Below are 72,089 nucleotides of genomic sequence, written 5' to 3'. Positions count from 1 at the left end.
GCGTAACACCTTGTTTTACACCAGGGGTCTGTGTGTGAAAGCCAGAGGCTCACAGCAGGTGGGCCTGTCAGGAAAAGCAGCAACTACTCCCACACAAACAGTGTTTCACAGTTTCACCCAGACTCATTCACTCCATCTCTGTCCGTCAGTGTCAGCCTGACTAATAGGGGGCCGACAGGGCGTCAGGAGAGAGAGAGGAAGGAAGAAACAGGGGAGAAGGAGAGGAAAGGGTAGGTGTGCTGCTGTGTTTACTTGATGGATTTCTACCAACAGACTTTCACATGTCCGAGCACATGTGCACACACCAGAGGTGTGAGCAGAATGGCATGTGTGGGTGGGCAGTTAGCTCATCTGGGGGGGCAGAAAACAATTCCTGAAAAAACTGGTGGAAAACCACTACTACAACTTCAAGCATAATAATAATAATAATAATAATAATAATAGTAATAATAATAATAATAATAATAATAGAAATAATTCAATTCGGTAATGAAAATATGGTCACACAATTTTGTTAACAGTGTGGAATTTTTTTATAAATTTTATTTTTATTTTATTTATTTATTTTTTTTATTATTATTACCTACATTAAGTCTACATTTCAGATAATTGTATACAACAAAAATATCCGAAAATGTGAAAATCGCCTTTTTTTCCAGCAGCAAGGGGGTTAAGGTAATGGGGGGGGGGGGGGACACGATAACCAAAAAATAAATAAAGCTATAAACTTTGCAGATATATGCTTTTTTTAAATCACCACCTGCATTTATTCTATCAATACAAGACACAAACAGAGATAATGAATCGTTGTCTTTTTTCTGGCCGGTTTTCTTTGGATGGACGGGGCATTTCTCAGGGGGGCAACTTTACTTTTTTGTCTCAAACAGGCAGGAAATCATAAAATGAGACAATTAACACTTAAAATAAGATGTATTACGTTTCTCCTCCAAAGTCTCATCAAAATAAATCTTTGTTTTAAGATTCAATAAGAAACTCAACATGCTCGATTCAAGAGTCAGACAGAAAATATCTGAAAACACACTTTATTCCTTGGATTTTAAGCAAATGACAAATGTTTGTTCACAAAACTGCCTTTGTTACATCTAGAAACAAGACTCCTACAATCTTAATTTAAGAAATCTTGCCAAGTCAAATTATCTTGCTGCATGGACAGATTTTTCACTTGTTTTGAGTACCTTTTCCCTTAGTTTCAGTGTTTTTTATCTTGTTTGAAGAGCCCTATTTTTTGCAGTGTGCTGGAGGGTTTGATCTTTAGGTTTAAAGGGACAGTTCGCCTCTTTAAAGGGACAGTTCGCCTCTTCTGACATGAAGCTGTGTAACATCCCATATCAGCAGCATCATTTCTGAACATCTTCTTACCCCCTGCTGCGTCCTGTGAGCAGAGTTCCAGCCTCGTTTTGGTGTTGATGAAGGTAGTCCGGCTAGTTGGCTGGGGTTTAAAAAATAAAGCCTTTTGCTTCTCAGAACAATATGCGTTCAACAGAGTAATACATTTGCATCACAAAATGGTTCTCCAGGAAAAAGTCAGAGCTCACAATCTCTTGGCCCTATTTTCTATGAAAGTTGTATTCATTCATATCATCACTTCTAGCTTTTCTCATTTAATCTTTTCAAGCAAGCGTTTGAACCTTTTTTATTTTTAATCCTCCAGCAATCTGCAGGTTTTTGGGAAGCTTTGATTTCTTCTGCTCACAAAGAAACAAAATTTTTTAGCCTCAATGATGTTCAGACAGACTCATCAGGTGTTGCTGCCTTTTAGTGGCTATGAGCCGCATTCAGCCACAGGATGAAGAGCAGAAAATGAAGGTCGGACATCTAATTGATTTTTTAATTAACTTCTTGACCAAACAGCTCTTTGTCGTTCTGAGAGGACGGCTTTGACTGTAAAGTACCTGCAGCATCAGCATCCCAGTTATTCTGCACAGCCTGTCATCATGAAAACATTTTTTTTTGTGCTGATCTGGGTATGTTGTGGAAAATTAACTGAACAAACAACCCAGAGCCTTTTTATTCCATGCTTTAAAGGTCCACTTTTATTCTGCTGCCTGCTGATGTCGGAGGGATCAACACTTTCTCCCAGAATGCATTACTGTTCACAGGAAAACAAAGAGGGTCTCATTACTACATCCTCACAATGACAGAGTTCACTTTCGTTGTTTTCCAACCGTGTGAATTCACTCTGAACAAGCCGTCCTTGGACATTTGACTAAGAGCAACAAGTTTTGTGCAAGCAGTTGGAGACGGTGGGGAGGACAAACTCCATTTTAACAGGAGGAAACTTTTCATAGATTACTCGTGAGTTTGGAAGAGATATTCAAAAAAAAGAAAGAATGAGACACCCTGAGATATCCAACACTGTAGTTTTACAGAGAATTAACAAGATTTCTTTATCCTTTTCGTTGAGTTTTGCATTATTCTCTGGTATGTTTTCCCTTCAGTGTTCCTCACATGCAGGTTTTAGATTTGATTATATCATATTACTCTGTTGCATTCTTTTTAATATACCGAATATCAAAAATATTTCTGAAAAGATTATTAACATTATTGTCAAATTCAGTTTTCTAAAGAAATCCAGAAAGTGAACAAAGCTGCTGAAATGAGAATGAAGCTCGGTATCCGGGTTCCTTTACCCCCATTTTAACAGAATCTCAGGTGTTCATGTTTCCTCCCAGGGGAGATTAGACTTCTCTAATCGTCTTTCTTTTGGGTTCTGATGCATTAATGTCTCAGTATGTTATGAATGTACCCCCCCCCCCCCCCCATTCATGTTACAGTTTATGTTGTCTTCCTGGTATTTTACCCAACTACGTCTCATTTTTACACAGTTTCATTGTATTTTTAGATGTGGTCCTGGAAATAAAAGCAGGAAATGTAACAGCTTAGAGGACGACACCTTAAACTCCCTTTAAGCCCCTCCCCCTCCTCCGCCTGGATGTTTCTCAGGGTCAGACTGTCTATTTCATATGAAAGTCCTGCACATGGCCTGCTGACTCTGGAGGTTCTGCTGCCTCAGAGATACCAGCCCTGAAATTAACAACCTGCCCTCCCTCCTCCACCTTTTCACCGTGCTTCTCTTTTATCGCTGTGTCTTCTAACAGCTTCTGTTCCTATTGGCAGTCATTTCCTCCACCTCTCCTTCACTTATTCTCCTTTTTGTCTCATTTCTTTATTCTTCTGACTGTTTTCCAGTGTTTTTGTAACATTTTGACAGATCTCCTGGCTCCCATCTCTCATTCCTCCCCTGCTTTTATTCTTCCTCAGCCACAAACAGAGAGGCTCTCGTCTTGCGTTTGATTCTCTGGTGTCAAATGTTTAATATCTGCATCAAAGACAACCAAAATGATCTGATTCACGTGCCTGCAAGTTATCTCCCTTTCAACCAGCTGAGAGCAATTTTTGGAAGCCTATGGAAAACCATTTATTCCATATCCTTGATACCAGGCATTAGTTCCCTTCACTAGTTGAACCTTTGGTCTCACTAGTTGGATATTCTGTCCGACTCGTTGAACAAAACTAGTACTTGTGACCCTTCTTCAGCAACTAGTGGCACTTTTGTTGAACTATTTCCAACACGGATCCCAGAAGTTGCACAAGTAGCAGCAAAATCCAAACTAGTCTGCTTTTTGACCGACTAGTGGACCCCTGGACTAAACTAGTAACACTTCAGTCTTACTAGTTAACAAGTTAGCTGCAAAAGCTCATGTTAAAAAAACAAGTTACCTAGTTTGTCAGCTATTCACCTCACTAGTTTAATTGTAACCTGTATTTCTTTTTGTACTAGTTAACCATTGAGAGCCAAGATCTTCACCAGTGTAACTAGTGAGGATTTTACACATTATTAGTCACTAGTTAAAAAATCTTTAGACCTTACTAGTTGACTGGTTAAATAAAAAAATGTATACTCGTATAACTAGTGGATTGTTGGGGGGCTTCACTAGTTAACTAGTCAACTAGTTAACTAGTGAAGTCTAAAATGTTTACCAGTTGAATGAGTGGAAGCTCAAATCTCTATTAGTCACAATGGTTAAAGCCTTTTTCTGACCTCACTTCTTAACTAGTGATACTATTTAAAATGCACAAATCCACACATGCTCAAATCTTTGCAACATGCAACGCTAGTATTGATCATTTTAGCTCTTTATCGAAGTATTGGGGCCATTAAAATCAATAGTTTGCTTAGATTGGGTGGTGTCTTCGAGATGCAGTCTGATATGTATGAAGCCTGTATGTTAAATTCCCTCCATATCGCTCAGTAAAAGCTACGTGCAGCCACTGTGGTTGATGTTGTCAAGAACAAAATTTAAATCAGGAAAGTTCATCAATATTTTCTTTTCAGTTATTGACACAGTTAGGGATGCACCGATACCGATACTGGTATCGGGCCGATACTATTCTAATTACTCGTACTCGTTAAAGTTAACCGATACCATGAACCGATACCAATTTATTGCATGAAGACCGCGATCAGTGGGTGGCTTGTCATTTTTGTTGTATTTTTTTTAGATTGGTGGCTCGGGGAGATGTCAAGCTAATCAGGAACAGTGTGGTTAGGCTAGTGAGACCGAAACCTGGCTTCCAATTTTTTTTGTGGTAGAAGTATCGGTATCGGTATTCAGATCCAAGTATAGTTTGAAAAAAAGTGGTGTCGCTGCATCCCTAGACACAGTATATATATGAGATCTAAATCCATTCCCAAGCTGTGGTCAGAACCTCTACGAGCAGAAACAAGACTTGGGCTGTGTTCGAAACCGCCTACTACTCCCACTACTCCAACTAACTTTAACTTTTTTTAAGTTCCCGGATGCGTACTAGATTCTCCTAAATGTTGGGTATGCATCATGAGGTTACTACTCATACTCAAACTTCCCAAGATGCAACGTAACGTGACGTCGCCGATCTTCATTTCCTGTCAAAACGGCAGTTTCAAGCTAGCTACAACGAGGGTAGGTTCACTTCCTGTTTTCAAAACAAAAGCAACAATTGTATGGTAATGGCTTTCCCTGTGATAAAAGGCAACGGGTATTTTATTTTGTGAAAATAACCGGAAGTGCGTTGCTCACTGCGGCTAGCTTTAGCAGCGCCGAATTCGTGGGAACAAAATGGTAAACAGCCGGTATTTTGTCAGGTTTTCAACACGTTGGGGATCTAAACGACTACTTTCTCACCTGAAAATGTTTCAAATGTTGCTAAAGTTTACAGAGTTTAGAGCTTAAGGGATATCAGCTTCAGGCCGGCTGATTTCGGCTCGGGCAGGAGCGAAATGCATTGTGGGTAAACGCTCTGCATTCTGTCTGATCGATGAGTATGTAGTATGTAGTATGTAGTATGTAGTATGTAGTAGGCGGTTTCGAACACAGCCTTGAACTTTCAGACTTGGATAGGGAGCAGGCTGGGCACGCAGAAGCTCAATAACCAGTGGGTAAGATTTCTGTTTCTCCAAATCCGTTGAGGGGCAAAGCAGAAAGGCAGCGAGGCGCTTATATACAGCCCAGCACAGATGCTCAGAGTCTGGGTAATTAGACAGCGCAGGTGCGCAGCAGAGCATGGGCTGCAGTGGGTGTTTACATGACTAATCAGGCCTGACAGTGATGAACATTACTCTGATTTGCAGATTGCGGAACCTCTGCCAATCTTTACTTCTGAGAGACTCTGCCTCTCTAAGGTGCTCTTTTTATACGCAGTCATGTTACTGACCTGTTGCCAAGCAACCTAATTAGTGCATGACAACAGCTGATACTTTTTAGCTTCACCTGCTAAACTTTCAGACACGTTGCCGACAACAAATCCAGGATCAGGTAATATTTCTTAAAGAAATACAAAAATGTCTCACTTTCAACATTTTATACGGTTTCCATGTCTTACTGTGAATTAAATATTGGTTTATGAGATTTATAAATCATTACATTCTGCTTTTACTTACATTTTACTCTGCATCTCAACCTTTTTGAAATTGGGGTGGTATTTCTTGACATTTCAAAAGTTTTCTTTCTAAGTATGAGAAATGAATATTGATTTTTAATGACATTTTAGGCTTACATAACTCTAGAGTTGACTTATATTCAGGGAGACATGGTATTAACATCGTGCTTGGGTTTTCTTCTCAGGCTCTTCTTCCCATTAAGAAATGCACATTAGGCTGACAGGTGAAACTTCATTTTAAGTGAGAGGGGTCATGATGGTTTCTCTGTATTAGACCTGCGATAATCAGGTGATGCATTATGTCCGATGCCCAGTGTCAGCTGGGAGAGGCTTCAGACTCCCAGCAAGGCACGTTAAAGCAGGTTTAAAGGATGGATGGATGGATGGATGGATGGATGGATGGATGGATGGATAGATAGATAGATAGATAGATAGATAGATAGATAGATAGATAGATGGTTGGATGGATAGATAGATAGATAGATAGATAGATGAATGGTTGGATGGATGGTTAGATAGATAGATAGATAGATAGATAGATAGATAGATAGATAGATAGATAGATAGATGGTTGGATGGATAGATAGATAGATAGATAGATAGATAGATAGATAGATAGATAGATAGATAGATAGATAGATAGATAGATAGATGGTTGGATGATTGGATGAATAGATGGATGGATGGATGGATGGATGGATGGATGGATGGATGGATGGATGGATGGATGGATGAATAGATAGATGGATGGATGGATGGATGGGTGGGTGGAAAACTGCCCCCAGCAGCAGGCAAGCATCACTTCTGAGAGCTCCTCCCTTTCCTCCATATCTTTCTTGTGTCTCTTCATCACTCTCTGGGACGGTTTTGGGCCATCCTTAAACATCTATCAGCAACAATATACTTCTCGTATATAAAAACATCGTCATGTGTGCCGAAGAGCTGCAGGTCAGATTCAGACTCTCTCTACATACAGACTTTTCCCCTCAGATCTGATGATGCAGAGCCTTCTCAGAGGGTTATGCTGAGGTGTGGGTGAGTTCTTTATTAGCTCAAAACATTACCAATGTAAATAAAGTTACATTTCTTTTCCTCTAACCTGAATTTAAACACCACCGCTGCTGAACTTCTCTCTCACACAAATTAGAGAGGAAAGACCAAGTTTGAATGTTGAATTTGTAAACTGTAGCTCGAAGTTATGGCTTTATTATGGCCTTGTGACCATGTTTTAACATCCTAAACCCAACCTTACTCTGACCTTTAATTACTGTCAAACCTATCTTCATTTTAAAATGTAATTATTCATATTCCTGGGCATGGTTAAGTCCCATCAGTGTGAGTGTGCAAATAACCCCTCGACTCTGCGTTGTGTTTATTTAAGGAAGACAAGGAGTTTCTGGACGATTGGACATTTTATTTCCTGTGTGGGACCATAACAGGTTTGCATCAGTGCAATCGGTTCAGCTTCGCACAGCACACTCTGATGCAGCTTTCACAGACTGGAAATTGCACTACCTAAAAAAAATGTCAGGAGCCGCCACTGCCGAGTACCAATGCCGATACTTCTACCACAAAAAAAAATTAAATAAGTCATAAGTCTCCCTAAATATAAGAAGACGGGTTTTGGTCTCACCAGCCTAACCACACTGTTCCTGATTAGCTCGGCATCTCCCCGAGCCGCCAATCTAAAAAAATACAGCAAAAATGACAAGCCACCCTCTGATCGCGGTCTTCATGCAATAAATTGGTATCGGTTAACTTTAACGAGTACGAGTATATTAGAATAGTATCGGTATCGGTATCGGTGCATCCCTACTCTTAGAGCCAAACCATCACGTCTGTTTTAGATGAGCGCCGCGCCCACATGGATGGACCCACGCAAACGTCCTTATGCATCCATGTAAGATTCCTGCTGTGCATGTAAACACAGCCAATGACACCTCAGTTAACGCCTATTGTCGCATTTATGCTACAAACCGTTTGACTCAATCAACCAGCTGAGATAGCATCTTTATTCCCCCAATGCCGGTTAGTCCATATTCTCTACGGACCTAAGATATAAATAAATATGTTAAAAAAAAAAGGGTGAATAAAAAAACATTGTTTTTTCACTGTTATATTACTGTGTTGTTGTTATCTTATTATTGACCATTATACCTTATATTTTTTGTGCAAAAGTGAAATTAATAATCTCAGCATTATTCACCATCTACTTAAAGGCTAAAACACACACAAAACATTTTTTTATATACAGCTATATAAATTCAGGCGTTAAGGGGTTAAATGGCCACACTTTGTTATTCAATTGTACTGACATTAAATTTGATCAGTTAACTTGTAAACAGATTAATTTCCTCTATGCCAAGCAGTGAAAATATGTTCTGCAGAACTTCACAGGCGTATCTAACACCTGCGTGTCTCTAACATCACTGTTTACGATGTTTTCAACCTCTCCACAGGCTGCCTCTCCTGCTCTCCGTCTCCGACCTGATCAAGCTTTCCTCTCAGTGAGCAGACTAATTGATCCAGCAGCCCTCACATCGGCCGCTTGATTAATTGCGTTCTCGGCCTGTGTTTCAGGTTTGAGATGAGATAGTGAGCGTGGAGAGCGAGCGGGTGCATTTAGATGAAGAACGGACTGAAAACACAAAGTGTAGCAAGTGAATGGAGAAAGTTAGGGCAGTAAATGGAGTTCAGGAACTCTATTATGACTGTGATTACAGCTCTATACGGCAAAATGTTTCTGAATGGAACCACCAGAGACGGGCAGCTGTAGATGCCATGAGACACGCAGGACAGGAAGCAGAGAGACTCATGAATAATACATGATGAATTGATGGCACAATAATTGTCACGACAAATTTGCTCTTAAATCTGAGTGATTTAATAACAGGAAGTGCAAATCAGATAAACTTGAAATTAGATCCTTACATTCACATTTCAAGTATTTCTCAGTCCTTGTACTTAATCTGGGCTTTTATCCATCCATATATAGGTCTATAGATCTATATATATGTTTATGTGTCCACAAAAATAAATAAATCAATCTAAAACATCCCCAATTTTAAAAAAGATGACAACATAAAGCCTAGATTATTATTATGGATGGCTGGATGGATGGATGGATGGATGGATGGATGAATGGATAGACGGATGGATGGTTGGTTGGATGGATGGATGGATGGATGGATAGACGGATGGATGGTTGGTTGGATGGATGGATGGATGGATGGTTGGTTGGATGGATGGTTGGATGGATGGATAGACGGATGGATAGACGGATGGATAGACGGATGGATGGATGGATGGATGGATGGATAGACGGATGGATGTTGGTTGGTTGGATGGATGGATGGATGGATGGATGGATGGATGGACGGACGGATGGATGGTTGGTTGGATGGATGGATGGATAGACGGATGGATGGATGGATGGATGGATGGTTGGTTGGTTGGATAGTTGGATGGATGGTTGGATAGTTGGATGGATGGTTGGTTGGATGGATGGATGGTTGGATGGATAGATGGATGGATGGATGGATGGATGGATGGATGGACGGATGGATGTTGGTTGGTTGGATAGTTGGATGGATGGTTGGATAGTTGGATGGATGGTTGGTTGGATGGATGGATGGTTGGATGGATAGATGGATGGATGGATGGATGGGTGGATGGATGGATGGATGGGTGGATGGATGGATGGATGGATGGATAGACGGATGGATGGATGGATGGATGGATGGATGGATGGAGGGATGGATGGATGGACGGATGGATGGATGGATGGATGGATAGACGGATGGATGGTTGGTTGGATGGATGGATGGATGGATGGTTGGTTGGATGGATGGATGGATGGACGGATGGATGGATGGATGGATGGATGGATGGATGGATGGATGGACGGATGGATGTTGGTTGGTTGGATGGACGGATGGATGGATGGATGGATGGATGGATGGATGGATGGATGGATAGACGGATGGATGGTTGGTTGGATGGATGGATGGATGGTTGGTTGGATGGATGGATGGATGGATGGATGGATCGATGTTTTTGTGTCCACAAAAATAAATCAATCAATCAAAAACACCCCCAATTTAAAAAAAGATGACAACAACTCAGAAGATCTTTTAATAGTTTAGACACTTAAATATCCGTAGAATAAGAAAAATACCTGTAGAAAATGCATCTTTCAAGGTCAATCCTCCCATATCCAGCAGAAGCAGCTCCAAGAAACGATCGTATTGACATGAGCCACACACCCTCCAACTTCCAACAAAATCAATACGATTTTACGTGAGTTCAGCTCTCAGAAGGTCTTTTATCTTCGTCTGATGTGGGTCCGAGAAGAAATGTTCAGTTCCATTAAGAGGATCTTTGAGGTCGAGGCTGCATTTTATTAGATTCAAAGTCGCCAAACGAGTTTTATCACTCTGACATTGATGTGGTTTCAGATCAAAAGAAAACTCAAACACTATTCTAGACATACACTGGAAAAAATCAAAGTCTTACCAAGTATGTTTGTCTCATTTCTAGTCACAATATCTCATTACACTTAATATGAGACACAACTGTACAACAAGCACTATTTCAGCTAGATATAGGGACTTGTTTGAAGACAATATATATTTAATATCTTGAAAAAAAGTCTTTAAAACAAATTGTTTTGAGTTACATATCATATGAAACAAGCTTTTTTTGACATTTGAAGAGGTTTTTAAGCTAATTTCAAGATCACTTTTAACTCAAAAGTCGCAAATATCACATTTTATTTCAAGAAATTTTGACAAGCCGATTTTCACTAGTTCCATTGGCAGATTTTTTTTGCTTAATTCAAGCAAAAACGTCTTTTATTTGTTGTTTTTTTTACTTATTTTTGGAGGGGCATTTTTTTTCCAGTGTTGATATAAGACACAACTGCCTAAAAAGCTCTATTTCAGCCAGACATAGGGACTTGTTTGAAGACAATACATCTTCAATATCTTGTTAAATGAAAAAGTCTTTAAAACAAATTGTTTTGAGTCACATATCATATGAAACAAGCTTTTGTTTTACATTTGAAGAGGTTTTTAAGCTAATTTCAAGATCACTTTTATCTCAAAAGTCCTAAATATCACATTTTATTTCAAGAAATCTGGACAAGCCGATTTTCACTAGTTCCATTGGCAAATTTTTGTGCTTATTTCAAGCAAAAACGTCTTGTATTTGTTTTTTTTTTAACTTATTTTTGATGGGGCATTTTTTCCAGTGTAAAAAAGCAGGTTGCCGCCACCTTTCTTCCTGTGTTGGAACATGGCGACCCTTCTTTATATGAATGCCCCTGCAAGATGTCTGCAGTCTCTGGACTCCGTGCACCACGGGGCCCTGAGGTTTGTTACGAGTCACAAAGCGCTCACTCACAGCTCTGGCAGAGCTGAGTGGCCTTCGCTGGCTTCACCTTGGCACACTTTTATATATAAAGCCATTTAAGGTCTACTCCCCCGATATTTATGTGGCTAAATCCCAAGAACCCAGAGTGCTTACTCCGAACGCTCCAACAGGTTTCTCCTGGAACATTTAAAAACCTTGTGAGTAACCTGGAATCAGCCTCAAACGGTTTACATGAAAGCCCCATTATTTAACTTTATTGCTCTGATCGGACTGTGTTTGTTTTGTTGTTGTTGTTGTTTGGCCTCTTGCCTTGTTTGTTTTAACCCTCGAAACTTATTGTCTTGGCCAGGCTTCACTTGGAAAAGAGATCATTGTGTCTCAATTGGACTGACCTGGTTAGATAGTGGCCAAATATAATTTAAATATATATAAATATGTATAAATATCAGAGGCCAGTTTGAGCAAACATTATAAAAATAATCTTTTTTTCTCGGTTTCATTGTGTTATAAAGGTTCTTTGGCAGCTTTGTGTTAACCTGAGTTTGATAAAGCCTAAAAAAGTGTACATACGTAAAATTTTAATCAGATTTAAGGCATTTTTACTCTCAATGATCACTTTTTACAGTGTTTTACAGACAAAATGATTTGTAGGAAAATAAATCTGCACATTAGAAACTGTTTTTAGCAATAATCTATGATTACTATCGAACTGTAGGACACTCACAATTAGAAATAAACACATAGTATAGCCATTTGTTCTTTATGCTTTTAGGTCATTCATTTGGATGTTTCCGCTTCTGTTTGATCAAAGAGCAACAACACAGACTTTGCTCGTCCTCAAAAATTCTGCGATTGCTAAACTGCAAAGTGAAGATAAAATCAAACCAGCTGGATCATCACCAGGGATGATAGTTTTAGTCGAGGTTAAAGAGTGAGAATGTTTCAGGTGACTCTAGGCTTTGTGTATAAGTGAGTTTTAAATGGAAAAGACAGGCAGATTGAGCCAAAAGGGGGTTTTCCATCTCCAAGTCAGTCTGTGTACAACCTTCCCCTACTTCATTATCTTTTGGTTGGCTTGGGACCCAATAAATGAGAATTCGATCAACAAACATTTATCTGTAGAGTATCCAAGTTCACCTTCGGAGACAGGGGAAGCACCCAACAGGAACCTGGTGTCTCTAAAATGTATTCTGCTTCAGGTTTGCTGTTTAACATTAGATTTTATATCACTGGGATTTCTTGGACAGGGATAGGCAGAGAAACCTGCAATGAGGACTTGACTACTGTAACTGCTGTATGCTGCCGTCAGCCAGGCTTCGCTCTGTTTTGGTTTTTAAAATAACTTTTAAAGTGTGTGTATAGACATTTTAATGGCCTTGCTCCTCCCTAACTTCCTGACTTGCTTCAGCCAAACGTTCCTTCACGTCTCTAAGATCTACTTATCAGCTGTTCTTGGCTATTCCGAACGACTTGCTAATGTTTATTAGGCAGGCTTCTTCCCTCCCTGTTTTTAAATCTCATTTCAAGGCACATCTGTGTTCTCTGGCATTTGACATAGCATGAGTGGTTGTTTTGAACTTTGTACGTGAGATGTTGTGTTTGCTCGAGGGATGCACGATCCGCTTTTTCCCACCTCCAATACGATTTCTAGTATCGTCCGATACCGATCCGATATCTGAGGTTTAGTATCGTCCGATACCGATCCGATATCTGAGGTTTAGTATCGTCCGATACCGATACGATATCTGAGGTTTAGTATCGTCCGATACCGATACGATATCTGAGGTTTAGTATCGGCCGATACCGATACGATATCTGAGGTTTAGTATCGTCCGATACCGATACGATATCTGAGGTTTAGTATTGTCCGATGCCGATCCGATATCTGAGGTTTAGTATCGTCCGATACCGATACGATATCTGAGGTTTAGTATCGGCCGATACCGATACGATATCTGAGGTTTAGTATCGGCCGATACCGATACGATATCTGAGGTTTAGTATCGTCCGATACCGATACGATATCTGAGGTTTAGTATCGGCCGATACCGATACGATATCTGAGGTTTAGTATCGTCCGATACCGATACGATATCTGAGGTTTAGTATCGTCCGATACCGATACGATATCTGAGGTTTAGTATCGTCCGATACCGATCCGATATCTGAGGTTTAGTATCGTCCGATACCGATACGATATCTGAGGTTTAGTATCGTCCGATACCGATACGATATCTGAGGTTTAGTATCGGCCGATACCGATACGATATCTGAGGTTTAGTATCGTCCGATACCGATACGATATCTGAGGTTTAGTATCGTCCGATACCGATCCGATATCTGAGGTTTAGTATCGTCCGATACCGATACGATATCTGAGGTTTAGTATCGTCCGATACCGATACGATATCTGAGGTTTAGTATCGTCCGATACCGATCCGATATCTGAGGTTTAGTATCGTCCGATACCGATACGATATCTGAGGTTTAGTATCGTCCGATACCGATACGATATCTGAGGTTTAGTATCGTCCGATACCGATACGATATCTGAGGTTTAGTATCGTCCGATGCCGATCCGATATCTGAGGTTTAGTATCGTCCGATACCGATCCGATATCTGAGGTTTAGTATCGTCCGATACCGATACGATATCTGAGGTTTAGTATCGGCCGATACCGATACGATATCTGAGGTTTAGTATCGTCCGATACCGATACGATATCTGAGGTTTAGTATCGGCCGATACCGATACGATATCTGAGGTTTAGTATTGTCCGATACCGATACGATATCTGAGGTTTAGTATCGTCCGATACCGATACGATATCTGAGGTTTAGTATCGTCCGATACCGATACGATATCTGAGGTTTAGTATCGGCCGATACCGATACGATATCTGAGGTTTAGTATCGTCCGATACCGATACGATATCTGAGGTTTAGTATTGTCCGATGCCGATCCGATATCTGAGGTTTAGTATCGTCCGATACCGATACGATATCTGAGGTTTAGTATCGGCCGATACCGATACGATATCTGAGGTTTAGTATCGGCCGATACCGATACGATATCTGAGGTTTAGTATCGGCCGATACCGATACGATATCTGAGGTTTAGTATTGTCCGATACCGATCCGATATCTGAGGTTTAGTATCGTCCGATACCGATACGATATCTGAGGTTTAGTATTGTCCGATACCGATCCGATATCTGAGGTTTAGTATCGTCCGATACCGATACGATATCTGAGGTTTAGTATCGTCCGATACCGATACGATATCTGAGGTTTAGTATCGTCCGATCCCGATCCGATATCTGAGGTTTAGTATCGGCCGATACCGATACGATATCTGAGGTTTAGTATTGTCCGATACCGATCCGATATCTGAGGTTTAGTATCGTCCGATACCGATACGATATCTGAGGTTTAGTATTGGCCGATACCGATACGATATCAGAGGTTTAGTATCGTCCGATACAGATACCGTTATCTGAGATTTAGTATCGGCCGATACGATACAGAAAAACAGTGCAGAATTAATTCTTTTGTGAAAGACAACATCAGACTTGACTTAAACATTTCTTTCCTATTTTTTTAAAAACAAATAAACGGATATAAATGTACTGAATTACTTATTTATTTGATAATTGTGCACCAGTAAAACAACAAATATAACAAGTGTAACTGGTTCAGTCCATGCAGTTAGGGATTCAAAATCTATTGTAAATCAAAAAAACTAACATGTAAACTAACAATGCTAACAGGGTGTGCGCACACAAAAATACAATAGAAACAGACGTTGACCAATGCTCCAGTTATGCACAACATCCAGCTGTTGGCTTGGTGTATAAGACTCCCAGATGCACTGAGAAACTGGTAAAATATCTAAAGTTTTTCCACTCTTTACCCAAGAGTTGCATTCTACACACGGATTTGAACTGTTACTGTTTTTATTCATTTACTCTCACTGAAAGTAAAAAGACTTGCCAAGAAAAGCTCAGAGGGTACCTTTACTTTAAATGTCAGTTCTGAATCTTAAACGTAATTGTGAGTGTTTACTCCTCCGCCGGCTCTTCTTTCTTTCTTTTAGTTGCTCTCAACCTGCATCAGTTTGTGCAAGAGCACCAGCCGAGCTTGACCTAAATAGGTTGCATAATCACACTGAACTGATGAACTCTGTCAAAGTTCAAAAACAGGATTCAAACCGAGTTTCAAAAGAAAGTTAAATCTCCGTGTTTCTGTGTGCTTAGATGTTGAAACTGGATATCATCCAAAAGGATTAGGTAATAAATCAACATTACCAGCTGAGCATGTTGAGTATAAATGTAAGCTAGAGCAGCAGCGGTGAAAAGATTCGGTCCGGCAGAGAAGACAGGATGAAGAGTCTGGTGTTCTTGCTGTTGGTGGCTGCGGCCAGTGCTAAGGTCTTCGATCGCTGTGAGTGGGCTCGAGTGCTGAAGAGTAATGGGATGGATGGCTTCCGTGGTTACAGCCTGGCCAACTGTGAGTACCAACCTGTCACGAACATATTCCAGCTGGAGCAGAGCCGTCAGCCATTTATGTTTCTAAACCAATTTTAGTCACACATTCAACATAGCATTGCTTTTAAGAACCGTATCGTCGTGTACATGTCCGATATCCCGGCGGTCCCCAACCGTTTTTTCGCCACGGACCAGTTTAAGGTCAGACAATATTTTCACGGACCGGCCTTTAAGGTGAGAGCCGGTTGCCGCATATTATGCAGAGCGGGCTTGGTGCGTGGGAATCACCTGTCGCCATAAATCCATATTTTAAGTAGGTCTCCTGTTGTTGTCTGTTAAATGCAGCTTTCTTTTTCTTCGTGGTTATAGGCTCTTCTTCAAATCAAATCAAATCAAATCAAATCAAATCAAATCAAATTTATTTGTAGCACATTTCATGTACAAACAATTCAAAGTGCTTCACATAAAATAAAAGCATTGCAGCAGGGAGTGGAAGAAGCATTAAAAATACATAAAAGAATATAAAGAGAAACAAATAAAACAATTTAAATGAATTCAAACAAGCGTGCAGATTTCATGCATAGACACATGAGAAAAGAAATGTAATTGTAATGTGATTGTAAGGTCCCGAGTGTCAAGATATTTACCAACGCTGACCCTCTTCTCTTTGCTCCCAAACAGAATGATCTCAGTTTTGTCTTCATTTAATTGTAGAAAACTCTCTCTCATCCAGGTGTTTACTTCCTCCAGACACTGACACAGTACGTCTGCTGGGCTGCAGTCGCCATGGTGACAGAGACACATAAAGTTGTGTATCGTCTGCATAACTGTGATAATTGATGTTAAAGTTCTGCAATATCTGACCCAAAGGGAGCATATACAAGTTAAACAGAAGAGGTCCAAGAATTGACCCCTGGGGGACTCCACAAGTCATGGCCACTCGCTCAGATTCATAGCTGCCAATTGTAACAAAATAACTTCTTCTGTCTCCTCACTGGGCCCCTTCCTCCTTTGCAAATAAACTTTCCAAAGACGTCTGTTTTTTACTCATTTTGCTAGCTTGTGGGTTTAATATTAGCGGTAATGTATCACGTGACCGAGACAAGTATCTTGACACGTGTCAATGAGTCATAGACGGATGTAACGGAGAGAATTCGGTTATTTTTAAAAATAAAACATTGTTCAGACTCGGATAATAAATAAAACGGAAATAATGGAAGTTATTTATTCTTTCCGCTGCTCTACACCACTTGTTCATAAAGCACCATGACATGCATCTATGTCTTTGCTCACTTTCATCAATCACAAAGCAAAAACGAATGTTGAGCCACTTTTCAAAGATGTATTTACACAAGTAAACCTGTTGAGCTCAGGAAGTGGTCCTGAAAAGCCCGTCTGCCCTGTTTTTCTGTAGGGGTCTGTCTAACGTCTCACGAGTCTCGTTTTAACACCAACGCCATCAACCGCAACAACCCAGACGGATCCACTGACTACGGCATCTTCCAGATCAACAACCGCTGGTGGTGCAACGACGGCACATACCGAACAGCCAATGGATGCAACATCAGGTGCAGCGGTCAGTAAGCCTTTATCTGCAGTTTCCTCTTTGTTTTCTACATTTTTTAGGTTTTCATGCATGTTTTTGCCTCTGCACCTTCTCTGATCTAATATAACTGGGTGCTATGAGAGCTTGCATGCTTCGACCTCCACAAGTCTGGCATTTCTTCACAAGGAGATTTTACATCCTCTATCATAAAATAAGAGAATATATGAGTTGATATAAATGTTTGATCTGTACACATGTTCGCTGGTTTGTGTTTTTCTGTCATATATATATGTCCTTACAGCTTCCTGTCCTTTATAGAACTGATTTTAAACTTTTAATACCCAGTAGCATGATGACACTTTTATCTTATTTTATCTTATTTATTTTGTTGTATTTTATTGCTTTCACTGTTCTTTTATTGTTTTTATTTGTTTTTACTTCTTCTTCTCTTAATTTATTACCTGCTGTAAAGCACTTTGGTACACCGTAAGGATTGTCTGTGAAGGGCTGTATAAATAAAATACATTTACATATATCAGAAATTAAATCCAAACATGCACAATTAAAAAAAATGGCCGTTCATTTTTACCCTTTTTTGTACAGAGCTTCAGTCTGATGATGTAAGGGCAGCGATCAACTGTGCCAAACGCGTTGTTAGGGATCCAAATGGCATGGCAGCCTGGTAAGACAAAGTCATGTGACATCCAGATGAAGACAGGGTTGTTCTGCATAAACCTTTAGACGTGGAGGTCAGCGATGTCATTTTGTCTGGTTTCAGGGTGGCCTGGCGTGTTCACTGCAGAGGTCGGGACTTGAGCTCCTATGTTGCTGGATGTGGCGTTTAATCACCACCAATCAGGACTGATGAAATAAAATCTAACTGAGTCAGATTCATTTTTTCTGTCAGTGTGGTTTATGTTTACTGTGCAAGATTGGGGAGAACCAGACCGTTAAGTAATGTGGAAATTTAATTTTAAAAAAGCAGGTTCGGTTTTCACTCCTGACTGTGTTCAACAGAAGTGATGGAATATTCAAAATATTTACAAAATAAAAGTTTGTAAAAAGTCTTACTAAGTCAGTAAATATTTCCCAGAGATCTTTATTGTGTCACTAGTGTGCTGTTGGATATTTTTAAGATAATCAAGGGAACGTTAGGCCTTAAAGTCCGTCGAGCTGCGTCTTATTTCTGACCCGGGCCTCTTCAAATCCAGGCTAAAAACCTACTTATTTAGGATTGCTTTTAATACCCAGTATGATGACACTTTTATCTTATTTTTAGGGCTGGGCAAGTTAACTCGTAATTATCGCATTAACTTGTTAATTCTTTAACGCCGATAAATATTTTATCGCGCATTAACGCAGGTTTATTTATTTATTTATGTATTTTTTTAATGTAAAAATAAAAAGATAAAAAACAATTTAATTTAAAAAAAATAATAATTTTAAATTTAAATTTTCTCGTCCAAAAACTTCTTGCTCCAAAAGACAACGAATGTGGCAAAAAGTTTTCAAATGAAAGTCCAAAACCCAAATGTGGCTTCACAGTGGCCCCACATTTTTATCCACATAAAAATCCGTCTAAACAGTGAATTAAGCCAATAAATAATCATATGAAGAGGTTTTTAAGCTAATTTCAAGATCACTTTTATTTCAAAAGTCCTAAATATCACATCTTATTTCAAGAAATCTGGACAAGCCGATTTTCACTAGTTCCATTGGCAGATTTTTTTTGCTTATTTCAAGCAAAAACGTCTTTTATATTGTTGTTTTTTTATTTTCGGAGGGGTATTTTTTCCAGTGTAGGTAACCATTTGCAGCAAACAGCCGTGTTGTCTCTGATTTAAATGTTGTTGTAGCCAAAATGGCAGCAAACGTCTGCAACCACGATCCGGAGGGAGGTGGAGCAGCACTTTAACGACGCTCATTGTTTAAGCGTTAAATGTCCAAGGTGATCACAGTGTAAAAGCTTTAAAATGGCCAAGTGAAACGTCCCTCCTTGCAGCAGCATCATGGCCCCACAGTTGTGTTGTGATGCAGAGCACGAACGGAGCTGCTATAACAGGATGGGAGCAGAAATCCCTGGACGAGGCGGGGAGAGAGGAAAAGAAAGAAAGGAAGAGAGGTGAACCTGGCACCAAAGCAGGATTTTAAATGTGCGGTTGCAGTGATCAGAAACTGGCATCATAGAGCCATTAGCGGATGCAAATGAGGGCAGAAACTGGCAGGCTCGGTTTGTCTCACGCTTTCTTTAACACAAACAATCACACACACAGAGTCCAACATCTGGACAAGAAACATTCGATTGTCTGACGGCAACAAACCGAGAGCTAATCTGTTTCTTTAGCTGAAAACAGAACATTTCCCTGTTGTCGGTGCTTCAGGAAAGCTCACAGAAAGCATCACGGACAACTAGTTTTGTCCTTTTGGGAGCAGGCAGGGAGGATCAGGAAATGTCATGCTGATAACATGCATGGCCAAAAGTATGAGGGCGCTCAATTATTCCAGCTCAGCGTGTCCACCATGGATGTTAGAGGACAGTATTAGGTACTTAATACTAGAGATGGGGACTCGAGTCCCTGTGACTTGGACTTGAGTCGACTCAAGTCGCTGTTTTGATGACTTGTGACTTGACTTGACTAAAAATAAAAGACTCGAGACTCGACTGGGACTTGGAAGTTAAAGACTCGGCACTTGACTTGACTTGAGACACGATGACTTGAATGACTTGAGTGTTATTCAGTTCATGTTTTCAGTTTGAATATAAAATTAATTAATTAATTAAAAAAATAACATTGATTACCCGGTACACTGGAAAAAAAGCCCCTCCAAAAATAAGTAAAAAAACAACAAATAAAAGACGTTTTTGCTTGAAATAAGCAAAAAAATCTGCCAATGGAACTAGTGAAAATCGGCTTGTCCAGATTTTTTTAAATAAGATGTGATATTTGGGACTTTTGAGATAAAAGTGATCTTGAAATTAGCTTAAAAACCTCTTCAAATGAAAAAAAAAAGCTTGTTTCATATGATATGTGACTCAAAACAATTTGTTTTCAAGACTTTTTCATTTAACAAGATATTCCAGATGTATTGTCTTCAAACAAGTCCCTATATCTGGCTGAAATGGTGCTTGTTAGGCAGTTGTGTCTGATATTAAGTGTAATGAGATATTTTGACTAGAAATGAGACAAATATACTTGGTAAGCCTTTGATTTTTTCCAGTGTAGGAGCGCAGGCTGAGAATGGCGTCCTGATTGGATCCCTACCCTGTCAGTCAGCCATGCCCTCTCTACATACCTTAGTGTTTATTGGAGAGAATAAACTCACATCAGATATGCATCAACATGTCAGCGGGACGAGAGTCGTTGTCTTCGGCTTTCATAATCACCATTTTGACGATACAAGACGAACAGCTCAGTGCAAGACATGCGGCATCAAGACAGCCAGACGACAACTTCCAACTTTGTTCGTCATTTGAAGATCCATTCTGACCAGTAAGTGCTGTTAAATTAGCTAATATTATCCTGTTAGCCTAGTCGGTAGTTAGCTAACGTTAGCTTGATATGATACGGGGTGGACAGGTTGGACACATTGGCCAATGATGTTTACTGACAGTTACATATATATTTGTGTTTTCACTTTATTAAGATCAGATTCTGCAGGTAAAAATGCAATAATAAGGTGACTTGACCAAGAAAAAATGACTTGAGAAAGCTGTATACAGCCTGCAGAGGGGAGAGAAACATGTATCTGGAGCCCATTTCCCACCCAAAAAAAGAGGTCTGAGGAGCGACTGATGAGGGTTCAGTGCAAATGAAAAAAAAGTTTCTCCTCTGAAGCTTTGTTTAAAGAGATTCTCCTCCCGCCAAACACGACTCAAAGGGTTGTAAGCTCGTGCAGACAGATCCATCCATCCACTTTCTGTACCCGCTTAATGCAACTCAGGGTCGCGTGGGGGCGGAGCCTATCCCAGCTGCCATCGGGTGAGGGGCGGGGTGCACCTGGACGGGTCACCGGTCCATCACAGGGCCACACGGAGACGAACCAGACACACAATCATGCAGGCGGATAAAATCTATAATTAAGTTAAAAGCAAATGTGGCCTCTAATGGTTGTGTGAAGTGTGTGAAGTGTAAAAATGGCATTCATGTTGATGGTTATGTTGCAAAAAGAGTGTATTTTATTCATATTGATCATTTTCTAACCTAAAACAAGTAGTTTTATAATCTAACTTTAACTTTAACCAAGTGATATTATTGTCGAACCCAGTCAGGATTGTTTGGTGACATCAAGGCAACCAAAACGGTTAAGTTCTAACAGTTTTTATGTGTTGGCATGGCAACCAATGAACGTTTGAAAGCACTGCAGCCCATCTAACCCGCCTCCCACCGGTTTACCTTTTTAAAGATTTTATGACTTAGCAAAATAAAGACTTTCAGTTCCATTCGATTTTATTCACATGGAGCCAAATTACAACAAATGTCATCTCAAAGCACTTCAGAGTTACAATCCAATTCACGATAATTAGATCCAATTCACTGGGATGCAATCATAATCTTTAGACTTGAGAGTGATGTGTGCTCCAATTCAGACCCTCGTGTGAGTCATAATTCCCTCCTTCTATGCTCAGTAGTTCATTTGAAGCCATGATGGGTTTTATTTAAAGCAGCACCGGAGAATGTTTTGCTCTTTGGAGAATATAAAGCTGCTTCACTGGTTTTGTTAAAGGAATCCTCAGCTTCCGTCTCCTCTGATGGACGGCGGGAAACCGGGGCTCCGGAGCCCCACGGGGCTCTTTCGTCCCTCTGCTGGGGCCCCCGGTGGCTTTGGACAATAGATAATGAGTATTTGGTTTTGTTTTGTTTTCTAAATGTGAAGATTATGTATGACGTATGTTAGAGAAATGCTGTGATGTGTATTGGAAAAGTGACAGCCAATGAGATGCACTGATGATGATGATGATGATGATGATGATGATGATGATGATGATGATGTGTCTGTACAGACTGACACGAATCAATAAAGATGAGGTGTAGAAAAGTTCCAGTTCACAAACTTCCGTAAGTCTTTTTCGTCTAGCGCTGGCTATTTATGTGATTTTTCTGATTTATCTAATTTATCTGATTTATCTGATTTATCTGATTTATCTGATTTATGTAATTTATCTGATATATCTGATTTATGTAATTTATATGATTTATGTAATTTATATGATTTATGTAATTTATATGATTTATGTAATTTATCTGATATATCTGATTTATGTAATTTATATGATTTATGTAATTTATATGATTTATGTAATTTATATGATTTATATGATTTATATGATTTATGTAATTTATGTGATTTGTGTAATTTCTGTGATTTATATGATTTATGTAATTTATGTGATTTATGTAATTTATGTGATTTATATGATTTATGTAATTTAGGTGATTTATGTAATTTATATGATTTATGTCATTTATATGATTTATGTCATTTATATGATTTATGTGATTTATGTAATTTATATGATTTATGTGATTTATGTAATTTATATGATTTATGTGATTTATAGGATTTATAGGATTTATATGATTTATGTAATTTATGTGATTTATATGATTTATAGGATTTATATGATTTATGTAATTTATGTAATTTATATGATTTATGTGATTTATATGATTTATGTAATTTATGTAATTTATATGATTTATATGATTTATGTTATTTATGTGATTTATATAATTTATATGATTTATGTAATTTATGTAATTTATATGATTTATGTGATTTATATGATTTATGTAATTTATGTAATTTATATGATTTATGTTATTTATGTGATTTATATAATTTATGTAATTTATATGATTTATATTATTTATGTGATTTATGTAATTTATGTAATTTATGTGATTTATATGATTTATGTAATTTATGTGATTTATATGATTTATAGGATTTATATGATTTATGTAATTTATGTAATTTAGGTTATTTATGTAATTTATATGATTTATGTCATTTATATGATTTATGTCATTTATATGATTTATGTTATTTATGTAATTTATATGATTTATGTGATTTATGTAATTTATATGATTTATGTGATTTATGTAATTTATGTAATTTATGTGATTTATATAATTTATGTAATTTATATGATTTATGTTATTTATGTAATTTATATGATTTATGTGATTTATGTAATTTATGTAATTTATATGATTTATGTCATTTATGTCATTTATGTCATTTATATAATTTATGTAATTTATATGATTTATGTGATTTATGTGATTTATGTAATTTATGTGATTTATGTCATTTATATAATTTATGTAATTTATGTAATTGAGTATTTCAGTAACATTAAAACGTGTTTGTCGCTCAAAATATACGTCACAGCCGCCGGCACGCAGCTCATTGAGCTGTCCGACCCCAGTTCACATCAAAATTTTACACACTATATATCCAACTAATTTATATTTATCTACATTTTTAAATATTGAAAACAAATGCAGTTGTTGCAATATGGAACCAGACACCTTAACTCATTTATACATCGAACAGCAGACATGTGCTCCAATATGTATGTATCGACAAAAATAAATAAATGATAAATAAGTCATGGTAAATTAAAGTCATTATTAGTAATGCCAGTAAACTTGAAAAAGTAGGGAGAATAATAAATAAATACGCCCTATATATATTGTTATATATGGAACCAGAAACCTTAACTCATTTGTTCTACCACTGTGCCCAATCTATTCATTTCTGGACTCAACTTGAACAATATATATAGGGCGTATTTATTTATTATTCTCCCTACTGTTTCAAGTTAACTGGCATTACTAATAATGACTTTAATTTACCATGACTTATTTATCATTTATTTATTTTTGTCAATACATAAATATTGGAGCACATGTCTGCTGTTCGATGTATAATTGTTTGTATGTACCACCTTTTTCAATAATAATAATAAAAAAAAAGCTGTCCAACCACGGATAAATCCAAGGAAAGAAAAGTTTCTGAAGCAAACAGAAGGTTTGATGCAACGTGGGCAGATTAATGAAGCTGCTCTGAGCAGTCTGCTTAATGTGGAGAAACAGGAAAACATCTAAAAGTCAAATGCTGCAACACATTTGCAGAAAAACTTTGCTGAAAAATATCCGGATGGATTTGCTGCATTTTTATTTCATAATTACCAAGAAGAACTCAAGTAGACATTCAGTGTTTTATTTGAAAGTGTTGAAAATGTTTGTGTTGCATGTAAAAAAGAAAGATTCGTTTATCTCTGGAGCAGTTCTTTGATTTCATAAAAGCAACACGAATAAATGTTCTTTATACACAGAAGCCTATAAAGGTAAAAAAAAAACACGTATGCAGTGTTCTTATCTTTTTCTTTTCTGTGGGAAACGGGTCCAAATGGCTCTGAGTGTTGATGTTCTGCTCATACACTTTATCTTTGTCACTTGTTTGTTGTTTGTTTGTTGTTGTTTTTACTTTATTCATCATGGAAAAAGTGTGTTTTTATCGAGTTGTTGGGGGGCGGCTGCTTCTCTGAAGCAGAATGGTGTTATGCTGGGCAGGAAACCACAGTTCTGTAGTGTTAACTCAGCCTCTAAGCAGGGCTGCATAACAAAGGTTGGTTTTCTGAACAAGAAGTCAGAATCTCATAGTTTTAAGGTTCGAAAAAAGGTTTGTTTCAGTGATGCAAGTTTGAAGGTTGCCATGGCAACACCTTGATTCTTCTCTTCTTCACACGTTCTGCTGTAGATCTGCTGCTGTGTTTGGGATCTTTGTCCTGTTGGTGAGCCACTCAGTGGGGTCACATGACTCTGAAAGGATCAGATTATTGGCTAAATTACAATCAGACTGAGTTATTAAGGGTAATTCTCCTTGGATATCTGGCGGTGAATGAATGGGATCAGAGGCACAAAGCGTGTCATACCCCGGTATGATAGGTGGCGCTGTACCCATTCCAGCTGTTGCTAATAGAGCCACTTCAACAACCTTGAAACTTCTAGTTTTCAAATATATATATATTAAAATAAATTATATAGCTGGCCCTTTTTAAAGAGAGTGAACAGAAATCTTTGGATTTTCTGTAGTCTCAGGTTCTGTTTACATTAATTCATTTCACCATTTCTTCGTGTCGGCGTCTTGCAAACTATTTACATTTACACACAAAGTTGCTGTCCTCTCAATAAAAGCTGAACTGTTTACTCTGAAACGGGGATCGGCTGATTCGCTAGTCACATGACTAATCAGTCATCACATCACATGATCGCCCTTGCTTTATTATTTATTATGCTTTATTATTTATTCTTTATTATTTATTCTTTGGCGACAACAACTTGGTCCACGAAATTGTCCCACCATGCGCTGCTTCTTCCCGGTCTAACCCAAAAGCGGCGCTCCATGTACGGCTTGCGTTGCTGCAGTGGCTGGGTTCTCATCATAAAAGCTTGTTGAATCTGGCGCCTCCTGCCACGTATTGTTGTGCACAGCGTACTACCAGCAGCAGGACATGGAGCAGGCTCCCATGCTGATCGTGGTTGTCCATGATTTCCATATTCTTCTCGATGACACGAATAGAAAGGAAGTGAGTAACTGAAGTGAAGCACGCCTGTTTGTTTTTAGTTTCCCAGCACTCAAGTCACATGACCAACGATACCAGCCCAGCGAATCAGGGAGGAGTACGTCCGCAGTAGCTAGAGCTCAGCACTGCGGATCCTCGTTTCTCACCGTTTACAACTGCTAAAATCAGCATCGTATGCGAATGCTTACGTGGGCTCCGGCGTATTTGAATCCTTCCACCTATGAAGTCGTATTCCAGTATTTTAATGTAAATGAACAGTGCATCCACGATAGAAACGATATAGAAACAGATTAGTATAAATGGCACCTCAGACTGCAGCAGCTTCCTTGGCCACACCTATCGCTATTCCCATGTAAAGTACCAGGTGATTGAGTGGCAACAGGTGAGAACACGCCCCATTCAGCCAGCATAAACAAAGCTTCCACTCACTTGTCAACACACCAACTGAGAAACTTGGAGGAGAGACTATGACCAACGCAAGGAAGATGTGGCCTGCTGAAGCTGCACAGCTGATCCAGGAACAACTTGCTCTGGAGAGTGAGTCTGATGACGCCTTGTCAGATCTATCCAGTGACGATGAAGACGATGAAGACGTGCATTTTGAGCTTCGTATTGATCCTGCTGAAGAGTAAGTAGGCTTGTGTGTTTTACTAGCTGTTGTCATGATTTATCAGTTAGCTGTGGAGAATCTAATCAGCTACGGAGGTGCTGTCTAGTGATGGTTTATCTCCTCTGCTGATTTTGTATATGTGGAACGTGTAAAATGTAGGTATCAGAAAACTTGCATCATAATTGCATGAGAACTTTTGACCATTCCCTTACGCAAAAAATAATGCAACCCTCTGCCGCAACACCAACAAGCAAGCTGCCAGGAAGGCAGAGGTGCCAGAGGTGCAAAGTACAGATGGGTTGATGTTGGAGTTGCAGAATTCTACCCATTCCTTGGGCTGATGTTCTACACGAGCATGCTCAAGGTGAAACATGTCACTGACTACTGGAGGAGAAACACCATCTTCTCTATCCCTTTTCCAGCACAGACTATGGCAAGGGGCAGATACAGAACAATCTTCTGGAATCTGCACATAAGTGCCCCAGATGAAGACAGAGAAAATGATGCCAAGAAGGGAACCTCAGCACTAGCCTGATTAACATAGACTTTCAAATCTCTTCGAGATTCTGGTCTGACCAAGACCATAACGAATACGATTCGAAATGGCCTGGTCAACCCGCCTCCCTCGGGTTGCTACTGGTTGAGGCCAGAAAAGGCTGTGCCTAAGCTTAAGCCAATCACACCACTCTTTCCTCTGACGTATGATTTAGCTACCAGCGGGGCTAACTGGTAGATTAAACTCTTACCAAAGCCAGTAGGGAGCAAGGCGAAAACGTCTTTCCTGTCAAGAAATGATTCAAGGGCTGTTCTTTGCTCGATTTTTAACGAGAATCTCCCGTCGAACACTTTCATTACAGCATCTACAGCAGTGTCAAAAGCTTGACGCTGCTTCATGTTGATATTGAATGAAGCGCTTCCGTGTACAATCCATGGGTTGAGTGGCAGTTCAACCACGTCACTACCTTGAACACGCCTCTACCCTGGGCCGTTGCCGCTGCTCAAAGTTGATTGCTTCCCGACAAAGTGGGTGGAGTTCCCATTTTTTCGGGAACTCGAATCCACCTGAATGAGCAGTTTGCCTGAGTAAGTGTAGCAGAGCCGAAGGTGTTGCGTCACTGCGAGGGCGGAGCCTGGGTACCTCAGCACATGACAAGCTGTTCCGTGTCAAACCACTTATGGACACCATCAGAAATGTCTGCAAAGCATTCTACCACCCCCGCAGGAACATTTCTGTGGATGAACGCATGGTGGCTTCCAGATGTCATGCTATGAGACAGTATATGACGGACAAACCAACTAAGTGGGGGCTTCAAGTTGTTTGTGCTTGCAGACTCCAGCAATGGATTCACTGTCAACTTTTCTGTATACACAGGAAAGAACAATTTTCCCATGGGCCATGGCCTCTCTTATGACTCTGTCATGACACTGACTGACAAAGGATATTTGGGATCTGGATACAATGTCTTCATGGACAATTTTTACACGAGCCCAAAGCTTTTTGGTGCTTGCGGAACCTACAGAGAATCCCGGAGGGATTGCCCACGCAGTAGCATCAATGCACTGGCAAAGCATTCACCTAGAGGAGAAATGCGCTGGATAAGAGATGGTCCTGTTGTCTATGTGAAGTGGATGGATACACGAGAGGTGTCTGTCTGCTCCACCATCCACGCAGCCTACACTGGAGATGCAGTGCAGCGAAGAGCAAATAGGGTCTCTGGTCAAGAAAATCTGTTCATGCCCCAAACCTGTGATGGAGTACAACAAGCACATGGCTGGTGTGGATTTATCTGACCAGATGCTCCAGTATTACACAACACAGAATAAAACTGTAAAGTGGTACAAGAAGCTCTTTCTTCACTTCTTGGACATCGCTTCAACAAATGCCTACATTCTCCACAAAGAGCTCATGCAAAGCATGCACAAGAAAAGCATGGCCCACAAGCAGTTCATTGAGAAGCTTACTGCAGAGCTGTGTGGTGTATCATTGCATTGCGAGGAACCAAAGGCTCCACCAAAGGAAGATGGCAGGCTACACTTGCCAGTTTGCGGGGCTGGATCGCCCACAGATGGGAAGAGAGCCAGTGATGGTCGCAGACGCTGGCCCTCATTTATCAAACTTGCGTAAGACGAAAAACGTGCGTAGGTCGTGTGTACGTTCTTTTCTGCGCAAAGGTTGGCATTTATCAAATCCATCGTGAGCGCAGGAAAGATGAAATCGCCACGACAGGTCTGAGGCCGTGTACGCACTTTTCCATTTTGACTTGCGGTGACTGCAATAGCATACATAAACAGCAGCGTCACTAGTGCGTGCCTTATGAGTCGCAACAAATCCCTAGGTTAAAATTACAGACTTATCACTTCAAAGAAGGCCCATGTTTTATTTGACTTCAACATAAATATAAACATAAACGCAAATTAAATAAATTAAACAAGTACAACTCCGTAATTGGAAGGGTGATGGCTCATTATTCAACCGCGCACCCTCACACCGAACAGGAGAGGCGCTTTAACACTGCGCACTGTGGAGAGGTTAGGGCACCTAAAGGGCAGGTGGATCTGTCTCTCGGCTGCGGGGGAACCCTTCTATATACGCCCGAAAAGGTATGCAATATTATTATTGCATGCGGGGTTCTCCATACATTGCCCAAAAAAATGGAGTGCCATTTCCAGATGTACATCCAGAGGACCCCGTACCCAGAGATCCCACCAGCCTGCACATTCTGTTATTCAAGGAAAAAAGACGTAGCTCCGATCAGGCCAGCCACCCTCTCCTCCTAGGCACTCAAATCCAAACCTGGATTGGATCCCCCCCCCCTGTTTGTGACATGCTGCGTCCGAGAGCTGCGACCTTTTTTGTGGCCAATTTCATATCGGACCACTTCTTCCTGATCTTATTGGAGAAAAAGTAAACATCGTTCAATTTTAGATTTCATTTCATCTGGAGTTTATCACATTTTATTGACCATCACAGTAGGGGAAAATACATAACTCGTCCGGTCTGCGATTTACATCGCCAACGCTGTTGACAGCCGTCCCAGCTGTCAACAGCGTTGAAAGCGTTTCTTTGCCGTCTTTTGTCTATCCATGTCGCAAATCTAGAGGTGCGGCCCTTTTGTAGAAGGCGTGGTTTGGATAATTACGATGGATTTCACCCGCCAGATTTATCAACAGCCGCTCTGTTTTACGATGGGATTGGTGTGGTACGCATGTTTTGTAAATCTCACTTGAGCTTCTGCGTACGACGAGTTCTCCGCTCATATCAACGATGCTTTCTACGACGGCTTGATAAATGAGGGCCGCTGTGTGTACTGCATACAGCAGGGCAAAGTAGTGAAAACTCTCTGGAAGTGCACAGTGTGTGCTGTCTACCTCTGCCTTCAACCAGACAGAAACTGTTATGTTGCTTGGCACAGCTGATTGGAACTGAATCTTACTGTAGATCTACTACACAAATGCTTGAGCTGCCGTAGTCCCAGGGCAGACTCTGTGTCATGATGTGCATGTGTGTGTACTCTACTTTACTTGAAAAAAAACCCTACTTTGCATCTGTAATGTGTAACTATTTATCTGATTTATACTTTATATTTTCATACTGTGTATTTACAATTTTTGTACTTTGAAGACACTTTGTATACTGCACTGACACAATACAGTGTGGGGGAAGGCAGCAATGTCCTGCCAGTGACAGACAATTATCACATGGAGAGTGACAGGGGGGTGGGGGCAATCAGGGGTGTTACACACCCATCTAATTAGTATTCAACTCTCAGAGACACTGCCTGGAGTTATAATTACTTTTTTACAGTTTGTGTGGAAACAAAAAAACCTTTCTGACTGCACTTTTTACTTTTACGCAGCCAACACTTTTGTTTACAAGGTTCAACCTTCAAAAGTCTTGGCTAGATATATTTATAGTGTGTTTTGTACAGTTGTGTTTCCCCTCAATTTAAATAAAACTTGTTTGTATTACATTCACTTCACTCTCATATTGTTTTTTGTTAGGCTTTTCAGAATACAACCATATATGTCACTTTTGCATAGATGTTTACAGTTAGTTGAAATACTTGAAAATGTCAAGGTGGTGATAACTGCCTCAAAGTCTCTGAAAAGGCCTTAGACCCCAGAGGGTTAATAACTCAGTCTGATTGTAATTTAGCCAATAATCCGATCCTTTCAGTAGCCTGCAGAGTCTGAGATGTAGCTCTTGGGTTTCTGACCTTGGGGTGACCTTTAACCTTTAACATGCTAACTGAGGCCTGCAGAGTCTGAGATGTAGCTCTTGGGTTTCTGACCTTGGGGTGACCTTTAACCTTTAACATGCTAACTGAGGCCTGCAGAGTCTGAGATGTAGCTCTTGGGTTTCTGACCTTGGGGTGACCTTTAACCTTTAACATGCTAACTGAGGCCTGGATGTGGTGTTAAGGAAACAGCTGCCAAAACTTCTACAAGTCAAATTCAGCTCTGAAAACAAAGTGATTTCTCAACATAAACACAAGAAGAAACCACAACCGATTGTGAATATAATCTTTTATTTACTCCAGTCCAAGAAATGTACATGAACGTTCTCTGAAGGTATAAAATTTGTTTTAAATAAGCAATTGTTCCATTTCATATTCATGTAAAATTCTAATTATTCAATTAAAAACCCCTGAAGACTTAAAACTGATGACATCCGACTCCACAAATAAACCAAAAAAAAAATCATCAAAGAGCAAAAAGAAAGTTAAGAAGTTAGCAAGAGCCGTCCAGCAGTTTGCAACCTGACTTAGAATATAACGAGTGTGCTGCCCTCCAGTTCATTCTTCAGCCTGAAATCAGAAAGAGATAAATGCTTGTTGCACGGTTTAAACCGCAGAGAGTTAAAGGCTTTGATGCTCTGAGCTGGCAGATACTCATCGTATCTCTGCTGCCTCCACAGTTCCTGTTGCTGGTGTTTTGGTCGGTGCTGAGGCCCTTATTGCTGCTGCCGTCGCTCTGGGAAAGTCCCTAATTACCGGAGCGACTGTCCGGCGTGGCGTCACTGTGAAAACGGCGTCCTGAGCAGGAAGGTGAGGCCGACCTACAGAGGCGGCGGCCCGGTGCGGGTGATGTTTAGGTCTGGGGGCGGTCTGTTTTTGGTTTGTTGTCTGGATTAAGATGAAGGTGGTGATAACCCTGAGGCTGGTGCACAGAGGAACTCTGCAGAGAGAAACACAGCTCCAGGTTTTAATATGAAACTCTGGATTATTTCATCAAATCAGATCAAATCAAACTTTATTTATTTACAAAATAAAATCAATAATCAAATCAATTCATGCATAAACTCACATCCCACCCCCCCAACATGAGCAACATCAACAACAATCAACATTAAAATCTGGCTTGATGCTGAAGTGAGGAAACGGAGCCGGCCCACCAATGACCACAGAGGCCCTAATAATTAAAAAATAAATATTTAAAATAATGGATGAATAGATAAAAGTAAACTAAACCAAAACAAAACAAAAAAACTATCATCAAACTCTTCTTTCCAAGGGATAAAACTGAAAATCCTTATTTTGATTTGTGTTACGCTGAATTAAAACTAAACAAAAACTGAAATGTAAAGAAGCATCTGGGCGATGAATTTGGGCAACAAAGCCATAATGTCCCAGATGTGGAAGGGTTCAGGGGCATCCCGACGCCTCAGTGAGCTGCTTTTTCCAACATCACAACCAGCAGAACTTCTATCTGTTTCAGAACGTCTGGATGTGCAGTTTGGGTCAAACAACATTCATCTTGAAAAGAAAACTTTAACAAAAAGAAAGCTGAATTATGAAGAAAGTGATGCAGAAGCCTCTTAGCTTGGTGTGAGTGAACATGATATACGGCAGCCGGTGGCTCCTCGGGGCCAACAACATAAAGACGGAGGGAAAAACACACAGTACAGCATCCAGGAAGCTGAGTGCCAATCTGAGAAGGAGGACTGGAGATTTCTACAAGTCAATAATGTCTCTGGAGGTTATTGTAGGATGTAGAATCAATTTTAACCCTCCAGAATATCCCACAACGCCTGTAAATGCTTTGAAGGGGGAGAAAACACCAAGACAAATGCATCGACCACAGAGCAGTGTTCAGAACCGCAGGTTAACATGAGCTGCAGCATGAAACATGAAGGACAGAATGAGCTGCCCAGCCTCTGCACAGTTCAGTCAGAGGCTTCTTCAGCTCCACTGCAGCTCCAGCAGAGCAGGAGCTCCTTATGGAGGGTTTTTCCCTTTAATTCAACCTAACACAGCTCACATCAGAGACGATTTAGAAGTGGGTTCACTCCCATGTTTACCTGCATTACGCCCCTGGTACAGTTAAAGGTAAAGGAGCTATTATGTTAATTATGTATCATAATTATTGTTATTTATTAGGTATTATTGTCTCTTTTAAACTAGGGCTGGGCAACGATTAAAATGTTTAATCTAATTAATCACATGATTTCCCTGATTAATCACGATTAATCTCATTTGTACGCAGAATCCAAAAATGAATCCAAAAGTAGCGTATAGCTTTTAGCATTTAGCTTTATTTTAAATGTGCTGCCATATGAATGAAAGTGCCATAACATTTGTTGTGCAAACACACTTTTAACATCAGCATCTTTCTGTAGTTTTTATGTAGAAGCCTCGCTCCACTGTCTGTTTCCTTGAATGACTTGCTGCTATCAGTTGTGTGTTTTGCCTTTAAGTGATATTTTAGACTGGAACTACTACGCTGAGAAGACAATTCAACTTGGCAGTGTTTACAGATGACTTTGGTTCTGTCGACTCCGCCGTCTGGAAGAACTTTAAAATGAAAATGGCCGAGTAAAAGTTCCGTACCCTTCTCCATGTTTGGTGGATCCGCCGATTACTTTCTTTTCCTGTTCCACAGCAGACAGCAGCAGACTTTTACAGAATAAAAGGCTGTGAGCAACAGACTTTTACAAAATAAAAGCCTGTGAGCAACAGACTTTTACAAAATAAAAGCCTGTGAGCAGCAGACTTTTACAAAATAAAAGCCTGTGAGCAACAGACTTTTACAAAATAAAAGCCTGTGAGCAGCAGACTTTTACAAAATAAAAGCCTGTGAGCAACAGACTTTTACAAAATAAAAGCCTGGGAGCGACAGACTTTTACAATAATAAATAAATGATAAAACAGGGGTGGTCTGTGGCGTAGTGGGCTGAGCAGGCGCCCCATGTACAGAGGCTATAGTCCTGTGCTACAGCTGGCCCCGGTTCGACTCCCGCATCAGATGGCCCTGTGCTGCATGTCGTTCCCCCTCTCTCTGCCCCCTGCTTCCTGTCTCTCTGAACTTTCCATGAAAGGCACAAAACAAAAATGCACTTATGCGCGATAAAATATTTATCGGTCTTAAATAATTGACAAGTTAACGCAATAATAACGAGTTAACTCGCCCAGCGCTATACTGAAAACTCAGAAATAACCGTCTCTGCTGAGACTCGTCTGCCTCCTGCAGACCAAGAAACTTTGATCTCTACAAAAAAAAAATCTGCTGTTTTCGGAGAAAAACTGAATATAAATAAAAACTTTCACTTTGAATCTTTTAATATGGGAACACCTGGACAGGTCGTCGGTCCATCCCCAGTAAGCATGGGAAACGTTTCTTCTGCTTTGCTACAGTTTGTAAAGCAGCTATTTTCTGCCCATCCGGCTGGAACATTTTGTTTTCCAGCTCCACATGGAGCTACTGAGGATCCTTCAGTCTGCCACCAACAGAATGCAGGTCAGCTAAATCCAGACTCTTTGTTGCTGTTTCAGAGTTTCATTGTTTCACTGTTGCTGTGCATTAATGTGTCTGTTTCATAGTTTCCGTGTTTCACGCCGATAATCCTCGTCTGAGTCTTAATTACTCTCTAATAATTAGAAAATCCAGATAATCTGCTGCTTAATCGAGCCAATTCAGCTGAGTGCACGTGCACGTGCACACACACAGTTATCAGCCTTCTGAATGACTTTCAAGGAGATAATTGTCTGTGTTTCAACATCCGCTAATTAGCAGCAGCTGAAAGAGCTGCGGGTGTCTGAATCAGCTCCTCTGGAAGCTACAAAGCCGACAATCATTCACACAGACACAGAAGGTGGAGGCTAAAGGAAGGTGGAGGCTATTGTCTGTTTCAAACAGTCAGACTTTCCTTTCTCAGGCAGAAATGTTCTGAATCTTCAGTCTCAATCAGATAAAAACAGCGTCTGCTCACATGAAGCAGCGTTTGGTCAGAGTCGGCTCAAAGAAAGATGTTTCCTCAAAGAGGCTGAAGGAAGGCGGAGGCTAAGGTGGAGGAAGGTGGAGGCTAAAGGCTCAGGTGGAGGAGGCTGGAGGCTAAAGGCTAAGGTGGAGGAAGGTGGAGGCTAAAGGCTAAGGTGGAGGAAGAGGGAGGCTAAAGGAAGGCGGAGGCTGAGGGAAGGTGGAGGCTAAAGGAAGGCGGAGGCTATAGGCTAAGGTGGAGGAAGGCGGAGGCTAAAAGAAGGTGGAGGCTAAAGGAAGGCAGAGGCTAAAGGCTAAGATGGAGGAAGGCGGAGGCTAAGGTGGAGGAAGGTGGAGGCTAAAGGCTCAGGTGGAGGAGGCTGGAGGCTAAAGGCTATGGTGGAGGAAGGTGGAGGCTAAAGGCTAAGGTGGAGGCTAAAGGCTAAGGCAGAGGAAGGTGGAGGCTAAAGGAAGGCGGAGGCTGAGGGAAGGTGGAGGCTAAAGGCTCAGGTGGAGGAGGCTGGAGGCTAAGGTGGAGGAAGGTGGAGGCTAAAGGAAGGCGGAGGCTGAGGGAAGGTGGAGGCTAAAGGCTAAGATGGAGGAAGAGGGATGCTAAAAGAAGCCGGAGGCTAAAGGCTAAGGTGGAGGAAGGCGGAGGCTAAAGGAAGGCGGAGGCTGAGTGAAGGTGGAGGCTAAAGGAAGGCGGAGGCTAAAGGCTAAGGTGGAGGAAGGCGGAGGCTAAAGGAAGGCGGAGGCTAAAGGAAGGTGGAGGCTAAAGGCTAAGGTGGAGGAAGAGGGATGCTAAAAGAAGCCGGAGGCTAAAGGCTAAGGTGGAGGAAGGCGGAGGCTAAAGGAAGGCGGAGGCTAAAGGAAGGTGGAGGCTAAAGGCTAAGGTGGAGGAAGGCGGAGGCTAAAGGAAGGCGGAGGCTAAAAGAAGGCTGAGGCTAAAGGCTAAGATGGAGGAAGGCGGAGGCTAAAGGAAGGTGGAGGAAGGCGGAGGCTAATGGAAGGCAAAGGCTAAAGGAAGGTGGAGGAAGGCGGAGGCTAAAGGAAGCCGGAGGCTAAAGGCTAAGATGGAGGAAGGGGGAGGCTAAAGGAAGGCGGAGGCTAAAGGAAGGTGGAGGCTAAAGGCTAAGGTGGAGGAAGGCGGAGGCTAAAGGAAGGTGGAGGCTAAAGGAAGGTGGAGTCTAAAGGAAGGCAGAGGCTAAAGGAAGGCGGAGGCTAAAGGCTAAGATGGAGGAAGGCGGAGGCTAAAGGAAGGCGCAGCCTAAAGGAAGGTGGAGGCTAAAGGAAGGCGGAGGCTAAAGGCTAAGGTGGAGGCTAAAGGAAGGCGGAGGCTAAAGGCTAAGGTGGAGGAAGGTGGAGGCTAAAGGAAGGCGCAGCCTAAAGGAAGGTGGAGGCTAAAGGAAGGCGGAGGCTAAAGGCTAAGGTGGAGGCTAAAGGAAGGCGGAGGCTAAAGGCTAAGGTGGAGGAAGGTGGAGGCTAAAGGAAGGTGGAGGCTAAAGGAAGGTGGAGCCTAAAGGAAGGCAGAGGCTAAAGGAAGGCGGAGGCTAAAGGCTAAGATGGAGGAAGGCGGAGGCTAAAGGAAGGCGAAGCCTAAAGGAAGGTGGAGCCTAAAGGAAGGTGGAGGCTAAAGGAAGGCGGAGGCTAAAGGCTAAGGTGGAGGCTAAAGGAAGGTGGAGGCTAAAGGCTAAGATGGAGGAAGGCGGAGGCTAAAGGAAGGCGGAGCCTAAAGGAAGGTGGAGGCTAAAGGAAGGTGGAGCCTAAAGGAAGGTGGAGGCTAAAGGCTAAGGTGGAGGCTAAAGGCTAAGCTGGAGGAAGGCGGAGGCTAAAGGAAGGCGGAGCCTAAAGGAAGGTGGAGGCTAAAGGCTACGGTGGAGGAAGGCGGAGGCTAAAGGCTAAGCTGGAGGAAGGCGGAGGCTAAAGGAAGGCGGAGGCTAAAGGAAGGCGGAGCCTAAAGGAAGGTGGACCCTAAAGGAAGGCGGAGCCTAAAGGAAGGCGGAGCCTAAAGGAAGGTGGAGCCTAGGGGAGGCTGAAGGAAGGAAGTAAATTGTTTCCTGTTCTTCCTCTTTTTTACATTTTGCGCAGCGTCCCAACTTTTTTGGAATCAGGCTCGATAACAGTTAAAATGTGTGTTTCTATAGCAACAAAGGGGTTTATACTCTTATTTATTCAGCTTCTTAAACCTTAAACCTGACTCCCACTTTCATACGGTAAACATCCGGTATGACAATAAACCCTCCTTGAATCCTTGAATCCTTGAATCCTTGAATCAGAATGTTACTGATGCCTTTTCTACATGTAAAAATGAGCACAGGACATTTATCAGTATTTAAATGTTGTGGCTTTCCCCTTGATATTCTGCTCTCCATGAGCAGCAATATATTGTGTTACTATAATTATGTATATGTTGTATTTCTGAGTAAGAGCAGAACATAAAGAGCCACCGACTGAGGGAGAAAACCATCAGAAATAATGAAGTAACAAGCAAAAGATACAGCAGCAGGAACCAAACTCAGATTTAAGATGGTTGTTTCAGCAGCCGAGGAGACAAACACCCTGATCCCCCCCCCCCCCCCCCCCCGCTCGGGTCCAGCTATAAAAACGCATTAGTAATCACTCCTCGACTCTCAGTGGCTCTTTTCGCCCAAATGACTTCTATCGAGCCAATCTGCATAAATCTGCATTAATGGATGATTCTCCCTCCACAGAAAACAAATGTGCTTTAAAAAAGGCAAAAAGAAACACACATCTCCTTATCTGCCGGCTCTTAGAGAAGACGTCAGACAGCACTCATTCACATTTTCCCTCGTCTCAGACGCTATTAACCGCAGATACATCACGGCAGACACATCACGGCCGACATGTTGCCCCAACAACGGGGAAATACTGTGAATAAAAACCACGCTGGTGCCTTAACTCGGAGCTAAATGCATGTTTGTCCTCGGGGTAGCACTGGAGGAAACACCAAAAGTGTCGCAGATTTTGGGGCCCAGAGCAGATTTACATAAAATTTTCATACTCCCGCTCCCACGCCGATGACCCTGCTCCCACGGCGGCGCCCGGCGCCCTTTCTTTCACGGCGACCCACAGGACGAGCTGCGCTCTGCATTTAATTAACAGCAAATTAAGTCCCGTCTAAGTTTCCCCGACACATGACTGATAGATAGATAGATGCTCAGAGACGAATATTCACTGGGAAAAAAAATTGCGCTAATTTCGTCTTTGGGTCTGCTGTGCTGTCCTGTTGCCAAGGCAACCCTGTGATGGATAAACAGCTGGGGACATGGAGATGATGGATGGTTGTGTAAACTTCTGAAAAGAAAATGCTCTTTTAATCCTGTTTGGTTTACAGGCTTCGCTAAAATAATAACCAAATAAACTGCGACACATTAACCGATGACGAACCCTTAAACCCTGCAGCCCATCAGTCACATCAGCTTCAAACCACGGAACTTCTGTTTACTGAATCATTTGTTGCACCAGTTAAACCGCTGACTGAGCGGCCGGCGTTCAGATGCGTTTTCTGCGTGAAGCATTGTTGAACACTTTAATTTGCTTTGGCCACTCTTAAAGGGATAGTTCGCCTCTTCTGACATGAAGCTGTGTGACATCCCATATCAGCAACATCATTTCTGAACATCTTCTTACCCCCTGCTGCGTCCTGTGAGCAGAGTTCCAGCCTCGTTTTGGTGTTGATGAAGGTAGTCCGGCTAGTTGGCTGGGGTTTAAAAAATAAAGCCTTTTGCTTCTCAGAACAATATGCGTTCAACAGAGTAATACATTTGCATCACAAAATGGTTCTCCAGGAAAAAGTCAGAGCTCACAATCTCTTGGCCCTATTTTCTCTCCCTTCGTATCACTGCCTGCTGTGTAGATCTGCACTTCGGTTTGGACAGCAGGCAGTGATACGAAGGGAGAGAAAATAGGGCCAAGAGATTGTGAGCTCTGACTTTTTCCTGGGGAACGATTTTGTGATGCAAATGTATTGTTTATTGTTTGTTTGCACTTTAATAAAACATTACAAACAAGAGTATATCATATAAAAGAAAGAAATAGAATAGAATAAATAAATAAATATATATATATACAATAGATAATAAATGATAAGCTGCAATGAATCAGTGCCCTGGGAGGGCTTATCCAGAACCTCACCATTAAGATAAATAAACTAAATTAAATGTATCTTATCAGGATAAAACACCAAATGGATTAATGAGAGAGAGAAAAAAAAAGAATAAAACAACAACACAAAAATCAATAATCAAGCAATGACTCAAGAAATAAATTACAATAAATCAAAAGACTAAATTGTTATGGCCACTATAAACTACTAGTAATAAATTAATTAATAAATTACTCTGTTGAACGCATATTGTTTTGAGAAGCAAAAGGCTTTATTTTTTAAACCCCAGCCAACTAGCCGGACTACCTTCATCAACACCAAAACGAGGCTGGAACTCTGCTCACAGGACGCAGCAGGGGGTAAGAAGATGTTCAGAAATGATGCTGCTGATATGGGATGTCATACAGCTTCATGTCAGAAGAGGCGAACTGTCCCTTTAAGGTGCTGTTAGCTGCTTTCTAACTGTTCTGACTCTCTGTGGTGGATCACCCTGTTTGTCTCCTCTCCGCTCCAAACCAAAGGCAGGATACCACCAGTCCAGTTTCTGGAGTCCTCGTTAACTCCCCACAGTTGCTGCTCGTGATGCACACTCTCTTCCTGCCCTGCCTCCTTTACTGAGAGTCGATCAGCGGTGGATCGTCTCCTTCTACACATCACTCGATGCTCAACAAAGCGGATCAGCGGTGGCTTGAAAAAGACATGTGAAATAAGCCAGAAGGTCTTTATGAGTGCTCTTTGCACTCTGAATGATGGGATTTAGCTGCAAACAGGATTCACACGCACTGTTTCAGGAGGATTCTGTAAATGCCAGCTGGCGAGGTCAGATCACTCGACAGCGTCTGTGGATGTAAATGCTAACGTGCTTCATGAATTAGGCTGAAGAACGAGGCTGCAGATGAATGTGTGTGTGGAGCTGCTGCTGGTGATATTAAATCATTAAACAGCAGGAGAATCAGAGCTCGTGTTGCTCTGCTGCTGCTTTAGTCATACAGCCGAGTTTTTTATCGCTCTCACTCAGATGCAACGCTGACTCTGGATTTTAGGTCATTTTAACCGGCCCGTTTGATGCCCTGAACGTCAGCAGCTCTTAGCTCTTGACCAGCAAAGAGTTTCTGCTTGTTAAATAAAAGATTTATAGGCTTGAATCCAAAGAGTCTGCAGCTGTAAAGCAGCAGTGGAACAGCTGTGGTGGGAAAACCCACCTGAGGCTGAGAACTGACACGTTCTTCCACTGCAGCCGTGGAAGCTCTTTACTTCCTGAGGTGGTCTTCATGGCAGCCATCTTTGGCTGAAGTGAGCCCCTCTCAGAGGGCTAGGAGTCCTAAATTAAATGTTAACCTCGGGGTATGATAATAATGGATGAATAGATAAAAGTAAATCAAATCAAAAAAAAAAAAAAAACTATCATCAAACTATTCTTTTCAAGGGATAAAACTAAAAAATCCTTATTTTGATTTGTGTTACGCTGAATTAAAACAAACAAAAAAACAAATACAAGACATTTTTGCTTGAAATAAGCAAAAAAAAATCTGCCAATGGAACTAGTGAAAATCGGCTTGTCAAGATTTCTTGAAATAAAATGTGATATTTAGGACTTTTGAGATAAAAGTGATCTTGAAATTAGCTTAACCTCTTCAAATGTCAAACAAAAGCTTGTTTCATATGAAATGTGACTCAAAACAATTTGTTTTCAAGACTTTTTCATTTAACAAGATATTCCAGATGTATTGTCTTCAAACAAGTCCCTATATCTGGCTGAAATGGTGCTTGTTAGGCAGTTGTGTCTGATATTAAGTGTAATGAGATATTTTAACTAGAAATGAGACAAATATACTTGGTAAGACTTTGATTTTTTCCAGTGCAGACTTTTACAATAATAAAATAAATAATAAAACCTGCGTTAATGCGCGATAAAATATTTGTCGGCGTTAAATAATTAATACGTTAATGCGATAATAACGAGTTAACTTGCCCAGCCCTAAAAATAATGGATGAATAGATAAAAGTAAACTAAACCAAAAATAAAATAAAATAAAATAAAATAAAAACTATCATCAAACTGTTCTTTTCAAGGGATAAAACTGAAAATCCTTATTTTGATTTGTGTTACGTTGAATTAAAACAAACAAAAACTGAAATGAAAAGTTTTCTTTTCATTTGCTTCCTGTCTCTCTAACTGTCCTATCTAATAAAGGCATAAAAAAAAACAAAAATAAATAAATAAATGTTAACCTCAGAGGTTTTCTGTTCCCCAAAGCTAAAGCATCCTCAGACTGAGTGAGTCTAAAGCTGTGACCTGTTACTGTGACATTAACTTTCACATCATAGGAAATACCACCTGAAACCATTTCACTTCATCCCCTCTTTTGCTTCCCAGCTTCACTCTTTCACCTCTTCCTCTCGGGCACATTTCTGACTCGTGCGCATCGTCTCCTTTTCAGTTACCATGACAACTGGCTAATGTCAGCAGTCGTCTCTCTCAGAACCGACCCGCGGCTCGTCTGCACATGGGAAAAACAGAGGTTTGTGTACATCTTACCTGCCGTTCTTCAGGCCGTCTTCGCTTCGAGCAACTCTCGCGTGTTTTCGGCGGCCCGCGCCAAGCCGTCGGCCGTCAGCGCCTCCTCCAGACTCCTCCTGGCCTGGTACACTTTCATCTCCTGCTCCCTGCACGCAGACAAGTCGAATTCTCTCAGATCACCTCAGATTAACTCCTGTTACAAACTGGTTCACATCACACAAACATCACAGGTATTAACGGAACTTGTTTTGAATAAAAGAAGACGTGAAGCTCCTTTAAAGTGATCAGAAAGACGATTTAGTGTCATTTCATCCTCTAAGGACGCAGATGTGGATCAGAAAAGTTCAGCCGGGAGGTTTCTGAGTAGAAAGCATCTGAAAAGCCTCTTTCCTCCTCTTTGTGGTCCCGTTACGACTGCTTTCTGGGTTTAAACACTCTGCTTCCATTGTTGCATTTTGCTTTTTCAATTATTCAAATCTCCCACACCAATATAGATTTTTTTCTCACTTTCTTCTGTATTACTATTTCAGGGTTTCTTTTAACCAAACGTCCACAGTTTGTGTTTCTTTCTGTAGTTACACTCACTCTGTGTGGTTTTTCTTTAGCCTTAAATCTTCAGATTATCTTTTTTTTATTTCTAAAAGTCAATCATCCTGAAAACAGACAGCTTTGCATTCAACGAAACGCCTCCTCATAGCAGACTTATAGTTTGTTTGTTTGTTTTATTCAGTCACACAGTAAACAACAAATGTGTTCAGTACAATCACAGCATTTTTTAAGTGACTGAAAAGGCCTACAGGCTGAAGCGTAATGCTTATATTTAAGCCTGTCCTGTTGAACAAAATGAAGCCACCCATCAACCTATATTTATACAAATACTAAAGTAAGAAGAAAAGTAATAGTAAAAAAAGAAAAGACAAAAAACAGAATTGCATCCAATAAAGTAAAAAAAATAGAAGAATAATTAAACAAAATCATAAATAAACACAAAATCCTTCACAAATTATAAATACTTGTAGCCCTCAAACATTGCTTTAGAAACTTTCCTTTTGAAAACCAAAAATGTTCTACAATTTCTTACATTTATATTAGCATCATTCCATAATGAAACCCCAACAATAGATATTTATCTCCTTTTCATTTCTTTTTTGGCCTTTGGTGCAGTAAATTTGCATATGTCTCTTAAATTATACTTATATAGCATCACTTGGCTGGAATTTCTTCTTCTGCTCAGGATTACAACGTCGTTGTGGACTTGTTTCTCTTTGCTGAAGATATTTTCCTCCTTTTCAAATCATTCAAGTATCTCAAATTGATAGAAAAAGATACACTCTATGAGAAAATGACTTTCTTTTGTTAAAAAAGAAATTAAAAAGGAACTGATGGTGAAAATGAGTCAAGTTTAAGAGAAAAAGTGTCATTCAACAACAAAATGAGATGTGGCGAAGGAGGAAGAGGAGGAGGGAGAGGAGAGGAATGAGAGCAATTTAGGATGACAAGCACATTCAGCTGGAGAGACAGGAGGGATGAGGAGAGAATGGGAAATTAATGGAGGGAAGAGATAAGAAAAGGAGGAGGAGTGGAGGCGGGAAGGCCAGAGGGAGAGAAGAAGAAGAAGTGGAGATGAAACAGTGAGAAAGGAGCTCGGTGGAAAGAGCAAAAGAAAGATGAAGATGGAAAAGCAAAATGAAGAGAAAGATAGGGATGAAGGGAGGAGCAAAGCATGCGAAAAGGAAGGAAATAACGAAAGGTGGATGAGGAGTAAATAAGCGATAAAAAAAAGAGGAGGTGTGGATATAAGGAAATACCCCGAGGGGGGTAAAAAAGGAGGAGAGGGGGAAATAAAACAGGAAGAAGAGGGCGTCGAGGATCTGGTGACGTTTGCCAGTGATTCTGCTGTAATGGCTTCGGCCAGCTGTTCCCCCTCTTCTGTTTTCCTCTGGACGGTAATAATGCGTCCCCACAGTGCCCCCTGCTGGCCGACCGCAGTAACTGTCTGTGGTCCATGATGTGGAGTCATCAGCAGCAACAATAAGAACACACAAGGTGTCAGATCTCAGATAAATGATGCTAATCACCACGGTAACAGCGAGCAAATATTAAAAACTAGAGCTGTGATGTCCCAACACACCAGAACCAGGTCCCTGTTCCAGGTCCCAGATGCTGAACACTAATTAACTCAGGACTGATTTTTCGGCTGTTTCCTCATTTCTCCGAGCAGCTACCTGAATGTTATTAAAAACTTATATTTTATGGAAATCTCACAGCCTCCTTCTTCCTTCTCCTCCAAGTCCTTCATGCTTCATTGCTCCTCGTTTCTCATCGTCTGTTTCCTCCCTCATCCTCCTCTCTCCCAACAGCTGATTGCCCTCACTACCCAGCATGCATCAGTCATCTGCATTCTTCTCATCTGCCCCACGCTGCTAAGGGATTCGCTCAGTTACAGGTTTCTGCTCGCTCTGCTCAAACATGTCATCAAACATGCTTCTTAAAGAAAAAGCTCTGAATCAAATATCCTTCTTTCTGTTAAAGATGGCTGCTTCTTGTTAAAGATGGCTGCTTCCTGTTAAAGATGGCTGCTTCCTGTTAAAGATGGCTACTTCTTGTTAAAGATGGCTACTTCTTGTTAAAGATGGCTGCTTCCTGTTAAAGATGGCTACTTCCTGTTAAAGATGGCTACTTCCTGTTAAAGATGGCCACTTCCTGTTAAAGATGGCTACTTCCTGTTAAAGATGGCTACTTCCTGTTAAAGATGGCTACTTATTGTTAAAGATGGCTGCTTCCTGTTAAAGATGGCTACTTCCTGTTAAAGATGGCTACTTCCTGTTAAAGATGGCTACTTCCTGTTAAAGATGGCTACTTCTTGTTAAAGATGGCTACTTCTTGTTAAAGATGGCTACTTCCTGTTAAAGATGGCTACTTCCTGTTAAAGATGGCTGCTTCCTGTTAAAGATGGCTACTTCCTGTTAAAGATGGCTACTTCTTGTTAAAGATGGCTACTTCTTGTTAAAGATGACTACTTCCTGTTAAAGATGGCTACTTCTTGTTAAAGATGGCTACTTCTTGTTAAAGATGACTACTTCCTGTTAAAGATGGCTACTTCCTGTTAAAGATGGCTACTTCCTGTTAAAGATGGCTACTTCTTGTTAAAGATGACTACTTCTTGTTAAAGATGGCTACTTCTTGTTAAAGATGGCTACTTCGTGTTAAAGATGGCTACTTCCTGTTAAAGATGGCTACTTCCTGTTAAAGATGGCTACTTCTTGTTAAAGATGGCTACTTCCTGTTAAAGATGGCTATTTCCTGTTAAAGATGGCTACTTCTTGTTAAAGATGGCTACTTCCTGTTAAAGATGGCTACTTCTTGTTAAAGATGGCTACTTCTTGTTAAAGATGGCTACTTCCTGTTAAAGATGGCTACTTCCTGTTAAAGATGGCTACTTCCTGTTAAAGATGGCTACTTCCTGTTAAAGATGGCTACTTCTTGTTAAAGATGGCTACTTCTTGTTAAAGATGGCTACTTCCTGTTAAAGATGGCTGCTTCCTGTTAAAGATGGCTACTTCTTGTTAAAGATGGCTACTTCCTGTTAAAGATGACTACTTCCTGTTAAAGATGGCTACTTCTTGTTAAAGATGGCTACTTCTTGTTAAAGATGACTACTTCCTGTTAAAGATGGCTACTTCTTGTTAAAGATGGCTACTTCTTGTTAAAGATGACTACTTCCTGTTAAAGATGGCTGCTTCCTGTTAAAGATGGCTACTTCTTGTTAAAGATGGCTACTTCCTGTTAAAGATGACTACTTCCTGTTAAAGATGGCTACTTCTTGTTAAAGATGGCTACTTCTTGTTAAAGATGACTACTTCCTGTTAAAGATGGCTACTTCTTGTTAAAGATGGCTACTTCCTGTTAAAGATGGCTACTTCTTGTTAAAGATGGCTACTTCCTGTTAAAGATGGCTACTTCCTGTTAAAGATGGCTGCTTCCTGTTAAGGATGGCTGCTTCCTGTTAAAGATGGCTGCTTCCTGTCCTGGAACCGAGGCCACATAATTCAATAATAAGATATCGCTCGATGTTCTTAAAAAGCCAAAATAATCCATCTATTAGTCCCATCAGCCTATCGAACCTTTTTTAAGTCGGCTGGTCTTTTTGTAGGAGGACAAAAAGAAAACATTTCCACTCACTCAAACTCCTCGAAAAACAACGGGAATAACTACAGAAAAATTCAAAAACAGCTGCAAGAACTGATGTTTCTGTCCCGAGTGCAAAGGTTAGAGCGCAGCAGCTCGTTCAGGTTCATGTCAGGAACATTACGTCTCTGCATCTTTGCCCTCTGACGCACAAAGGAAGCTGGAAAACAGCCCTGGAGGTTTATTAAGAGCAGCAGCGGTGAGGAAAACAACACGACTGCTGACAGTGTGATGGAAAGGACGGCTTGTTGTCTCAGTCCAGAGAGACATTATCAAGGGAAGAGGACCAAAGTGCAGCTGCTGGAGCCCAATTAACCTCTTTCCCCTTCCATTAAACACTCATCTCTGGCATTAAGGATGCAGAATTTAATATAAATTTAGTTTACACACGTAGTCCTCAAAGTGTTTTTAATTTTCTGTATTTAAACTTAAACATAAAGAGCCGATAATGAGCTCATTTAGGGGCTCAGAATCTAATTTTGGAGGTGTTATTTATGTTGCATTCCACACCATTTCTAATCAAACTGTCCCAAACACTCGAGCTTAGTGAAGTCAGGCAATCTGTTCAGGCAGGGTTAGAGTTAAAGGGGGGGGGGGGTCGCAACTTATGAACAAGCACAGAAAGGCTAAACTATACTGAGGAACATGGAAGATGTTTGGATTCAAAGATACGTAGGGATGGGAATTGATAAGATTTTTACGATTCCAATTCCATTTTCGATTCTGCTTAACGATTCGGTTCTTTGTCGGTTCCCTTATCGATTCTCATTTGGAGAAAAAGGACAACAAACCGGTCGATTAGCATCAACTTTGTTTAGTTTAGAAGTAACACGAGTCATGACCTCACAAACCCAACAACGGTGAGGTCCACATTGGTCTATCCTGGCCTGGGTAATTTAACTCTTCCTGCTCTGGTGAAAGGAGAAGCTGGAGGTAGAGGTGAACTGGGGGTAGCACCACCAGCCTCTGGCTCTGAGCCAGTCAGGCTCTGTCTCTCATGATTTCATCTAAATGTAATGCCTGAGAAGGCATTCATTTAACCTTAACCGTTACTAACAGCAGCTTTTACAATCAGGCAAATGGCGCTAACATGATAGGCAGTGCTTGTTAGTTAGTTAGTTACCTGCAGTGTTAGCCGAGGACATGCTAACGTTGCTAACGTTGCTAACGTTGCTGGGTTCAGATTCACCAACGTTAATCATTCATTCATAGTTATTGCATGTTGGTAGTATTTCCTCCCTTTGGGGAAATATTCACTTTGCAAGTTGCCCTGTTGTCGTCTTTTTTAGGGATGTGGAACCAAACTTTCGAGCGTTTGTACCGCTTGGGCGCCATGTTTACTGCTGGCTGCTGGCTGCACCGGACTCGCAACGCAACATTGCGTGGTGACGTCATTCGCGCCCACTGGGATCGATAAAAGGGAATCGTTTGCAAAATCGCCGAACGATTCCAAGGAATTGAAACACTGGGAACCGGTTCTCAACAAGAACCGGTTATCCCTAAAGATACGGCTGTTCTGGGATGGATGAAAATGTGCTTTTTCAACTCTCCTTGTACCCGGAGAAGAATTCTACTGGAGTGGAAATCAGCACATCCACCCAAAGCCTCTTCCTGGTTGAAAGGTCTGATTCTATTGTAAAGTTAGAAAAAGATCAAATATTGCATTCGATGATCGACCCAAAAATTCCACGAAACTTGGGCCCCACTTTTATCTTATTTTGAGAAGCTTGAAGCCCTCCCACAGGATTAAAAAGTAAACGGGAATGAAGACTCAGAGACCTCAGAAGACCGGTGTAGTGACAATTAAATAAAGCAAATAGCTTACTGGTGCTGTCCTGAATATCCACTTTTTCTTTATTTTATTTTTTATTATTTTTATTTTGTATGATTGTCTTTTTTTATTATTTTAATTTTTTTTATTTTCATAACTTTTTTCTAGTGTAACATTTGGGGTGTACAATGTTTATTTATTTATTTTTTCTATAGGCAGCATGGTGGGGTGGGGGGAAGAAAATAATAAATATATGTATGTTGAATAACTTTGATCAATGCTCATTCTCTCAAATAAAGAAAAGTTAAAAAAAATAAATAAAAAAAGATACGGCTGTTCAGTTCAAGTAATCAGGGATCAGAGAAAAACCAAAAACAAGCAAATTAAGGATTCAAAAGGTTGTAAAAGTTGGATGTTTTAATTTCCTGCGGGCGACGTTACACTTTGAAAGTAAAGAATTATTCCAGTAAAGAAGAGGAACGGCTCTTTGTTGGGTTTGAGTGTCGAATTAAAGGCTATAAAAGTGGTTTCAACTCAAAGCTGCTCGTCTCAGATGAGTTCAAACGACGGCTTCACGCATGTTCAAACCCGTCCTGATTGGGTGATTCAGATCAGGCGTTCCACTCATCCAACAGAACTCTGAGCTGATGATTCATGTGTTCAAACAGCTGAACACGGTCATAAAAAAGGCCCCAAAGACTCTCACAATCCTCTGATGGGGGGATTAAATGTTTCTGAAACTGAGCAGAGAAAAGGTGTGTCGGGCCTGTGGTTTCAGCTTCATTTCCAGGAAGGTTTGAGGCTGTTTGTGGGACCGAAGGTTGCTTTGAGCAGTATTTTTTTATTTTTTTTATTTGACATAAACATACATACAAACACAAACTCAATATATTATATTCAGTTATACTTGCTTAACGTTCTGTAAAAGTCCTTTTCTCTCTTTTTTTTTTCTTCCACTGACTAGATCTTTGCAGATTTCAGTCACTGTTTTGCACCTTTACGTCATATTTCCGCTAATCCGATCCTCTTCTTCGCTCTATATGCCCTAAGCAGCATTCTGCGTTAATATAGAATATAGAACTTTACCAGTGAGAAAAACAACCATACAAAGTACGAGTCATTTACAGGTGAGAGCAACAACAATACAAAAAGAAAAAGAAAGAAACCTACTCTCTTGTAATTAATAAAAAAAAAAAAAATATATATATATATATATATATATATGAAAAATAAGAAAAAGAAGAATATATACATATATATTCTTGTTTATCTTATCTATTAATTTATTTATATATATAAATAAATAACAAATAAGAAAAACAAGACTATATATATATATATATATATATATATATATATATATACATATATATATATAGTCTTGTTTTTCTTATTTTTTTTATTTTTATTTTTATATTTATATATATAGAGGTAACTCGAGTCCCGGCATTGCCTGTACTAATAATGACCATCTTTTATCAAACATGTCTGTTTTCAGCTGTAGTCTTGCTGTGATTTTTTTCCATGATAAACACATTTTCTCTCTTGGAGGCTGTGGTTTCAACCAGGAAGCTGTTATAGTCTTCTTTGCTATCAGCAGCTAGCCTGGCTGACGCGTCCACATGGTGATGGTGGTCTGGGAACTAGGTGTGCCTTTTCTCGTATTTGAGGCGTGGTTTACGAATGCCTAGAGCCGTTCATTGGGCGCTACGAATGTCTATCAAATGGCGTCTGGTTCTTCCCATGCTGCTTTGCGCGCGATTCATAGCCAATTGCATCACTTATACCAGATGACGTATGTAGAGCGACAGAAATTCGACGAGGAAGAAGAAGACGCTTTACTGTGTATGAGAAGACGATGGCGTTTAACGATTATTGTCGTTTGTGCAAAGTTAATATGAGGGTAGAAGGCATATACGGTCACTCTGCAGAGCTATTTTTATCTGCCTTTTCAGTGAATATTTAGAGCTCTTATCTGTCATACCGTCAGGAATTATACCCAAAATGTAAAGTGCTGGTTCCAGATGGAAGTTAATGCCCATAATCTGTTTAATTTCCTTTTGAATATTCTTCCAAAAAATCCTGTATTTTTGGGCAATCCCAGAATATATGAGTGGAGTCGCCCACTGCTCCACACTCCCTCCAACAAAATGAACGGAGTGTAAAAGTAACGCATTTTCACTTTCCAATCGAATTCCGCTCTCACTGTTTAAAACCTGAAATATGGAAAACCTCGCAGCGGTTCTGATGGCTGCTAAACGAGAGAATCAGCGTCCCCTAAAGCTCTCCGGTCAGAGGAAGCAGCCATAAACTCTTACCGGATCTGCTGGTCGGTGACGGTGAAGGCCTTGCAGAGCGGCTGGGACGAGTTGAGCCAGATGGCCGGGTTCTTCTCAGCAGCCACGGACGTCTGCCCCGTGATGGGAGCAGAGCTCATGTGCAGGGCGCTGGCGATGGCGGACAGCAGGGCGTCATCGCTGGGGTCCGGACCGACGCCTGCACAGAGGTCAGAGGTCAGAGGCCCAGCTTAGAGAGCAGTGTGTGGTCGAGCTGAGGGGGGGCACCTACCCTGCAGCCCTGAGGGCAGCTCCATGGTGCGCAGGACTTGCTCTGTGACATCTGACGACCGCAGACCTTTCAGCCGCTTCTCCCAAAACAGCTGAACACACACAGGGAGAGCTCAGCATCATCTAACGCTACAGGAAAAGTGCTCACATGCATACCATAATACTCCTGCCCTGGTTTCTTAAATTCTTCACTTCCTGCCTCTGTAACTCTTAAATTCTTCACTTCCTGCCTCTTTAACTCTTAAATTCTTCACTTCCTGCTTCTTTAACTCTTAAATTCTTCACTTCCTGCCTCTTTAACTCTTAAATTATTCACTTCCTGCCTCTTTAACTCTAAATTCTTCACTTCCTGCCTCTTTAACTCTTAAATTATTCACTTCCTGCCTCTTTAACTCTTAAATTCTTCACTTCCTGCCTCTCTAACTCTTAAATTATTCACTTCCTGCCTCTTTAACTCTTAAATTCTTCACTTCCTGCCTCTCTAACTCTTAAATTCTTCACTTCCTGCCTCTTTAACTCTAAATTATTCACTTCCTGCCTCTCTAACTCTTAAATTCTTCACTTCCTGCCTCTCTAACTCTTAAATTCTTCACTTCCTGCTTCTTTAACTCTTAAATTCTTCACTTCCTGCTTCTTTAACTCTTAAATTCTTCACTTCCTGCTTCTTTAACTCTTAAATTCTTCACTTCCTGCCTCTCTAACTCTTAAATTCTTCACTTCCTGCCTCTCTAACTCTTAAATTCTTCACTTCCTGCCTCTCTAACTCTTAAATTATTCACTTCCTGCTTCTTTAACTCTTAAATTCTTCACTTCCTGCTTCTTTAACTCTTAAATTCTTCACTTCCTGCCTCTCTAACTCTTAAATTCTTCACTTCCTGCCTCTTTAACTCTTAAATTCTTCACTTCCTGCCTCTCTAACTCTTAAATTCTTCACTTCCTGCTTCTTTAACTCTTAAATTCTTCACTTCCTGCTTCTTTAACTCTTAAATTCTTCACTTCCTGCCTTTCTAACTCTTAAATTCTTCACTTCCTGCCTCTCTAACTCTTAAATTCTTCACTTCCTGCCTCTCTAACTCTTAAATTCTTCACTTCCTGCCTCTCTAACTCTTAAATTATTCACTTCCTGCTTCTTTAACTCTTAAATTCTTCACTTCCTGCTTCTTTAACTCTTAAATTCTTCACTTCCTGCTTCTTTAACTCTTAAATTCTTCACTTCCTGCTTCTTTAACTCTTAAATTCTTCACTTCCTGCCTCTCTAACTCTTAAATTCTTCACTTCCTGCCTCTCTAACTCTTAAATTCTTCACTTCCTGCCTCTCTAACTCTTAAATTATTCACTTCCTGCTTCTTTAACTCTTAAATTCTTCACTTCCTGCTTCTTTAACTCTTAAATTCTTCACTTCCTGCCTCTCTAACTCTTAAATTCTTCACTTCCTGCCTCTCTAACTCTTAAATTCTTCACTTCCTGCCTCTCTAACTCTTAAATTCTTCACTTCCTGCCTCTTTAACTCTTAAATTCTTCACTTCCTGCCTCTCTAACTCTTAAATTCTTCACTTCCTGCCTCTTTAACTCTTAAATTCTTCACTTCCTGCCTCTCTAACTCTTAAATTCTTCACTTCCTGCCTCTTTAACTCTTAAATTATTCACTTCCTGCCTCTCTAACTCTTAAATTATTCACTTCCTGCCTCTCTAACTCTTAAATTATGTCCTCACATCATCTTTCACTCCTCCTGGCACTCATCTTGGCACAATTCTTCTTTTCCCACGATACCTCAGCACCCTCGAGTGGCTCTGGTCGCCATGACAACAGCCTGACCACACCCTGAGGCCTAAGGGTTACCATGGAGACAGGTGTGCGTGAGTGCGTACTTCACCTGTCTGGGCTGCTCGACCGCTTTCTGTGGGTCTGCCTTCACCTTGTTGCCGGGGTGGCTCGTAACCTTGGTAACGGGCTGTTTAAAGATGGAGGCGGTCTGTCGAATAGGCAGACATGTGTTCAGGTCCGGTTTACCTCCCTGGAAGAGACAAACACAGAGCAGGTGACATATTTAGTCTCCTTACTTCCTTTGCTCCTACCTTCCCTCCTTTGTTCCCTCCTTCCTTCCTTTGCTCCTTCCTTCCTTCCTTTGTTCCTACCTTCCTTCCTTTGTTCCCTCCTTCCTTCCTTTGTTCCTTCCTTCCTTTGCTCCTACCTTCCTTCCTTTGTTCCCTCCTTCCTTTGTTCCTTCCTTCCTTTGTTCCTACCTTCCTTCCTTTGTTCCCTCCTTCCTTTGTTCCTACCTTCCTTCCTTTCTTCCTTCCTTCCCTCCTTTGTTCCTTCCTTCCTTCCTTTGTTCCTACCTTCCTTCCTTTGTTCCCTCCTTCCTTCCTTTGTTCCTTCCTTCCTTCCTTTGTTCCCTCCTTCCTTCCTTTGTTCCTTCCTTCCTTTGTTCCTTCCTTCCTTTGTTCCTACCTTCCCTCCTTTGTTCCTTCCTTCCTTCCTTTGTTCCTTCCTTCCTTTGCTCCTACCTTCCCTCCTTTGTTCCTTCCTTCCTTTGCTCCTACCTTCCTTCCTTTGTTCCCTCCTTCCTTCCTTTGTTCCTTCCCTCCTTTGTTCCTTCCTTCCTTCCTTTGTTCCTTCCTTCCTTTGTTCCTACCTTCCTTCCTTTGTTCCCTCCTTCCTTCCTTTGTTCCTTCCTTCCTTCCTTTGTTCCCTCCTTCCTTCCTTTGTTCCTTCCTTCCTTTGTTCCTACCTTCCCTCCTTTGTTCCTTCCTTCCTTTGTTCCTACCTTCCCTCCTTTGTTCCCTCCTTCCTTCCTTTGTTCCTTCCTTCCTTTGCTCCTACCTTCCCTCCTTTGTTCCTTCCTTCCTTTGCTCCTACCTTCCTTCCTTTGTTCCCTCCTTCCTTCCTTTGTTCCTTCCTTCCTTTGTTCCTACCTTCCCTCCTTTGTTCCTTCCTTCCTTCCTTTGTTCCTTCCTTCCTTTGTTCCTACCTTCCTTCCTTTGTTCCCTCCTTCCTTCCTTTGTTCCTTCCTTCCTTCCTTTGTTCCCTCCTTCCTTCCTTTGTTCCTTCCTTCCTTTGTTCCTACCTTCCTTCCTTTGTTCCTTCCTTCCTTTGTTCCTACCTTCCCTCCTTTGTTCCTTCCTTCCTTCCTTTGTTCCTTCCTTCCTTTGTTCCTTCCTTCCTTCCTTTGTTCCCTCCTTCCTTCCTTTGTTCCTTCCTTCCTTTGTTCCTACCTTCCTTCCTTTGTTCCTTCCTTCCTTTGTTCCTACCTTCCCTCCTTTGTTCCTTCCTTCCTTCCTTTGTTCCTTCCTTCCTTTGTTCCTACCTTCCCTCCTTTGTTCCTTCCTTCCTTCCTTTGTTCCTACCTTCCTTCCTTTGTTCCTTCCTTCCTTTGCTCCTACCTTCCTTCCTTTGTTCCCTCCTTCCTTCCTTTGTTCCTTCCTTCCTTTGCTCCTACCTTCCTTCCTTTGTTCCCTCCTTCCTTCCTTTGTTCCTTCCTTCCTTCCTTTGTTCCTTCCTTCCTTTGTTCCTACCTTCCCTCCTTTGTTCCTTCCTTCCTTCCTTTGTTCCTTCCTTCCTTTGTTCCTACCTTCCTTCCTTTGTTCCTTCCTTCCTTTGCTCCTACCTTCCTTCCTTTGTTCCCTCCTTCCTTCCTTTGTTCCCTCCTTCCTTCCTTTGTTCCTTCCTTCCTTTGCTCCTACCTTCCCTCCTTTGTTCCTACCTTCCTTCCTTTGTTCCCTCCTTCCTTCCTTTGTTCCTTCCTTCCTTTGCTCCTACCTTCCCTCCTTTGTTCCTACCTTCCTTCCTTTGTTCCCTCCTTCCTTCCTTTGTTCCTTCCTTCCTTCCTTTGTTCCTTCCTTCCTTTGCTCCTACCTTCCTTCCTTTGTTCCCTCCTTCCTTCCTTTGTTCCTTCCTTCCTTTGCTCCTACCTTCCCTCCTTTGTTCCTACCTTCCTTCCTTTGTTCCTTCCTTCCTTTGCTCCTACCTTCCTTCCTTTGTTCCTTCCTTCCTTTGCTCCTACCTTCCCTCCTTTGTTCCTACCTTCCTTCCTTTGCTCCTACCTTCCCTCCTTTGTTCCTACCTTCCTTCCTTTGTTCCTTCCTTCCTTTGCTCCTACCTTCCCTCCTTTGTTCCCTCCTTCCTTCCTTTGCTCCTACCTTCCCTCCTTTGTTCCTACCTTCCCTCCTTTGTTCCTACCTTCCTTCCTTTGCTCCTACCTTCCCTCCTTTGCTCCTACCTTCCCTCCTTTGTTCCTACCTTCCCTCCTTTGTTCCTACCTTCCTTCCTTTGCTCCTACCTTCCCTCATTTGCTCCTACCTTCCCTCCTTTGTTCCTACCTTCCCTCCTTTGTTCCCTCCTTCCTTCCTTTGTTCCTACCTTCCCTCCTTTGTTCCTACCTTCCTATCTTTGTTCCCTCCTTCCTTCCTTTGTTCCTACCTTCCCTCCTTTGTTCCTACCTTCCTATCTTTGTTCCATCTTTCCTTCCTTTGTTCCTTCCTTCCTTTGCTCCTACCTTCCTTCCTTTGTTCCTTCCTTCCCTCTTTTGTTCCTACCTTCCTTCCTTTGTTCCCTCCTTCCCTCCTTTGTTCCCTCCTTCCTTCCTTTGTTCCCTCCTTCCTTTCTTTGTTCCTACCTTCCTTCCTTTGTTCCCTCCTTCCTTCCTTTGTTCCCTCCTTCCTTACTTTGTTCCTACCTTCCTTCCTTTGTTCCCTCCTTCCTTCCTTTGTTCCCTCCTTCCTTACTTTGTTCCCTCCTTCCTTACTTTGTTCCCTCCTTCCCTCCTTTGTTCCTACCTTCCTCCTTTGTTCCCTCCTTCCTTCCTTTGTTCCCTCCTTCCTTACTTTGTTCCTACCTTCCTTCCTTTGTTCCCTCCTTCCTTCCTTTGTTCCTACCTTCCTCCTTTGTTCCCTCCTTCCTTCCTTTGTTCCCTCCTTCCTTACTTTGTTCCTACCTTTCTTCCTTTGTTCCCTCCTTCCTTCCTTTGTTCCCTCCTTCCTTCCTTTGTTCCTACCTTCCTCCTTTGTTCCCTCCTTCCTTCCTTTGTTCCCTCCTTCCTTACTTTGTTCCTACCTTCCTTCCTTTGTTCCCTCCTTCCTTCCTTTGTTCCCTCCTTCCTTACTTTGTTCCTACCTTCCTTCCTTTGTTCCCTCCTTCCTTCCTTTGTTCCCTCCTTCCTTACTTTGTTCCTACCTTCCTTCCTTCCTTTGTTCCTAACTTCCTTCCCTCCCACCCTTCTGTCTTTCCTTCCACCCTTCCCTCCTTCCTTCCTTTGTTCCCTCCTTCCTTACTTTGTTCCCTCCTTCCTTCCTTTGTTCCCTCCTTCCCTCCTTTGTTCCTACCTTCCTCCTTTGTTCCCTCCTTCCTTCCTTTGTTCCCTCCTTCCTTACTTTGTTCCTACCTTCCTTCCTTTGTTCCCTCCTTCCTTCCTTTGTTCCTACCTTCCTCCTTTGTTCCCTCCTTCCTTCCTTTGTTCCCTCCTTCCTTACTTTGTTCCTACCTTCCTTCCTTTGTTCCCTCCTTCCTTCCTTTGTTCCCTCCTTCCTTCCTTTGTTCCTACCTTCCTCCTTTGTTCCCTCCTTCCTTCCTTTGTTCCCTCCTTCCTTACTTTGTTCCTACCTTCCTCCTTTGTTCCCTCCTTCCTTCCTTTGTTCCCTCCTTCCTTCCTTTGTTCCTACCTTCCTTCCTTTGTTCCCTCCTTCCTTCCTTTGTTCCCTACTTCCTTACTTTGTTTCTACCTTCCTTCCTTCCTTTGTTCCTTCCTTCCTTTGTTCCTACCTTCCCTCCTTTGTTCCTTCCTTCCTTCCTTTGTTCCTTCCTTCCTTTGTTCCTACCTTCCTTCCTTTGTTCCCTCCTTCCTTCCTTTGTTCCTTCCTTCCTTCCTTTGTTCCCTCCTTCCTTCCTTTGTTCCTTCCTTCCTTTGTTCCTACCTTCCTTCCTTTGTTCCTTCCTTCCTTTGTTCCTACCTTCCCTCCTTTGTTCCTTCCTTCCTTCCTTTGTTCCTTCCTTCCTTTGTTCCTTCCTTCCTTCCTTTGTTCCCTCCTCCCTTCCTTTGTTCCTTCCTTCCTTTGTTCCTACCTTCCTTCCTTTGTTCCTTCCTTCCTTTGTTCCTACCTTCCCTCCTTTGTTCCTTCCTTCCTTCCTTTGTTCCTTCCTTCCTTTGTTCCTACCTTCCCTCCTTTGTTCCTTCCTTCCTTCCTTTGTTCCTACCTTCCTTCCTTTGTTCCTTCCTTCCTTTGCTCCTACCTTCCTTCCTTTGTTCCTTCCTTCCTTTGCTCCTACCTTCCTTCCTTTGTTCCCTCCTTCCTTCCTTTGTTCCTTCCTTCCTTTGTTCCTACCTTCCTTCCTTTGTTCCTTCCTTCCTTCCTTTGTTCCTTCCTTCCTTTGTTCCTACCTTCCCTCCTTTGTTCCTTCCTTCCTTCCTTTGTTCCTTCCTTCCTTTGTTCCTACCTTCCTTCCTTTGTTCCTTCCTTCCTTTGCTCCTACCTTCCTTCCTTTGTTCCCTCCTTCCTTCCTTTGTTCCCTCCTTCCTTCCTTTGTTCCTTCCTTCCTTTGCTCCTACCTTCCCTCCTTTGTTCCTTCCTTCCTTCCTTTGTTCCCTCCTTCCTTCCTTTGTTCCTTCCTTCCTTTGCTCCTACCTTCCCTCCTTTGTTCCTACCTTCCTTCCTTTGTTCCCTCCTTCCTTCCTTTGTTCCTTCCTTCCTTCCTTTGTTCCTTCCTTCCTTTGCTCCTACCTTCCTTCCTTTGTTCCCTCCTTCCTTCCTTTGTTCCTTCCTTCCTTTGCTCCTACCTTCCCTCCTTTGTTCCTACCTTCCTTCCTTTGTTCCTTCCTTCCTTTGCTCCTACCTTCCTTCCTTTGTTCCTTCCTTCCTTTGCTCCTACCTTCCCTCCTTTGTTCCTACCTTCCTTCCTTTGCTCCTACCTTCCCTCCTTTGTTCCTACCTTCCTTCCTTTGTTCCTTCCTTCCTTTGCTCCTACCTTCCCTCCTTTGTTCCCTCCTTCCTTCCTTTGCTCCTACCTTCCCTCCTTTGTTCCTACCTTCCCTCCTTTGTTCCTACCTTCCTTCCTTTGCTCCTACCTTCCCTCCTTTGCTCCTACCTTCCCTCCTTTGTTCCTACCTTCCCTCCTTTGTTCCTACCTTCCTTCCTTTGCTCCTACCTTCCCTCATTTGCTCCTACCTTCCCTCCTTTGTTCCTACCTTCCCTCCTTTGTTCCCTCCTTCCTTCCTTTGTTCCTACCTTCCCTCCTTTGTTCCTACCTTCCTATCTTTGTTCCCTCCTTCCTTCCTTTGTTCCTACCTTCCCTCCTTTGTTCCTACCTTCCTATCTTTGTTCCATCTTTCCTTCCTTTGTTCCTTCCTTCCTTTGCTCCTACCTTCCTTCCTTTGTTCCTTCCTTCCCTCTTTTGTTCCTACCTTCCTTCCTTTGTTCCCTCCTTCCCTCCTTTGTTCCCTCCTTCCTTCCTTTGTTCCCTCCTTCCTTTCTTTGTTCCTACCTTCCTTCCTTTGTTCCCTCCTTCCTTCCTTTGTTCCCTCCTTCCTTACTTTGTTCCTACCTTCCTTCCTTTGTTCCCTCCTTCCTTCCTTTGTTCCCTCCTTCCTTACTTTGTTCCCTCCTTCCTTCCTTTGTTCCCTCCTTCCCTCCTTTGTTCCTACCTTCCTCCTTTGTTCCCTCCTTCCTTCCTTTGTTCCCTCCTTCCTTACTTTGTTCCTACCTTCCTTCCTTTGTTCCCTCCTTCCTTCCTTTGTTCCTACCTTCCTCCTTTGTTCCCTCCTTCCTTCCTTTGTTCCCTCCTTCCTTACTTTGTTCCTACCTTTCTTCCTTTGTTCCCTCCTTCCTTCCTTTGTTCCCTCCTTCCTTCCTTTGTTCCTACCTTCCTCCTTTGTTCCCTCCTTCCTTCCTTTGTTCCCTCCTTCCTTACTTTGTTCCTACCTTCCTTCCTTTGTTCCCTCCTTCCTTCCTTTGTTCCCTCCTTCCTTACTTTGTTCCTACCTTCCTTCCTTTGTTCCCTCCTTCCTTCCTTTGTTCCCTCCTTCGTTCCTTTGTTCCCTCCTTCCTTACTTTGTTCCTACCTTCCTTCCTTCCTTTGTTCCTAACTTCCTTCCCTCCCACCCTTCTGTCTTTCCTTCCACCCTTCCCTCCTTCCTTCCTTTGTTCCCTCCTTCCTTACTTTGTTCCCTCCTTCCTTCCTTTGTTCCCTCCTTCCCTCCTTTGTTCCTACCTTCCTCCTTTGTTCCCTCCTTCCTTCCTTTGTTCCCTCCTTCCTTACTTTGTTCCTACCTTCCTTCCTTTGTTCCCTCCTTCCTTCCTTTGTTCCTACCTTCCTCCTTTGTTCCCTCCTTCCTTCCTTTGTTCCCTCCTTCCTTACTTTGTTCCTACCTTCCTTCCTTTGTTCCCTCCTTCCTTCCTTTGTTCCCTCCTTCCTTCCTTTGTTCCTACCTTCCTCCTTTGTTCCCTCCTTCCTTCCTTTGTTCCCTCCTTCCTTACTTTGTTCCTACCTTCCTCCTTTGTTCCCTCCTTCCTTCCTTTGTTCCCTCCTTCCTTCCTTTGTTCCTACCTTCCTTCCTTTGTTCCCTCCTTCCTTCCTTTGTTCCCTCCTTCCTTCCTTTGTTCCTAACTTCCTTCCCTCCCACCCTTCTGTCTTTCCTTCCACCCTTCCCTCCTTCCCTCCTTCCTTTACTTGTCCTCTCTTTCCTTCCTTCCCTCTTTCTTGTTCTGGTTTAGCTTCCTCCACATGAGAGAGAAATATAAACCCGTGTCCGTCATTTGAGCTCACGGGTTGACTCTATTCTATCATTTCACACTCATATCATTAATCTGAAATGATTAATAAGAATGTCAACAACTCTCCAACTCTGTTTGCTTTGGTTGGAAAACTCAAAAATCAAACCCAGACCTCCTTTCCACTGAGAAATGCAATGAATTTTTGCCAACACATCAAAACAATTAGACGTTTTAAAAACTGTTTTTACCTCAGTAGAAAGTGATTTCCTATCAATAGTTAACAGCTCACTGGCATCAGGCATTTTTCCCAAGTCACCAAAGACAGCTGCCATTAAGCCACTCCTAAAGAAGGGAACTCTGTGATGAACAGCTACAGACCTGTCTCTAATCTCTCTTTTATATCTAAGATTATTGAGAAAGTTGTATTTAACCAGCTCAACGACTTTCTGAATAAAAGTGGAAGTCTTGATAACTTTCAATCAGGCTTCAGACGTCATCACAGCACTGAAACAGCTCTGGTCAAAGTGTTAAACGACATCAGGTTGAATACTGATTCTGGTAATGTTTCAGTCCTGGTTCTGTTGGACCTCAACGCTGCGTTTGATACTGTAGATCACAGAATCCTGTTGCACAGGCTGGAAAACTGGGTTGGACTTTCTGGAGCGGTCCTTAACTGGTTCAGGTCCTACTTAGAAGGCCGGAGTTATTTTGTTACAATTGGCAGCTATGAATCTGAGCGAGTGGCCATGACTTGTGGAGTCCCCCAGGGGTCAATTCTTGGACCTCTTCTGTTTAACTTGTATATGCTCCCTTTGGGTCAGATATTGCAGAACTTTAAGATCAATTATCACAGTTATGCAGACGATACACAACTTTATGTGTCTCTGTCACCATGGCGACTGCAGCCCAGCAGACGTACTGTGTCAGTGTCTGGAGGAAGTAAACACCTGGATGAGAGAGAGTTTTCTACAATTAAATGAAGACAAAACTGAGATCATTCTGTTTGGTAGCAAAGAGAAGAGGGTCAGCGTTGGTAAATATCTTGAGACTCGAGTTTCCTCTCCCAAACAGACCAGGAGAAACTCATCCATGCATTCATCTCCAGCAGACTCCATCACTGTAACGCTCTTTTAACTGGACTTCACAAAAAGAGCATTAAACATCTGCAGCTCATCCTTAAATCATTTGCTTTTTTTTAATCATTTTAATTAATTTATTTGTTTCTCTTTATGTTCTTTTACATATTTTTAATGCTTCTTCCACTCCCCGCTGCCATGCTTTTATTTTATGTGAAGCACTTTGAACTGTTCTGTAAATAAAATGTGCTATATAAATAAACTTGATTTGACTGAGAAATGGAAAGGAAGTGTGTGTGTTAAAGTAAAGCAGAAGAAAGTTGATAATAGCAGGAAATATTCAACCGCTTCCCCATATCGAGTTGTGTTCATTCATGTGGAGACGAGCGTACAGCCGGCTGCTACGTTACAGACTCTGATCATTATCCTGCATTCAAATGAGAGAAGGCCACACGTCTCAAAGTTTCCTCATGTTCCCCTCCTCATCATCCTCATGTTTTCATCCTCATGTTTTCACCCTCCTCTGCAGCACCAGCCTATCAGGTCGTCCTCCTGATTTTAAAGGCGCTCTTAGAGGCTTCACTAAAGTAAAACATGACACTTTAACAACACTAAAAGTGTTAAACCCAGTTCATCAGACTCTGCTCCCCGTCTGGGACCTGAAGCCTTCCTGACACTCTGTCGCAGACGCTGGGGGAGGATACGGTGAGGGGGGAGCTCCAGCCAATGAGAGCGTGAGGCAGGGTCAGGTGACATGACATGGGAAACCTCTGAAAAAGCCAGATCAACAAACACACGACAAACATGAAGAGAGAAGAGACGCCGGCCTGCTCGTTTCCTGACCCAAAACGAATCAGTTCCACTGAACTCCTTAGTTTAATTTAACTTTTCACCAACTTTCTGAGGCTCGTAACTTTATGTTTTATTATCTGTTTGACCAGCTTCAGGGTAAATAATGCCAGCTCAGATGGTAGAAACTTTAAATGGGACGCTGGTATAATTAAAGTGGCCATTTCTTCCTCACGCCTTCCGTCCACACGGGGTCCATGTTTTATATTTCTGTTGCTTTGGGACCTTTTCTCAGCTCAGCAGTGAGATGTTTTTTTCCTTTTAACATGTTCTTATCGGGGTTTCTGATCAGCTCCAGCACGATGTTGGCAGGACTTACTGATCTCTGAGTCATCTGAGTGTAAACAGAGAATTCATCACTCTTTCTCTCTTCCTCCCTTCTCTCTTTATTCCCTGATATTTTCCTGCTCAATGTGTTTGTATCTCCGGGAGGTCGTTCACAGGCCAGATGTTAGCATCACTCTGGCCTTGATGATGGGGTAAAATAACTCAGTATGGCTGCGTTCGAAACCGCATACTTCCATACTACATACTTGCATACTACATACTATATACTACATACTTCCATACTACACACTTCCATACTTCCATACTACATACTACATACTACATACTTCCATACGGCATACTGATCGATCAGACAGTATGCAGAGCGTTTACCCACAATGCATTTTGCTCCTGCCCGAGCCGAAATCAGCCGGCCTGAAGCTGATTTCTCTTAAGCTCTAAACTCTGTAAACTTTAGCAACATTTGAAACATTTTCAGGTGAGAAAGTAGTCGTTTAGATCCCCAACGTGTTGAAAACCTGACAAAATACCGGCTGTTTACAATTTTGTTCCCACGAATTCGGCGCTACTAAAGCTAGCCGCAGTGAGCAACGCACTTCCGGTTATTTTCACAAAATAAAATACCCGTTGCCTTTTATCATAGGGAAAGCCATTACCATACAATTGGTGCTTTTGTTTTGAAAACAGGAAGTGAACCTACCCTCGTTGTAGCTAGCTTGAAACTGCCGATTTGACAGGAAATGACGATCGGCGACGTCACGTTACGTTGCATCTTGGGTAGTTTGAGTATGAGTAGTAACCTCATGATGCATACCCAACATTTCAGAGAATCTAGTATGCATCCGGGAACTTCTCGCTTACTCAAACTCGCATACTAACTCAGAAAGTTAGTAGGAGAAGTAGGAGAAGGAGAAGTAGAAACATCCATGGAACAAATCAGTCCCAAACAATCTCCCAGACTGGTCAAAGTAACAACAAAGCAGATAATTCTGACTCCAAATCTCTCCAGAGGTAGATGTGAGTGAACTCAGACAAAAGGCCGAGATTAAAATGAGTCAAAACACATGAAAGCCTGAGCTTGTTTGAAGTGTGACTTAATAGAAAATGGCCTTTAGGCTAATTTGCACGGCCTTGTTTGGAAAGAAGAAGCTGTGTAGAGCCATCAGTTTGCTGCACATGGCTGTAAGAAACCGCTTAAACCAAGTCTTTCTGGGTTTTTCTGGTTCCTTCGTTGGAAACATCGATTGTTCTTGTAAGACATGTGAGTGAAAAGGCAAACACCCGAACATCTGAGCCAACACATTGCAAAGACCAGGTAAAAACTCCCAGAAGACCAAAGCTGACCTAATCAGAGCTCAAACTGGACTGAGACAAAGACTCCAGTGGGAGTCAAAATGGCCACAAACCGGAGCCGATTCTAAGTAAAACTTTCTGTACGACCCAACCAGATCTTAAAGAAAGATAAGATGAATCCAAGTCACACCACACATAAGACCACAAAGAGTCTGTCCTAAACGTGCACGAGCCAGAGAAACATCTGGGCCAAAGAGGAACGGCAACAAGACGAAACAGCCTCAAACGATACGAGATCGTTTTGAAAATGACTTCGGATCCAATGATTTACTCCCTGTAGACGTACAAGTTCAGCTCAAAAACATCGTGAAAAAGTCAGGGTGTCAAACCCCAATCAGCTCAGGAACTCAACACACCTGCAAAAGTTTCCTGAGCCTTTAAACGCTCTCAGTCAGTGGGGTCACCTGGCACTGAAAGGATCGGATTATTGGCTAAATTACAATCAGACTGAGTTATTAAGGGTAATTCTCCTTGGATATCTGGCGGTGAATGAATGGGATCAGAGGCACAAAGCGTGTCATACCCCGGTATGATAGGTGGCGCTGTACCCATTCCAGCTGTTGCTAATAGAGCCACTTCCTGTTGACCTCTTCACCACCAACAACAACAACAAACTCAGGCATTGGAGAAAGATGGAGAACGCAGAGCCAGATGAAGCTACGTCCCTCTACATTTGGTCTGTGATGAGCTGCTTGTTGCACAAACTCGATGCCCAACGGAGCATTCTCCATCGCGTTGTTTGTTTCTTTCTGACGGCGACAACAACAGGAATATCGTCTCCTTTGACTTCCGGGTCACGACCCCGGGAAAACATCTGGAACATGCGCAGAACGCAAAGTCTGATTCACCACGTGCTTCAGCGTCTACAAGCAGGTTTAGAGTGACTTTCAACCCAGTTATCTCGGGGTCTGAATCCGATCCGATCCAGTTCTTAGTCAGATTAAGGTGTCTACATGCACTTAATAACTCAGTCTGATTGTAATTTAGCCAATAATCTGATCCTTTCAGGGCCATGTGACCCCGCTGAGTGAATTTTGTTTTTTTTTATTATCTGTAAACCAGAATCATCATTAGAAGAACTAAAGGCTTGAAATATTTCCCTCTGTGTGAATGAATCTGTATAACTTTCACTTTCTGAAATAAGTTCTGAGGTCAGAGGAAGCCAGGCAGAAAGGCCTTCACCCCCACATCAGACTCTCCTTTTGACTTCTCCTCGGCTGACCTGCTGAGCTGTTAATCCTCTAATCTGAGAACACACATCACGAAGCCCCTCCCCGCCACCGCTACCTTGGCCATGCTGAGAGGGTCATGTCGGAATCTCTGTTTGTTCTTCTGCAGTTTTCCCGGCATCATCTTCCCTGTGCGGAAGTCGAAACATGCCAGATCCACTGCGTTTCCGAGGTAACGGGACAACTGAGGCTTACTCCTGAATTTCTTCCCTGTGGGGCTGAGGGAAAGGAGGAAGAAAGAGAGGAAGACAAAAGAGAGAAGGATAAAGATATCAAAATCCTTATTCAGGATATCTTGAAAACATAGTTTGAATATTTAAATCCCCTTAAAGTAAATGGTTTGAGTCCTTGGGCATGCATGGTGAGGACACACGATACGATACGATTCGATACGATTCGATGCAATTCGATACAATTCGATACGATTCGATGCAATTCGATACGATTCGATACAATTCGATACGATTCGATACGATTCGATGCAATTCGATACGATTCGATACAATTCGATACGATTCAATGGGATTCGATACAATTCAATGGGATTCGATACGATTCAATTCGATTCGATTCGATTCGATGCGATATTATTCGATACAATTCGATGCGATTCGATAAGATTCAATACGATACGATACACTTACATCATGTTCTGGGGGAAAAAAGGGACTGTGTGATTTGACATGAATCGTCGCTGATTGGACCGGTGGTCCGACCTTTGACCCGGAAGGACAACACGGCCAGACAAACAGAAACAAACGAACATGTCACTAACGTGAGAGCTGTGCACTTTATACAACATTTTTATCAAATAATTTATCACTGTTTTGTATAATGTGCCCCCCTGGCATTGTATTGCATTACCTTAATGTTCTGTGTTTCCACTTCAATAAATCGATACTTTATCGGGAAACAAAATATCGATATACATCGCAGTATCGATAAAATTGCTCAGCACTACCGAAGAGGGAAATGGGGCCTAATGACTTTCTGTATTTTTCATGAGCATCTACATCCAATTACTGAAGGTTCTCGTTTAAAACAATGAGGCTTAAATTATAGACACGATTTGAATGAAGGTTTATTTATGTGGCACAATCTGCCGGAGTTACCCAAACCTGTTATCAACTGGTACGAGCTGCCGCCAGCAGTGACCGCCTGCTGCAACAGTCAGTCAGCACTGGCTGAAAATCAGAAGCCACCTCAATACTCTGCAGAATTCCACTCTCTGAATCTCCAAGTTTTTGTGTGCATAACACACGGATATGAAAAGCTCAGACTCCAACTCTCTGCTTCTAAATGTCTGAGTCACTCTGAGTCATTTCAAAAGATGCTCACACAGAACTGAACCTGGAGGCGGATCCGTCCTCTGAGTGCTCTTAGATATAAAGGTCTTTTAACACCAGCCTTCATACCCGTCTTCACAGTGTTCCTCGGTACATGTAAAATGCATTTTATTTCTACAGCCCTTTACAGACAATCCTTACGGTGTACCAAAGTGCTTTACAGCAGGTAATAAATAAAGAGAAGAAGAAGTATAAACAAATAAAAACAATCACAGAACAATTGAAAAGCAATAAAATACAACAAGATAAAATAAGATAAAAGTGAGAATGATTTATTCCCTCTGATGCTGAAATAGTGGAGATGATCGATACTCTTTGAAATAGGTCGGTTATCTGTAAGAATGCAGAATAAGCTGTAATCTGTGGGGAGTCGGTCCTCACAAAGATAGAACACCACAGTCATTCAGCTGCATCTGACATGTAGGTCAGCAGCAACAAATAATGCATGTGAGCTAACATGCGTGTCCCGTGTTTCCGTGAAGTCTGCAGCCCTGAAAAGGTACGAGTCGGGCTGCTAATGTACAGCGTGGCCCTGCAACAGGGCCGGTTTCTGCTATGGGCAATGTGGGCGACGAGCCAGGACTGGAAAAATTTTAATCTTACCAAGTATATTTGTCTCATTGAGTATCTCATTACACTTGATATAAGACATAATTGCCTAACAAGTTCCATTTCAGCCAGATATAGGGACTTGTTTGAAGACAATACATCTGGAATATCTTGTTAAATGAAAAAGTCTTGAAAACAAATTGTTCTGAGTCACATATCATATGAAACAAGCTTTTTTTTTTTCATTTGAAGAGGTTTTTAAGCTAATTTCAAGATCACTTTTATCTCAAAAGTCCTAAATATCACATCGTTATCACGGCGTTAATGAGAAAAGCAAAGGTAATAATGTGGAGTCATCATGGATCATCATCATGGTGAAAGACCAAAGAAGCCATCAGGTGCCCAGTTTAGAAAGAGAAGAAGAGGAGAAACGGGCAGAAGATAAAGGGATGCAGATTTCTATCAGTGACCTGAGGGACGTAGGCTATAGGCTATCTGTTAGCCTGTTGCTAACATGTTGCTATTAGCCACGGCTGTGTTTGATTTTTAGTTTTGCTGAACTAGAATTGAGGCATCATGTCATGCAGCTAATTTCACCCAAAGGCAACCTGGTCTGGTTTGTGTTTGCAACACAACAAGAAGTCCTGACTGTGGATTATTTTTATTGTTATGAGCTATATGCTAACTTAAAGGAATAGTTTGCGTCTTTTGACATGAAGCTGTATGACATGCCATACTAGCAATATCATTTATGAAAATTTTTTTACCCCTGTCTGCTGTGTAGACCGTGCAGACCGAAGTGCAGACCGAGCAGCAAACAGCGTAACAGGCGCGGCTGTCGGCAGGCAGTGATACGAAGGGAGAGAAAATAGGGCCAAGCGATTGTGAGGTCTGACTTTTTCCTGGAGAATGATTTTGTGATGCAAATGTATTACTCTGTTGAACGCATATTGTTCTGAGAAGCAAGACGCTTTATTTTTTAAACCCCAGCCAACTAGCCGGACTACCTTCATCAACACCAAAACGAGGCTGGAACTCTGCTCACAGGACGCAGCAGGGGGTAAGAAGATGTTCAGAAATGATGTTGCTGATATGGGATGTTACACAGCTTCATGTCAAAAGAGGCGAACTATCCCTTTAAATAACTTAAATAACTTCTAATATACATTGACATGGCATTTTGTAAGCTACATGTGGTATCTTTTTGTGCATTTTTGTATTTAAGATTATATCTAATAAAATAATACAAATAATATAATATGTTGTTGTGTTGGTAAGTCTTTTTATTTGGGCGTAAATCTAGCCATGGCTGCCCTGCAAAGATGGAGCCTGTGGAGGCCGAAGCAGGGTGCTGCTGCTCTTCCAGTAAGTTGACCCGCCGACTCGTTTCCTTACTGGAACTGATGAGTCACTGCCAGCCAAACTGAAAGTAAAGCTTCAGCCTCAGAGTGAGCCGCGCCTCAGCCGCCGATCAACAGGAAGCCAACGCAGCCGGCGGCTCCGTGGCGTCACCGCCTCACCGCAGGCCTGCAGCAGGAGCGACTTCCTCTGCGATCTGAGGCTGCAGACGCAGGGAAAACCTCCCCGAGCTTCAGGAGAAAAGAGAAAACCTCCCCGAGCTTCAGGAGAAAAGAGAAAACCTCCAGCAGGAGAAAAGAGAAAACCTCCAGCAGGACGGTGAGGCACGAGGCTGAGAGAGAAGCAGCCCTCTGACTCGCTGATCGAGGAGTTTCCACAGCACGAACACAACAAATCACAGCCAAGATGAAGCCATTTTTAGCCCAAACACATGTGAACGAGGCGCTTAATCTTAACAAGTTTAACTTGTTTTTTTATGCTTCAACTACAAATTAAGATAAATAAATTCATTCTTTCAAAGCTTTGGATTTGTTTAGATTACGTAGTAATTACAGTAATTATGTGCTCCGTCATGGGAATAACACAGTGTGACAAAAGGCCGCAGGTAAGATCAACCCGTAAGGATTCTGACTAAGTTAAAGGGACAGTTCGCCTCTTCTGACATGAAGCTGTGTAACATCCCATATCAGCAGCATCATTTCTGAACATCTTCTTACCCCCTGCTGCGTCCTGTGAGCAGAGTTCCAGCCTCGTTTTGGTGTTGATGAAGGTAGTCCGGCTAGTTGGCTGGGGTTTAAAAGATAAAGCGTTTTGCTTCTCAAAACAATATGCGTTCAACAGAGTAATAGATTTGAGAGTAATGCAGGCAGTGATACGAAGAGAGAGAAAATAGGGCCAAGAGATTGTGAGGTCTGACTTTTTCCTGGAGAACCATTTTGTGATGCAAATGTATTACTCTTTCCTGCTTCATCCTGCGGACGCTTACTCTACTTGCTTTGCTTATTTTCTTGATTTTATGGTGATTTTTCCCCTTTTTTCCATGTGAGCCTACCTGCGATAGCTTCTGGACACTTATAAATCTCTGGGATTAAAGGTTTTTTTAACAGAAACAGCAACATTTTTTATAGTTCTTACAGGCCTACACACAGCTGAAGCCTGATTTACAGCGTCTGGGCACCTAGCACTCAGCTAAAGCTAAGTAGCCTGGAAAGGTGCTAACCGTTAGGCTAACTAGCAGCAAGACGCCTCCCTTCTCCACAGATGACGACTGCAGCCTCCTGCAGAAGATTGCAGAACTGGAGACAAAAATCCATCGCTTAGAAGTAAATGTGGAGGTAAATGGACGGTGTGGAAATGAAACAACCTTTCCATTTGTGATGCAAATGTATTACTCTGTTGAACACATATTGTTCTGAGAAGCAAAACGCTTTATTTTTTAAACCCCAGCCAACTAGCCGGACTACCTTCATCAACACCAAAACGAGGCTGGAACTCTGCTCACAGGACGCAGCAGGGGGTAAGAAGATGTTCAGAAATGATGTTGCTGATATGGGATGTTACACAGCTTCATGTCAAAAGAGGCGAACTGTCCCTTTAAGAACTAAAAATCTAACTTTATAGCAGAGTAATATTCAGCACCAATTCAAACCCACAGTGACGGTATGTGGTTGGTGCTAATTCTTCTCTTCCGGCTGCCTCCAGGTTTGCTTTGCTGCTTTCTTAGTAAATAAACTTTGACTTTTCTTCATCTGATGAAGAAACATATTCACTAAAAGGATTTATCTGCTGAGTTTTTCTATCAGAAATAATAAAAATATGGGGTGTGAGCAGCAGACTTTTACAATAATAAATAAATAATAAAACAGGGGGGGTCCGTGGCGTAGTGGGCTGAGCAGGCGCCCCATGTACAGAGGCTATAGTCCTCGCTGCAGCTGGTTCCAGTCCCGCATCGGACGGCCCTGTGCTGCATGTCGTTCCCCCTCTCTCTGCCCCCTGCTTCCTGTCTCTCTGAACTTTCCATTAAAGGCATAAAAAGCCCCAAAAAATAAAGAAATAACAGATATTTTCGGGGGGAATGACGTCAGATCCCGACGCACAGGTGGAGAAACGTCATACGGCGTTATGTTGTTGGAATGATTTAAAACATAGGACGCACGGTTGGACTTTAAGGAGAGCTAAACGTGCCACCCTGTCTGTATAACATGGAGAAGCAGCATTTAGCTGTTATGCTGCAAACAAGTGGAACAAACTGCCAGTGGAGATTAAACTTTCACCAAATGGAGACATTTTTAAATCCAGGTTAAAAACATTTCTGTTCTCATGTGTCTATGCATGAAATCTGCACCATATCTTTGAACTTATCTGGACTGTTGCTTGTTTTTAAATTAATTTAAATTATTTTATTTGTTTCTCTTCATGTTCTTTTATATATCTTTAATGCTTCTTCCACTCCCTGCTGCAATGCTTTTATTTTACGTAAAGCACTTTGAACTGTTTTGGACATGAAATGTGCTACAGATAAATTTGATTTGATGCGATTGTGTTGCTTTGGCAACACAATCGGAGTGTGAAACTGGTAAACTTCCTTAAAACTATCAGTAGAAACCAAAGAAAAATGCCATTTTTTCCCCATTTCAGAAGAGGGTTTGGGGGGTTGAGGGGGGCTCTCTGGGGGCTGGTGACCCCCAGAGAGCCCCAGTAAGATTAGATCAGGCCCTGGGGAGCAGCTGCAGCCCCATCAGTGGCTGTAAACATCTGTCTGGAGGAACATCTGGGTTATTATTGGAGCTGCTACTAACACTTTATTCACTTTATTCCCACCACTCTGTAAACTTCTGGTTCCGACCCGCTCTGAGCAGATGGACTTAGACTTTCTTTTATTGTCATTGCACAAAAATCACAAGTGAGTCTTGACAGCGAAATGTCGTTCCTCGACTTCCGGTCAACATCGCTAGATATTCAAGCTATACAGACTGTACCAGCCGCGGCTATTCAGAGACACCACGGGAAGCCGGACAGCCTCTCCCATTCTCTGGCCAAACTGCTACATCTTCAATGTTAAACTAACGATAAAACAGTTATTCACAAAACACAAGCTATGCCCAATACTGCATTTACTTTCATAACTACAACATGTTGTCCTGTAGCTTAATGAAGTGATTTGATCTGAAATGGCCGCCGTTCACTGAGGAAATCACGTTATGAAGCCGCCACTAACAGCCGGGCTTCCGAGCCGAGGGCTGCCCGGCTTCAGGAGGGGGCGGGAGAGGAGAGTTTCTTTCTACAATTCTAGGTCATCATTGGCTAAATCGACAAAAACTCATCACTTCCGAGGCTGCCCGGCGTCTCTGGGGGTAGATCAGACGTGGGCGTGTCAGTATGAGGGGCTGTGTCGTGATGATTGGAGTCAGTGTTTGTCCATCATGAGAGAGAAAAAATGCTCCACAGATTCTGATCCAGCCATTTACAGGCCTTAGATTCGATTCAAAGTCTCTACCTTCTCTCTGTGTATTTGCTGGGCATACTTGTCATACTAGACACAGCTATGTTATAACTAATTATTTTTACCTTTGCTACCTTCTGCTTTGGGACGGCACGAGCCGCTACAACCCTGAACGCGTAATATGGGCTTCCCCTGTTTTAAAAGTCAGCAGCCGCCACTGGCCTGTACAATATAAAAACAGTATGGAAGTGCTATGTGCCAGCACTCGGGATAAAAAATATAAACAAATAAATAAAATGCGCTTAGTGCATAAGTGTTGCTAAAATATTGCACTCAGCCTAAATACAATACTAAAGGGAAATTGCACAAACAGAAGTGTGTAAAGTACAGATGTGGTGCCAAGGCACCACCGTGAGATACCTCAGCACATTTTTAAAATATTATATTGTGCAAAAACACATTTTATTTTGCTCAAGGATGTATTATTTTAGTGATAATTTTATTTATTTTCTAGCATTTGTTTTTGTTTGAACTCTTTACTCCCAAAATAAATGTTAAATTATCCTCAACATTTGTCTCAGGCTCTCTGTTATCTACGGAAGAGTATTAGGGCCAGGCATAAGAAAATATAATAATATTTTGCCTGTCGAGAATAAAGTCGAAATGTCCAGAATAAAGTCGAAGAGGTCCAAATTGAATGTTGTAGGGGAAAACACGACTCAAAGCAAAACTAACACGGCTCCAAAATTTATAAATGTACTAGTTCGCCTCAATTAGTGAGAAATAATGTCCCTCTGTGAGCACTGGGGGCTGGGCCCCCCTAAAGACCAGACCCTAAAATCGCCCCTGCTCTGGGTTAACTATCCGATCGGATCGATCGGTGACTGATCGATCGGCGGCGGGACGGTACCTGTAGTAGTAGACGTCGCTCTTTCCAGCGCTCAGCCCGGACTTCCTGATCACCTCTTCTTTCGTCCAGCCCGGCGGCAGAGCGGGACACTCCATCTTCTTCTTCTCCATCACACACTTATCGATCCCACAGTGCTGACCGATAAGCTGATCGATCGATCAGTCGGCGAGCCCCAGACCGGCGGCCACAGGACGTGCTGGTTCAGCCCGAGCAGAGCGACGTCACAGAGCGACGTCACAGACGTTACGTTAACGGCGGCTCTGCCTCTCCCCGCCTCGGTTGGACCTACTTTCTGCCGGGACTGAGAGCGGAGGAGGTTAGGGGTTCCGGTTCGGCCCCGGTTCGGGAGCTGGTTTCCAGGGTTTTGAGCGGAGCCGGACCCGGATGTGCTTCGGTTCCCGCTGAGAGGACCAGCTGCTCATCTGAGCTGAACGGATCCAAACTGAAGCGGACCAACGGCAGCCTGTGACGTCTGAGATAGCGCTGGCGTGACGCGCTCACGCACACAGACGCGCACCCCTTCACAGGTCGTCTATTCAAGATGATGATTCACTCGGTGCTGTCACGGAAAAGCTGAGGCTGAACTCTTATATAATATAAAATAATATAATGTAATTATATATATATACATAGATACATACATACATACATATATAGGTGTGTAGAGATATATATCTGACACTTTGATATATATTTACATATATAACATATATTTATATAAATGTAAAGATAGAAATATATATATATATATATATGTGTGTGTGTGTGTAAAGATATATATATATTATATACATATACAAATAAAAACATAAATATAAATATAAAAACATATATATATATATATACATATAAAAAGATATAAAGATATTTATATATATATATATATTTATTTTTTTTATGTATATATGGCCCGGATTTTGTATATTATATATAATATACAAAATATATATATATAATCTAGGCTAAAAACCTACTTTTTTTAGGATTGCTTTTAATACCCAGTGTATGATGACACTTATCTTATTTTATCTTGTTCAATTTTGTTGTATTTTATTGCATTC

General features: G+C 41.7%; 2 protein-coding genes across 2 annotated transcripts; one reads left to right on the top strand and one right to left on the bottom strand.

Moving 5' to 3' along the window:
• Positions 1-15,549: 15,549 nt before the first annotated feature.
• Positions 15,550-18,240, top strand: LOC142372366 (lysozyme C-like). The gene is made up of 4 exons (XM_075455237.1): positions 15,550-15,822; positions 17,215-17,376; positions 17,950-18,028; positions 18,125-18,240. The coding sequence occupies exons 1-4, from the start codon at positions 15,696-15,698 to the stop codon at positions 18,189-18,191; spliced, it is 435 nt and encodes a 144-aa protein (XP_075311352.1). The 5' UTR covers positions 15,550-15,695; the 3' UTR covers positions 18,192-18,240.
• A 12,827-nt stretch (positions 18,241-31,067) lies between these two features.
• Positions 31,068-71,511, bottom strand: mbd2 (methyl-CpG binding domain protein 2). The gene is made up of 7 exons (XM_075455526.1): positions 71,029-71,511; positions 63,481-63,640; positions 51,799-51,939; positions 49,926-50,016; positions 49,676-49,853; positions 41,417-41,544; positions 31,068-31,733 (listed from the first exon to the last, which is right to left on the bottom strand). Exons 1-6 carry the CDS (start codon positions 71,136-71,138, stop codon positions 41,427-41,429), a joined length of 798 nt encoding a protein of 265 aa, XP_075311641.1. The 5' UTR covers positions 71,139-71,511; the 3' UTR covers positions 31,068-31,733; positions 41,417-41,426.
• Positions 71,512-72,089: the final 578 nt, after the last annotated feature.

This window comes from Odontesthes bonariensis, chromosome 22, assembly GCF_027942865.1.
Source record: "Odontesthes bonariensis isolate fOdoBon6 chromosome 22, fOdoBon6.hap1, whole genome shotgun sequence".
NCBI lineage: Eukaryota > Metazoa > Chordata > Actinopteri > Atheriniformes > Atherinopsidae > Odontesthes > Odontesthes bonariensis.
This window is presented reverse-complemented; position numbering and strand designations above follow the sequence as displayed.

What these genes read in the sequence shown, in the direction of transcription:
- LOC142372366 (XM_075455237.1), top strand. Translation starts at nt 15,696, where the DNA reads ATGAAGAGTCTGGTGTTCTTGCTGTTGGTGGCTGCGGCCAGTGCTAAG. An exon ending in TGGTTACAGCCTGGCCAACT is followed by an intron (nt 15,823 to 17,214) that starts GTGAGTACCAAC and finishes GTTTTTCTGTAG; the next exon opens with GGGTCTGTCTAACGTCTCAC. An exon ending in ATGCAACATCAGGTGCAGCG is followed by an intron (nt 17,377 to 17,949) that starts GTCAGTAAGCCT and finishes TTTTTTGTACAG; the next exon opens with AGCTTCAGTCTGATGATGTA.
- mbd2 (XM_075455526.1), bottom strand. Translation starts at nt 71,138, where the DNA reads ATGGAGAAGAAGAAGATGGAGTGTCCCGCTCTGCCGCCGGGCTGGACG. An exon ending in CGGTCGAGCAGCCCAGACAG is followed by an intron (nt 50,017 to 51,798) that starts GTGAAGTACGCA and finishes GTGTGTGTTCAG; the next exon opens with CTGTTTTGGGAGAAGCGGCT. An exon ending in GCTGCCCTCAGGGCTGCAGG is followed by an intron (nt 49,854 to 49,925) that starts GTAGGTGCCCCC and finishes ACCTCTGTGCAG; the next exon opens with GCGTCGGTCCGGACCCCAGC.